Source organism: Triticum urartu, chromosome 7A (assembly GCF_056163025.1).
Source record: "Triticum urartu cultivar PI428250 chromosome 7A, HENAU_Tu73, whole genome shotgun sequence".
NCBI classification, from domain to species: domain Eukaryota; kingdom Viridiplantae; phylum Streptophyta; class Magnoliopsida; order Poales; family Poaceae; genus Triticum; species Triticum urartu.
Window position 1 is genome coordinate 437,704,854 of NC_141879.1, and position 72,089 is coordinate 437,776,942.

Below are 72,089 nucleotides of genomic sequence, written 5' to 3' on the forward strand. Positions count from 1 at the left end.
TCGCGGAAGCGTTATATCAACGTTGTTGATGTAGTCGTACATCTTCACGGTCCGACCGATCCAAGTACCGAAAGCACGGTACCTCCGAGTTCTGCACACGTTCAGCTCGGTGACATCCTCTCCTTCTCAATCCAGCAAGAGGGGCGAAGTAGTAGATGAGTTCTGGCACCACGACGGCGTGGTGACGGTGTTGGTGAAGAACAATCTCTGTAGGGCTTCGCCTAAGCACTACGAAAACTATGACAGAGGATAAACTAGAGGGGACGGGGTTGCCGGCACACGGCTTGGTGTTTCTTGATGTGTCTTGGGTGCTAGCCCTGCCCCTCTATTTATATGTTGAGCCTTGGGGTCAAAACTTGGAGTAAAAGCCTCCACAAAGTCGGTTTCACCCGAAAGGCAAGAGTCCTTCTTAGACTCCAGGGCCAGACGCCAGGGTTCCCGGCATTTGGACCCAGACGCTAGGGACCCTGGCGTCTGGCCCCTGGACTCCGCAAAACTTCCTTTAGTGCTTTCCAAAAACCTCATGGGCTTTCCCCTTTGGCCCAGAAAAAGTGTTCTCGTGCCCAAACATTTCGGGAAACATCCGGAACCCCTTCCGGTGAATTCCGGAACCCTTCCGGAGATCAAGCACTACTATCCACATATCAATCTTTACTTCCGAACCATTTCGGAGTTCCTCATCATATCCGTGATCTCATCCACAACTCCGAACAACATTCGGTCACCAACATACATAACTCATAGTAGTATATCGTCAACGAACGTTAAGCGTGCGGACCCTACGGGTTCGAGAACTATGTAGACATGACTGAGACACCTCTCTGGTCAATAACCAATAGCGGGACCTCGATGCCCATATTGGCTCCTACATATTCTACGAATATCTTTATCGGTCAGACCGCATAACAACATACGTTGTTCCCTTTGTCATCGGTATGTTACTTGCCTGAGATTCGATCATCGGTATCTCAATACCTAGTTCAATCTCTTTACCGGCAAGTCTCTTTACTCGTTCCATAATACATCATCCCGCAACTAACTAATTAGTTGCAAGGCTTATAGTGATGTGCATTACCGAGTGGGCCCAGAAATACCTCTCCGACAATCGGAGTGACAAGTCCTAATCTCGAAATACGCCAACCCAACAAGTACCTTCGGAGACACCTGTAGAGCACCTTTATAATCACCCAGTTATGTTGTGACGTTTGGTGGCACACAAAGTGTTCCTCTGGTAAATGGGAGTTGCATAATCTCATAGTCATAGGAATATGTATAAGTCATGAAGAAAGCAATAGCAACAAACTAAACGATCAAGCGCTAAGCTAACGGAATGGGTCAAGTTAATCACATCATTTTCCTAATGATGTGATCCCGTTAATCAAATGACAACTCATTTCTATGGTTATGAAACTTAACCATCTTTGATCAACGAGCTAGTCAAGTAGAGGCATACTAGTGACACTCTATTTGTCAATGTATTCACACATGTATTATGTTTCCGGTTAATACAATTCTAGCATGAATAATAAACATTTATCATGAAATAAGGAAATAAATAATAACTTTATTATTGCCTCTAGGGCATATTTCCTTCACCGAGTAAGATCACCATTTGGTTACGATGTAACCCGTTTGGAGACCAAAGTGTTGGTCCATTTGTGATCCAAGAAAGATCACCATTTGGTTACGAGGTAACCCTCTTGGTAAGCAAGTCCGAGGGACTTGAGGCACGTGATCTTGTTCACTGCATCCCTAGTCTGATTTTGCATTGCTGATAATTTGGTTAATATCATGATATTGTTTGTTTGTCATTATGTTTATGCTTGTTGTGATCTTGCAAGTACATTCAATGTACTGACATGGTGTGTCATGCCAGATTTCAGGAAAGTCTCATTGGATCGGAGTGTTGTTCGAGTCTAGATCGTGTCCACATTGGTGTCCATGTGCTATGGAGTTCCGCTTCGTCATCGTTCCACCGCCGCGTAGTTGTTGTGATCGAGGCCCCTTTATGTTCACTAAATAATGTACATATTGTTCAGTCGCACCGGGTGTGCTGCGTGGACTCGCAACTTGATGTAATGTGAACTATGTTCCGCTAGTATCAATAAAGTAGTTGTTTTCTGTACCAAGATGTTGTGCGTTGCCAGAAGGCATGGTCTCTGGGCTGGCAATGCAAGGTAAACTGGCTGCTCTGAGCCGGGGTGCCACAGGAAAACTCAATCCATTACAAGAAGGTAGTTGGGGAGAAACATCATAAGATCCAACTATAATAGCAAAGCTCGCTGTACATCAAGATCGTGCCAAATCAAGAACGCGCGAGAGAGAGAGAGATCAAACACATAGCTACAAGTACATACCCTCAGCCATGAGGGTGAACTAGTCCCTCCTCGTCATGGAGAGCGCCGGGATGATGATGATGATGGCCACCGATGATGATTTCCCCCTCCGGCAGGGTGCCGGAATAGGGTCACAATTGGTTTTTGGTGGCTACAGAGGCTTGCGGCGGTGGAACTCCCGACCTAGGTTTATTTCTGGGGGTTTCTATATTTATAGGAATTTTTGGCGTCAAGAACAAGTCAGGGGGTCCACGAGTCAACCACAAGGACGGAGGGCATGCCCGGGGGGTAGAGCGCACCCTCCACCCTTGTGGAGGCCTCGTGGCTCTTCTGGCCCAACTCTTTTGCTTCGGGGGCTTCTTCTGGTCCATAAAGAATCACCGTAAATTTTTAGCTCAATTGGACTCCGTTTGATATTCCTTTTCTATGAAACTCAAAAACAAGGAAAAACAGAAATTGGCACTGGGCTCTAGGTTAATAGGTTAGTCCCAAAAATCATATAAAATAGCATATAAATGCATATAAAACATCCAAGATAGATGATATAATAGCATGGAACAATCAAAAATTATAGATACGTTGGAGACGTATCAAGCATCCCCATGCTTAATTCCTGCTCGTCCTCGAGTTGGTAAATGATAAAAACAGAATTTTTTGATGTGGAATGCTACCAAACATATTTATCAATGTAATTTTCTTTACTGTGGCATGAGTATTCTGATCCGTATGATTTAAAAAAATTAATATTGACATAAAAACAATAATACTTCAAGCACGCTAACAAGTCAATTATGTCTTCTCAAAATAACATGGCCAAAGAAAGCTTCTCCCTACAAAATCATATAGTCTAGCTATGCTCCATCTTCATCACACAAAATATTCAAATCATGCACAACCCCGATGATAAGCCAAGCAATTGTTTCATACTTTTGATGTTCTCTAACTTTTTCAACTTTCACGCAATACATGAGCGTGAGCCATGGACATAGCACTATAGGTGGAATAGAATATCGTGGTTGTGGAGAAGACAAAAAGAGGGAGATAGTTTCACATCAACTAGGCATATCAACGGGCTATGGAGATGCCCATCAATAGATATCGATGTGAGTGAGTAGGGATTGCCATGCAACTGATGCACTAGAACTATAAGTTTATGAAAGCTCAAAAAGAAAACTAAGTGGGTGTGCATCCAACTTTCTTGCTCATGAAGACCTAAGGCAATTCGAGGAAGCCCATCGTTGGAATATACAAGCCAAGTTCTATAATGAAAAATTCCCACTAGTATATGAAAGTGACAACATAGGAGACTCTCTATCATGAAGATCGTGGTGCTACTTTGAAGCACAAGAGTGGTAAAAAGATAGTAGCATTGCCCCTTCTCTCTTTTTCTCTCATTTTGTTTTTGTTTTTTTGGGCCTTCTCTTTTTTGGCCTTGCCTCTTTTTTTATTTCCTCACATGGGACAATGCTCTAATAATGAAGGTCATTACACTTTTATTTACTTTACAACTCAAGAATTACAACTCGATACTTAGAACAAAATATGACTCTATATGAATGCCTACGACGGTGTACCGGGATGTGCAATGAATCAAGAGTGACATGTATGAAAGAATTATGAACGGTGGCATTGCCACAAATACGATGTCAACTACATGATCATGCAAAGCAATATGACTATGATGATGCGTGTCATAATAAATGGGATAGTGGAAGTTGCATGGCAATATATCTCAGAATGGCTATGGAAATGCCATAATAGGTTGGTATGGTGGCTGTTTTGAGGAAGGTATAAGGTGGGTGTATGGCACCAGCGAAAGTTGCGCGACACTAGAGAGGCTAGCAATGGTGGAAGGGTCAGAGTGTGTATAATCCATGGACTCAACATTAGTCATAAAGAACTCACATACTTATTATGAAAATCTATTAGTCATCGAAACAAAGTACTACATGCATGCTAATATGTCTCCGTCGTATCTATAATTTTTGATTGTTCCATGCCAATATTATACAACTTTCATGTACTTTTGGCAACTTTTTATAGTATTTTTTGGACTAACATATTGATCCAGTGCCAAGTGCCAGTTCCTGTTTGTTGCATGTATTTTGTTTCACAAAAAATCCATATCAAACGGAGTCCAAATGGGATAAAAACTTACGGATATTTTTTTGGAATATATATGATTTTTGGGAAGAAGAATCAACGCGAGACGATGCCCGAGGGGGCCACGAGGCAAGGGGCGCGCCCCTGACCCTTGTGGACACTCCGTAAGGCGGTTGGTGCCATTCTTCCGCCGCAAGAAAGCCAATATCCGGATACAAATCGTGTTAAAATTTTAGCCCAATCGGAGTTACGGATCTCTAGGAATATAAGAAACGGTGAAAGGCCAGAATCTGGAACGCAGAAACAGAGAGACAGATCCAATCTCGGAGGGGATCTCGCCCCTCCGCCGCCATGGAAGGCATGGACCAGGGGGTAAACCCTTCTACCATCTAGGAAGAAGGTCAAGGAAGACTAAGAAGGGGGCTCTCTCCCCCTCTCTCCACCTTCCCCCATCTATCTACAGCGGTCCACTCTCCCGCAACCCGCTGTACCCTCTACTTGAACATGGTGCTTTATGCTTCATATTATTATCCAATGATGTGTTGCCATCCTATGATGTCTGAGTAGATTTTCGTTGTCCTATCGGTAATTGGTGAATTGCTATAATTGGTTTAATTTGCTTGTGGTTATGTTGATGTACTTTGGTGCCCATTGTATGAGCGCGCGCGTGGACCACACCATAGGGTTAGTTGTATGTTGATAGGACTATGTATTGGAGGGCAAGAGTGACAGAAGCTTCAACCTAACATAGAAATTGACGCATACGGGATTGAAGGGGGACCAATATATCTTAATGCTATGGTTGGGTTTTACCTTAATGAACGTTAGTAATTGCGGATGCTTGCTAATAGTTCCAATCATAAGTGCATAGAATTCCAAGTCAGGGATGACATGCTAGCAGTGGCATCTCCCACATAAAACTTGCTATCAGTCAAGTAAAGTAGTGAATTGCTTAGGGACAATTTCGCAACTCCTACCATCACATTTCCACACTCGCTATACTAACTTTATTGCTTCTTTCCCTAAAACAGCCCCTAGTTTTTATTTACGTGCTCTTTATATTCTTGCAAACCTATCCTGTTACACCTACAAAGTACTTCTAATTTTATACTTGTTCTAGGTAAAGCGAATGTCAAGCATGCGTAGAGTTGTATCGGTGGTCGATAAAACTTGAGGGATTATTTGTTCTACCTTTAGCTCCTTGTTGGGTTTGACACTCTTACTTATCGAAATAGGCTACAATTGATCCCCTATACTTGTGGGTTATCACATGCTCCTAGGGGGTAGATTGGTAGGAAAAGACCATCGCTCGTCCCCGACCGCCACTCATGAACAATCAAAAAATATCTCATGGTCCAACTTCGTTACATAACAGTTCACCATACATGCATGCTATGGGACTCACAAACCTTAACACAAGTACTTTTCAAATTCACAACTACTCACTAGCATGACTCTAATATCATCATCCTCATATCTCAAAACAATCATAAGAAATCAAACTTCTCATAGTATTCAATGCACTTTATATGAAAGTTTTTATTATATCCCTCTTGGATTCCCATCATATTAGGACTAAATTCATAACCTAAGAAAATTACCATGCTGTTAAGAGACTCTCAAAATGATATAATTGAATCATGAGAGTTTAAAATTTTCTTCAAAATAAAACCACCGCCGATCTCTAAAAAGATATAAGTGAAGCACTAGACACTACAAAAAAGGACACATTCATGACATTTTGGGCCGAATGATTTTTTTTTGTCATGCTTATGACACTTCTGTGACGATAACTGTGACAAAACCCGGTATCATCATAGATGTGGTGGGCTCCTACTTCTATGACAAAAAATGGGCTTTTCATCCTGGGCGGGTCGGAGACGCAGCTGCATGACATTCTTTGGGCCGTCCATGACGGAAAAAACCGTGGTAGAAGCGAGAGCGGGGAAAATATTGGGGAGTTCCCGGTTACGGTGGGTGGTCGGGGGCCGAGCGATGCACGTTTCTCTTGTAGACATACGTGCGTGGGTGCGAGGCGTTGGACTCAAACTGAACTCGAGCGATTGCACTGCAGGCTACGTGTTACTGAACCCGAGCGATCGATTGATCCCTTGCTATTAACTAAAGTCGAGTGATTCATTCGCTACTGCTGCTAACTAAAGCCAATCGAACACTGCTGCCTCCTCCCCTTGATGATCAGTGAGCGTTGTTGGGGGGTTTGGATGAACGGTTCCCAATGGGGGGTTGGATGAACAGGACCCTGTGGTAGTAGAGGTTGTTGTCGTTGGATGAATAGGACCCTGATCGATCGAGCCGGTGGATGAACAGGACCCCGTGGAGGGCTGGATGAACAGGACCCCGTGGAGGGCCGGTTAAACAGTAGCCGGTGGAGGGCTAGTTGAACAGTAGCCGGTGGAGGGCTGGTTGAACAGTAGCCCGTGGAGAGGGCTGGTTGAACAGTAGCCGGTGGAGGAGCGCGCGGTGGACGCTAGATGAACAGGAGCTCATGGATGAACAGTCATAGGTGGAGGCTGGAGGAGGTCGACGGTGGATGAATAGTAGCCCGTGGAGGCTGGAGGAGGTCGACAGTGGAGATGAACAGTATCCCGTGGAGTCCCGTTTTGCGGTATGCCACATCCCTCCCAATGAACAGGACCCCCGTTTCGACCGTAGAGCTCCAACATAAGTCTGTTTCCTCCATTTTGCGGTACGCCACACCCCTCTCGATCAACAGGACTCCGTTTCCACCGTAGGAGGTCCGTTTCCTTCGTTTTACGGTACACCAGACCCCTCCCGATCAACAGGATCCCGTTTCGACCATGGCCGGTCGAACACATGGCTGTTTCCTCCGTTCTGCGGTATGCCAGGCCTCGTTTCCATCAGTTGTTCCGTCCAAGCCGGTTGGCTCCCAATGAACACGACGACGCATTCCATTCCGACCAGCCGGTTTCCTTCCCATGGTCACGACGATAGCGCAGCTTCTCCGTTTCGACCCAGCCATGTACACGAGCTCTGGCCGTACGTATGCGCGAGTAGGCGTTCAAGACCCCGCCCGTATGTACGTACGTGACCGTATTCTTTCTTGCACCCTAGCCGTTGTACGTACGTGTACATGCTACGTGCATGCCTCTACTACGACACGTGCGCGCCTCTACTAGGACACGTGCGTGCTTCTACATCGACCAGTATGTACGTACACGTTCGTGACCAGAATGACAATGCTACGTACACTTCGACCAGGTGGGTCCCAACTGTCAGGCACTTCCTTGCGTGCGAAGATGTAGCTGGTGGGTCCCAGCAGTTAGGGGGCGAATCATTATTTTTGCCCGTAATATGGACGCACTTCCTTGCATGCGAAGATGTAGCTGGTTGGTCCCAATAGTCAGGGGAAAACGTTTTTTTGCGAAATATGGTGGCTCGTCCAGTGGGTCCCTCCTGTCAGGTGGAGGAATCATTATTTTGCGCATAATAAGGAGGCATTTCCTTGTGTGCGGCCGTGGACCCAGCTGTCAGCCTCTCCACGTACAGTCCACGTCTGATGGATGTCATTCATTGACCACATTGACGACGGTGCGCCGAGAGCACCAGGAAGGGAACGACACGGAGCCAGGGAAGACTCGGCAGTGGTTTCCCATGCGATGAGGAGTACGAGGGTTTACTGGTCCGACTACCATTGCCGGAAAATAACAGGAGGTGTGGGTGAGTAGAGGAATGGTCTGGCCAGCAATGGAGTAGGGTGAGGCGGTGCGGCCTATGCGGCAGCACAGCCGGCCACGGGAAGCGGGAGCAGGCAGTCCCACCGGCGCTGGTTTGGGCGGCTGGAGCAAGAAGACCAAAGGTTGAAGAAGCACTAGGGCCATTGGATGGACATCGTACGGTCTCTGCAGCTAGAATCGTTTATATTGACTAAGTTGACAAAGCCCTTGGTATGCGTCAACTTAGTAGCCCCACAGGTCAGCCTCCGAAACGGTGTGCCCCAGATGTGAGGGGAGGAATCATTTTTTGGGTGGCTGAAGCTAGAATATGTGAGATTGAAGAAGAACCACGACATCCATTGGATGGACATCCAACAGCAACTGCTGCTAGAACCGTGTGTTGACTATAAGTTGACAAAGCCTTGCATACGCGTCAACTTACTTTTTTTAAGGGACGCGTCAACTTAGTTAGGCCCACAAGTGTGTGGTAGAGAACTTATAGCCCATTTGCGGTTTCCAAGAATGTACAACCGATTTTTGAATTCTAATGGAATTTACTATAGCCCATTTACAGTTTGTTAAAAGTACAGCCCATTTTCTAGCTAGGACAACGATTAATAATTTCAACCAACCGTTCAAAACAGAATTCAATAAAATTTCCCACATTTTGATGGGATCCGAAATATTTTTGTCTCGAAATTTCTAGTCAGATTAAATACAATTTCAATATAAATTTGTATTACGTAAAAATTCCAATGAAACATTGCGCACGCAACAATTAATGAAATTAAAATTTTCAAAATCCATTTTAAAAAAAAACTAATTACGTGTTTGGTGCATTTTTATAGTTACTTCCAGTTTTTATAATGACATCCCATTTATTATTTCTTAAAGCCCATTTCCTTGTTAAGCCTAATGCATCCCTCCTTGGAAAGATTTGCAGCCCAGCGGGGTGGAGAATAACAAGTTGACCTTGCCTGGGTATTCCTCAAAAAAAAGTATAGCTGGGCTAGCCATTTTCAGCTTGAAAAAAATTAATATCTGGGCTGGATATCTGTCCTGGGCTAGACGGGCCATAGCCCGCCCAGTTAATACCCTGCTCTCCTCTGAATAACAACAAAAACATCGCTCAAGAAAAACTCTGCAGTGCTCACACCTCAAAAACATAAATACTGCTCGAGCTGCTTGGTCCCAGCTGTCGGCCGCTCCTTGTGCAATTATCTCGTTTATTGACTACATAGGTTGACAATAGTGTGGGACTGTGATGTCAAGAAACCAGGAGGAAGCAAAAAATATTATAGTTGTATATAATAAGGAGGCACTTGCGTACGTGTAGCTATGGCCCTGGTGGGTCCCCACTGTCATCCTCTCCAAGTAAAGTCATCTCCTCATTCCTCATGTCTGTTGACCATGTTGACAACGTGAGACGGGGGCGCCACGGCGAGCGCAACAACTCGAAGGACGACGGAGAGGGCCTCGCGGGCCCTACGGATGGTCTAATACAACGCCCGCTGCTCATTCGGGAAGCCAGGATTGTCGGTGTCAAAACCGGCGGATCTCGGGTAGGGGGTCCCGAACTGTACGTCTAAGGTCGATGGTAACAGGAGACAGGGGACACGATGTTTACCCAGGTTCGAGCCCTCTCTATGGAGATAATACCCTACGTCCTGCTTGATTGATCTTGATGAATATGAGTATTACAAGAGTTGATCTACCACGAGATCGTAATGGCTAAACCCTTGAGGTCTAGTCTGGCTATGATTATGAGGATCCGACCTATCTACGGACCTAGCCCTCCGGTTTATATAGACACGGGAGGGATTGATACGTCTCCAACGTATCTACTTTTCCAAACACTTTTGCCCTTGTTTTGGACTCTAACTTGCATGATTTGAATGGAACTAACCCGGACTGACGCTGTTTTCAGCAGAATTACCATGGTGTTATTTATGTGCAGGAACAAATGTTCTCGGAATGACCTGAAACTTCACGGAGCGACTTTTCAGAAAATATGAAAAATACCTGCAAAACATGAAGGCCAGGGGGCCCACCACCTCTCCATGAGGGTGGGGGCATGCCTGCCCCCCTAGGGCATGCCCCCCTATCTCGTGGGCCCCATGTTGCCTCTCCGACTCCAACTCCATATATTGTGTTTTGGTGAGAGAAAAATCAAAGAGAAGAAATCATCGCATTTTACGATATGGAGCCGCTGCCAAGCCTAAAACCTCTCGGGAGGGTTGATCTGGAGTCCGTTCGAGGCTCCGGAGAGGGGAATCCATCGCCATCATCATCATCAACCATCCTCCATCACCAATTTCATGATGCTCACCGCCGTGCGTGACTAATTCCATCATAGGCTTGCTGGACGGTGATGGGTGGACGGGATCTATCATGTAATTGAGTTAGTTTTGTTAGGGTTTGATCCCTAGTGTCCACTATGTTCTGAGATTGATGTTGCTATGACTTTGCTATGCTTAATGCTTGTCACTAGGGCCCGAGTGCCATGATTTCAGATCTGAACCTATTATGTTTTCATCAATATATGAGTGTTCTTGATCCTATCTTGCAAGTCTATAGTCAGCTATTATGTGTTATGATCCATTAACCCCAAAGTGACAATAATCGGGATACTTACCGGTGATGACCGTAGTTTGAGGAGTTCATGTATTCACTATGTTTTAATGCTTTGTTCCGGTTCTCTATTAAAAGGAGGCCTTAATATCCCTTAGTTTCCGTAAGGACCCCGCTGCCATGGGAGGGTAGGACAAAAGATGTCATGCAAGTTCTTTTCCATAAGCACGTATGACTATATTCGGAATACATGCCTACATTACATTGATGAACTGGAGCTAGTTATGTGTCACCCTAGGTTATGACTATTACATGATGAACTGCATCCGGCATAATTCTCCATCACCGATCCATTGCCTATGAGCTTTCCATATATTGTTCTTCACTTATTTACTTTTCCGTTGCTATTGCTATCATCACTACAAAATACCAAAAACATTACTTTTACTATTGTTACCTTTTGCTACTATTACCACTACTATCATATTACTTTGCTACTAAATACTTTGATGCAGATACTAAGTTTCCAGGTGTGGTTGAATTGACAACTTAGCTGCTAATACTTGAGAGTATTCTTTGGCTCCCCTTGTGTCGAATCAATAAATTTGGGTTGAATACTTTACCCTCGAAAACTATTGCGATCCCCTATACTTGCGGGTTATCAAGACTATTTTCTGGCGCCATTGCCGGGGAGCATAGCTCTATTCTTTGAGTCACTTGGGATATATATCTGCTTATCATTATGAAGAACTTGAGAGATCCAAAAACCAAGATCTATCCCTCAACTACGAGGGGAGGTAAGGATCTGCCATCTAGCTCTACACTTGATTCAGCTTCTGTTTTGAGTAAGCTTGCGACACCTACACCTGCTTCTGCTATTCGTTCTGATATGTCGCATGTTATTGATGATGCCACTTCTGCTATGCATGATACTTATGATGAAACTTACCTCTATGCCTGATACTACTATGCCACTTAGTGATTTTCTTGATGAACAACTTGCTAGAGCTAGAAAAATTGAAAATATTGAATATGATGATACTGATGAAAGTGATGATGAAGAATCACTTGTTATTCCTAAGGGTTATGTTTTTGATAAAGAAGCTTCTTTAGCTATTTTAGCTTGCAAAAATAGAAATGAACTCAAAAGGTTATTAGCTAAATGGAGTAAGCAATCTCTAAATGCTAGAATGAAACCTGACCCTGCTTTTGCTACTTCACCTATCTTTGTTACTGATAAGGATTATGAATTCTCTGTTGATCCTGATATAATTACTTTGGTTGAATCTAATCCTTTTCATGGTTAGGAATCTGAAAATTGTTGTGGCACATCTTACTAAATTGAATGATATAGATACCCTGTTTACTAAAGATGAGAGAAATTGCTACTTTTATATCCTTAAAATATTTCCATTCTCACTAAAGGGTGATGCTAAGATATGGTTTAATTCTCTTGATCCTGGTTGTGTGCGTAGTCCCCGGGATATGATTTATTACTTCTCTACTAAATATTTCCCTGCTCATAAGAAACAAGCTGCCTTAAGGGATATATATATATATATATAATTTTGTGCATATTGAAGAAGAGAGTCTCCCACAATCTTGGGGGAGACTTCTCCAATTACTTAATGCTTTGCCTGATCATCCTCTTAAGAAAAATGAAATACTTGATATCTTTTATAATGGACTAACCGATGCCTCCAGAGATTACCTGGATAGTTGTGTTGGTTCTGTTTTGACGGAAAGAACACCGGATGAAGCTGAAATTCTATTGAATAATATGTTGACAAATGAAAATAATTGGACACCTCCGGAGCCAATTCCTGAGCCTATTCCTAAACCAACTCCGAAGAAGAGGGGTATTCTATTTCTCAGTCCTGAAGATATGCAAGAGGCAAAGAAATCTATGAAAGAAAAAGGTATTAAAGCTGAAGATGTTAAGAATTTACCTCCTATTGAAGAAATACATGGTCTTAATTTACCGCCTGTTGAAGAAACATATAATCTTAATCCATTACCTATTGAATAAACTCATGGTCTTGATAACCCGACACAAGTAGTAAAGGTAAATTCTCTCTATAGATATAATAAAGCTGAAATCCCAATTACTAAATTTGCTAGCCCATGCTTAGATGAGTTTGATAAATTTATGGCCAAGCAATAAGACTTTAATGCTTATTTTGGTAGACAATTGAAATACAATACAAATATGCTTGAACAATTGGGTGATTATATGGCTAATGTTAAAAGTGAACTTAAACTTATTAGTAAACATGCTTCTATGGTTACCACTCAAGTAGAACAAGTACTTAAAGCTCAAAATGATTTGCTCAATGAATTGAATAGTAAAAATAATGATAATGTTGTTAGAGTTATGACTAGAGGTGGTAAAATGACTCAGGAACCTTTGTATCCTGAAGGCCATCCTAAGAGAATTGAGCAAGATTCTCACAGAAATAATATAGATGTACCTAGTTTTTCTAAAAAGAAGAAAAAGAAAAATGATAGGACGTTGCATGCTTCTAGTGATCCTATTGTTGAAACACCCGAGAATCCAAATGATATTTCTATTTCTGATGCTGAAACTCAATCTGGTAATGAACCTGAAACTAGTAATAATGTTAATGATAATGTTCATAATGATGCTCATCCTAGTAATGATAATGACATAGAAATTGAACCTGCTGTTGATCTTGATAACCCACAATCAAAGAATCAACATTATGATAAAAAAAGACTTTGTTGCTAGGAAACATGGTAAAGAAAGAGAGCCTTGGGTTCACAAACTCATGCCTTTTCCTCCCAAACCATCCAACAAAAAGGATGATGAGGATTTTGAGCGCTTTGCTGAAATGATTAGACCTATCTTTTTGCGTATGCGATTAACTGATATGCTCAAAACCAATCCTTATGCTAAGTACATGAAAGATATTATTACAAATAAAAGAAAGATACCGGAAGCTGAATTTCCACCATGCTTGCTAATTATACTTTTAAAGGTGGAATACCATAGAAACTTGGAGATCCAGGAGTACCCACTATACCATGCTCCATTAAAAGAAACTATGTTAAAACTGCTCTATGTGATCTTGGAGCCGGTGTTAGTATTATGCCTCTCTCTTTATATCATAGACTTGATTTGAATAAGTTGACACCTACTAAAATATCTTTGCAAATGGCTAATAAATCAACTGCTATACCTGTCGGTATTTGTGAGGATGTGCCTGTTGTAGTTGCAAACGTTACTATTTTAACGGACTTTGTTATTCTTGAAATTCCCGAGGACGATAGTATGTCTATTATTCTTGGAAGACCCTTTTTGAATACTGCAAGGGCTGTTATTGATTGCACTAAAGGCAATGTCACTTTTCATGTTAATGGTAATGAGCATACGGTACACTTTCCGAGGAAACAACCTCAAGTTCACAGTATCAACTCTATTGGAATAATGCCATCAATTATATTTGGAGGTTTTGAATTTCCTCTTCCTACTGTCAAGAAGAAATATGATATTCTTATTATTGGGGATGTGCATATACCCGTTGAGGTAACATAGTGTTATTCGAAATTTCTTTGGTTCCATGTTATTCGGAATGAGTTCGTTAACAAGACGTGATCAACCTTGTTAGTGGATTCCTTTTGATGATCATGAGATGGATGAAACTAGAAGGCACAACCTTCTGTACCCCACTTTTACTTTTTGTTATTTATATTAAATAAAATAAAAATAAATATTTTTCTGTCTGCTATCTGATTATCCATGCAATATAAAAATACCTCGAAAATAAAAGTTCTCCAAATGCCCTGAAATTTAAATATGATTTTTTCCAGAATATTTGGCACTGAGAACACAGCAAGGGGGTCAACTACCTGCCCACGAGATTATCCGTGCAATATAAAAATACCTCGAAAATAAAAGTTCTCCAAATGCCCTGAAATTTAAATATGATTTTTTCCAGAATATTTGGCACTGAGAACACAGCAAGGGGGTCAACTACCTGCCCACGAGGGTGGAGGGCGCCCTACCCCCCTGGGCATGCCCTACCCCCCTGGGCGTGCCCCTACCTCGTGGGCCCACGGTGGCCCTCCTCCACTTATCCTTTCACCCATACACTCCTTCTTCCTCCCCCAAACACGAATATCCAGCTCAAGCACGAGTTCTAGCTCACTTTGCTGCCATTTTCGATCTCCTTGCTCAAAGCACCTCTCACAAAACTGCTTGGGGAGATTGTTCCTTCGTATGTGTCTCCTCCATTGGTCCAATTAGTTTTTGTTCTAGTGCTTTATTCATTGCAAAAAAATTCTGCTTAGGTGACCCTGTTCTTGAGCTTGCATGTCAAATTTATATGGTCAAAAGTAGTTTTGATGCATGATATAGGCTCTAGGCACTTGTAGGAGTAGTTTCTATCAATATTATTGAGTTTGGTTTACTTTTATTTTGAAGTTACTAAAAAATTTCAGAATTTTTCAGAGGAAGAAATATGCTTAGGAAAATATTCCAAGGTGGTTCTTCAAGGAAGCAAGGACCCAGTCTTGCAATGCGTGATGCTGATGACGAGCCACCAAGAGACGCTCCAGTGCGTCCTTGTGAATGGCCTTCTGAGAACTTTATGGATCGAGCAGGAATTAAGGAAGAATTCAACGCATATTTGCGTAACGCTGATCTTGTGAGCTTCGAGGAAGAGAAGTGCAGCCAGTATCACAACCTCACCAGTACCTTTGTGAGGAGGTTTGAATTTTCAACTTCACGTAATTCTCCAACTGTCCTGTTTGATCTTTATGATAATTCTTACACCATGGACTTAGAGGATTTTACCACTGCATGCAAACTTCCACAATGGGGTAGTATAAGGGATCCTCGCAAATCTAAATTTATAGATTTTCTTGCTAGCATAACTGTGGGAGAATCTGGAGATATTACACAAGCTACCATAGGGAGCATTCACTTTCCTGCTATACATTATTTTGCTCTCTTCATAGGTAGATGCATAAATGGTAAAGATGAAGCATGTCACATGTGTGTCCCTGACCTCAGTATTCTTAGGAGTGCTATGTTAGGAGACAAATCTTATAATTTGGGAGCCATTGTTGCACGTAGGTTGCATCTTAATAGATTTAATGGAGATTTCTTTGGTGTAATTTATGCAACCCGCATAGCTAACTTTCTTGGTGTAGCCATACGCGAAGATGATGTTGAATTACCTCCTGCTTATCTAGATTTTAATGCTATGGTTCACCACCAGTTGTCGAGAGGAACGAATCACCTCTCAGTATTGACTAATCTATGACAGATGCCGTGTTGTCCGTATTACTCTCCCTGCTCTTGCCTTCTTTGATTATCAGGCAAGAGGAAGATATACTATTACCAGAGAGGAGGCAGATGAGTACGAGAGGAGAGAGGAGATCGCTCGTCACCACGCTGCAGCTCAGAAGGCGATAGCCGCTGCATCACAATACGACCCCAACTATTATTATGGATATCCGCCAGGCCAGCCGTGGCCATAGACCAACTTAGGCCAAAAGCCTAAGCTTGGGGGAGTACGTATTTCCCACCGACATTACATTTATGTTCACACACTCATTGCTAGATGTCGGTGCTCATACTTTTTCATTGTATCATCCATGCTAGTTTATTTTCCTTTTTATGCTTTCTTCTTGTGTGTTTAATAAACCTTAAGAAAAACCAAAATAAAATAGGTGTAGCTTTTAGTTAGTTTACTTTCCATAATTGTAGTAGTAATTAAAAACAAAACACAAAAATATTTCCTGTTCTTCTTTTGCTTGTTGGGAGATTTCCCGTGTAAATAGTTTTATTTCTTTTCTTTTCTTTGGGGCTCGATACGAGAAGACCATAATTAAATTGTTGAAGTGGCTCTTATATGCATTATTGTTTATCTGACAAAAGAGCCCATATTGCCTTGTCTTCTCCTGTTTATTGAATGCCTGCAGATTCCAGCTTAGTCTAATGCACGTGCACTATTATTATTATTCACATCGTCCGGTCGTGCAAGTGAAAGGCAATTATGACGATATATGATGGACTGGCTGAGATGATAAAAGCTGGTATGAACTCGACCTCTTTTGTTTTTGTAAATATGATTAGTTCATCGTTCCTGATTCAGCTTATTATGAGTAAACATGTTTGCAATGACAACTAGAGATCATATTTTCTTGTGCCATGCTTGATTAGCTATGAGTTATAATGGTTTACCTTGCGTGCCAACATGCTATTGAGATAGTTATGATGTGGTATGATAGGGTGGTATCCTCCTCTGAATGATTTAAGTGACTTGACTTGGCGCATGTTCACTCATGTAGTTGAAACAAAATCAACATAGCCTTCACGATATTTATGTTCATGGTGGATTATATCCTACTCATGCTTGCATTCGATGTTGATTAATTTTAATGCATGTTCATGACTGTTTTCGCTCTCTAGCTGGTCGCTTCCCAGTCTTTTGCTAGCCTTCACATGTACTAAGCGGGAATACTGCTTGTGCATCCAATCCCTTAAACCCCAAAGTTATTCCACATGAGTCCACTATACCTACCTATATAAGGTATCTACCTGCCGTTCCAAGTAAATTTGCATGTGCCAAACTCTAAACCTTCAAATAAATATCATGTTTTGTATGCTCGAATAGCTCATGTATCAACTGGGGTTGTGCGTATCTTCCATGTTAGGCGGGTTATTCTCAAGAGGAGTGGACTCTGCTCCTCACTCACGACATAAATGGCTGGTCACCGGGATGCCCAGTCCCATGCTTTATGCAAACTAAATCAAAATAATTGCAAACAAAACTCCCCCTGGGACTCTTGTTAGTTCGAGGCACTCATTGTTTCGAGCAAGCCATGGATTGATGCTTGTTGGTGGAAGGGGGAGTATAAACTTTACCATTCTGTTTGGGAACCGCCTATAATGTGTGTAGCATGGAAGATATTGCCATCTCTTGGTTGTTATGTCGACAATGAAAATATACCACTCAAAATATTATTCACCACTATTTCAAAACCGAGCCCTGGCACCTCTACAAATCCCTGCTTCCCTCTATGAAGGGCCTATCTATTTACTTTTATGATGCGTCATCATCCTCTTATTAAAAAGAACCAGTTGGAGAGCGCCGCTGTCATTTGCATTCATTACTGTTAGTTTACATTGAGTATGACTAGACTGGATCTCTTTTACCATTAATTACAATGTCTAGTCAGTCCTTGGTCTTTAAAGGTGCTCTGCATTTATGTTTTACGGTCTCAGAAAGGGCTAGCGAGATACCACCTTGTTATATCATATTATGATTGTTTTGAGAAAGTGTTGTCATCCGAGATTTATTATTATGGATCGCTAGTTGATTATGCTATTGATATGAGTAAACTTGAGACCTATGTGTTATTGCAAATGTGGTTAGTTATAATCTTTGCTGAAAACTTGAATGCTGGCTTTACATATTTACAACAACAAGAGCAAACAGAGTTTGTAAAAGTTTTTCTTTATCACTTTTAGTTTATCAACTGAATTGCTTGAGGACAAGCAAAGGTTTAAGCTTGGGGGAGTTGATACATCTCCAACGTATCTACTTTTCCAAACACTTTTGCCCTTGTTTTGGACTCTAACTTGCATGATTTGAATGGAACTAACCCGGACTGACACTGTTTTCAGCAGAATTACCATGGTGTTATTTATGTGCAGGAACAAACGTTCTCGGAATGACCTGAAACTTCACGGAGTGACTTTTCAGAAAATATGAAAAATACCTGCAAAAGATGAAGGCCAGGGGACCACCACCTCTCCACGAGGGTGGGGGCGCGCCTGCCCCCCTAGGGCGCACCCCCTACCTCGTGGGCCCCCTGTTGCCTCTCTGACTCCAACTCCAACTCCATATATTGTGTTTCGGGGAGAAAAAAATCAGAGAGAAGAAATCATCGTGTTTTATGATATGGAGCCGCCGCCAGGCCCTAAAACCTCTCGGGAAGGCTGATCTGGAGTCCGTTCGGGGCTCCGGAGAGGGGAATCCGTCGCCATCGTCATCATCAACCATCCTCCATCACCAATTTCATGATGCTCACCGCCGTGCGTGAGTAATTCCATCGTATGCTTGCTGGACGGTGATGGGTTGGATGGGATCTATCATGTAATCGAGTTAGTTTTGTTAGGGTTTGATCCCTAGTGTCCACTATGTTCTGAGATTGATGTTGCTATGACTTTGCTATGCTTAATGCTTGTCACTAGGGCCCGAGTGCCATGATTTCAGATCTGAACCTATTATGTTGTAACATCCCAAATTTTCAATTTGGAATGTTATACATTAGGTCATCATGCATATCATATTTTATTTTGCTTTTGGTTTTGATCCTAGAAAATCCTAAGCAACTCAAGGACCCACGGAGAAAGTTGGGGATTTCGTTATTTACATATTTGAGTTTTCTCAAATTTTGTAAAGAAGATCATTTGATTTTATTTATTTTATCATCAATTATTTCTATTACAAAAATATGCGAGAGGGAATAAAATGACTTCCCAAAATATAGAAATATTGAGGATTTAATAAAAAAATCAAATAAGATTTATTTCGGAGTTTTTCGGTATTTTTAATTGAATTTAGGAAAAATGTGTGTTTTTCAAAGTTGTAGTTTGGGCCCAGATAAATGTTCACTTTATCGGGCTTGATTTTAGAAACCCGGGAAAATTTGTTTCGTGATTTTTGGAGTCCGTTTAGTATTTATTTTTATTTTTCTTCCGAGCGTAATTATTAAAAAAAAGAAACCGACTATGGGCCGCACCCGAGCGGGACTCCGCCCGGGGGCGCCTTTATATAGCGCCGCACCCGAGCCCCCAGCCCACACCAGCCCCGCGCCCGAGGTCCGCCGTCGCCGGAGCAGCGCGCCGCCCGAGGTTCGTCGCGGCCTCGACTTCCGTGCCGATTTTTTTTAAAAAAAATTCTTTTTTTTCTTTTCGTCGGTTTTATTTTCGAATTTTTTTTAATATTTTATTATTATTATTTTATTTATTTTCGGATTAGGTTAATTACCGATTAATCTGTTCGTCGTTTTTCTTTTTCGTCGGATTTTCCACGGTTAATTTCTGATCACGATTTCTGATCCGATTTTCGTTTTAGTATAACTTTTCGCTCGTTTATCGGAATCAGGCGATTCAAGCGCCTGGATTTTCGTCTCGAAACCCTCTTTCCGAATAATCAACTTAAACATGTTTTTGCTACTGTAAATTTGACTTAGGTTCAGATTACTAGAACGAAGTTGTTTTCTTTCGCCGTTTGACTTTCTTTGCTTCGTTCGAGTTGATTCTTTTTGCAAACCAGGGTTCTTAAGTTGAACTTTTTGGTTAGATCTTCTATTTGAGTTTTTCCTATGCATTAGATGAGTACTTATTGTATGCTTGTTTGTTTGTCTGCGATAGAATACCCGGAGTGCGCCGCCTGTTACTTTGAATCTCTAGGTTTCGCGGATCATCAGCAAGGCAAGTAACACTTTGATCATACCTTTTTCTGCAACCCAGTTTTATTGCATTAGATCAATCCTCACACATTGCATGATTAGGATCTAATTAAATTGTGGGATGGGAAGTAGATGAGGTAGTACCTATTACCTGTTTATTATCAAACCTTTGGGAGTTACTTCTGCGTTTGCTTTATGCCATGCTATGCTAGTAGACGTGGATTGGATGAGTGATATCCATGACAGATGTGAGATTGTTAATTAATGGTTTATCTAAGGTGGCAACCTAACACACATCTGGGTGGATTGAGGAACCTGGGTATTCCAGGACTTGCCTGTTTTCTTTTGGACCGCCACCCAGACTCAAAGGGATCATGAGATTATTCATACTAGAAACTTCCGTGTGCAGCCACAAGCCATTATGGGCTCTGGCATAGTTGATTAAGTCATGCGAACTCTTACAGGGTAGACTAGCAGATGTAGGGGAAGGTAGGTGTACCGGTCTATCCATCGTAAGGTGCTAGCGCTTCTGAAAGACTGTGGCTCGGTCATCCGTTTCTCAAACACCATGTAGTGCGAGAAATCCAACGAAGGCGATCGAGTCTTGTGTGGAAAAGTGCACAAACCTCTGCAGAGTGTAATAAACTAATCATGGTTAGCCGTGTCCCCGGTTATGGACATCTTGAGTATCTAGTACCTGGATTATCATGTGAATGTCAACATGTTACTCTAAAGTTAATTTTGTTAGGTTTTAATGATGTTACTTAATTGGGATTGAGAATGCTGTCAACCATTCTCAATGTTTAACAACCACCATGATAGTAATTAATTTTATTCCTTTGAAGTAGGGAAAAATTGGCTTTACGCAAAAACTGTAACCATAGAGCTTTCCACCAGTCAAATATGCATATAGTATAGCTGTTGCATTCCATTACTCTCTATGTGTTACCTTGCCAGCATATTCCATGTGCTGACCCGTTTTCGGGCTGCAACGTTAATGTTGCAGACTTTTCAGACGACGATTAAGGAGTTTTTAGGTCGTGGACCTATACTCAGTGATGCCGTTGGAGTTGATGGACTCACTTACCTTCCAAGACTTCCGCTGTTATCGTTATTAGATGGCCTTAAGCCATATTTATTGTAATAAGTTCTCTTTTGAGACACTCGATGTAATAAGTGTGTGATTGCTACTCTGCTATAAATCCCCCGAGTACTATGTGGTGTCAGCATTACTGATCCAGGGATGACACCGGAGCACAGAGATCAGACTGTTTGAGGTCTGGTCGCTACAGAGATGGTATCAGAGCACACGCTGACTGTAGGACACGACCACTAAGCTAAAGACCTAGATCACTACTCACTCTCTTCTCTTTTGACTTCTCATCTTTTCTACTCTTTAGGTTGGCGGATGCAAGGAACAAGTTCACACAACCAGATGAAGATACACCCTTTGGACGCCACTTGAAGGAAGTCACTAGATACCTGAACATAGGAGTACCAAGCTTCACGGGAACCTACAACGCCACTTTACCTGAAGAAGAGCGCTGGATGATTCAAGTTCAAGTTCCAGGAAGGACGTTCATGCCAGTCACTGAGCCCATAGAGTTTTCTTTTGATGCACCAACTTGGAGTCTAGGAAAGAGTATGGCAGCTCACATCGCCATGGGACGCATTGCAGAAGTCTACCGCAAGGACCTCAAGGATACTATCTACCAGATTTGTGGGCGCCGAGATGAACACTGGGAGATGATCAGCACCAGGAAAGATAGATCAATTGCAGCTTTTATTCAGGAGTTAAACCAGCACATTCGACGACAGGAGAATCAGATGTGCGCCGACATGATAGATCTGAAGAAAGCTAAGACTAGAATCAAGGAACTAGGGGAAGAACTCAAGGTTACACGTGAAGATTATGAAGAAGAAATTGAAGTATTGGTGGATAAGAATGACGATCTGATCAAGAAGATTGGAATATTTATGGGAGGCCCGACACCAGTAGATGAAGATGAAGAACCCAAGGAGATTAGTCCGGAAGACTACATCATCATCGACGGCACCGACTCGGAAGCAGATAGTAGCGATGATGACTATGTTGATGAAGCAGGAGCAGATATCATGGAGTCTACAGCCGTAGAGTATTTCTAGTAGACCACCTCATCAGTAGTAGTAGTCCACCATGTAAATATAGTAGTCCGAGCACTCTTGCGATAGCTAGATCGATTGTATGCCCTTGTTTGATTGATTGAAGTGAATTGTTTGCTTTTGCCTCATGTGCATATGGGTAGTGTTTTCTCTTTAGACCCCCTCTATTCTTATATCTCATCTTTTCTAAACCCTCAGATGCCTCCGAGACGTGACCCCGGATTTGCCTTTTCGCCGGAGCTCACCCAGTTGATCCAGCAGCAGAACACCCTGATGCAGTTGCTAGTTCAGAATCAGAATCAGGGGAACAACAACAACAACCCACCACCACCACCACCTATTGACCACTTAGCCCGTTTTCTTAGGCTGAATCCGCCGGTGTTTTCCAGTAGCACCGAGCCGATAGTAGCAGATGATTGGCTCCGCAAGATAGCTAGGGAGTTGACCACAGCAGGATGCACAGATGCGGAGAAGGTGAAGTTTGCCACACATCAGTTAGAAGGACCCGCAGCATCCTGGTGGGAGAATTTCACAGCCACCTTCCCAGTCGACACTGTCACATGGGATCAGTTTCAGCAGGCTTTTCGTACTGCCCATGTTTCAGCAGAAGCAATGGCCATGAAGAAGCGTGAGTTTCGTAACTTGCGCCAAGGAGGACGGACAGTTGGCCAGTATGTGGAGGAGTTTAGTAAACTAGCACGGTATGCCCCAGACGACGTTGCTATGGATGCAGCTAAGCAGGAGAAGTTCCTGGAAGGACTGAATGATGAGTTGAGTATGCAGTTGATGGTAGCCACCTTCAACAACTACCAGGAGTTGGTAGATCGTGCTCTTATGATTGAAGGGAAGCAGTAGCAAATTGAGAACCGCAAGAGGAAGTATGGACAAGGAAAGTATAATTCAGGAGCTCAGCAGAAGCCACATTTTACCCCTAGACCGGGAGGACATTTTCAGCATACCCATGGAGTAGGTAGCTTGCACAATCACAATGTCACCAAGAATGGTAATGGGAATGGAGGAAGCAGTGGACAGAACTGCAACACCCCATCAACCCCAGCCAAGAGAGATCTGAGTCAAGTCACCTGTTTCAAGTGTTCCAAGACCGGACATTATGCCAATGAATGTCCTAAAGGCCAAAACGGCAATGGAAGCTCTGGAAAGAAGCCGAACCCTTTCAACAGGGGACAGGTGAACCACGTTAATGTGGAGGAGGTTGAAGCTCAGCCCGATGCAATAATAGGTAAGTTTTTGGTTAAGTCATTTACTGCACTCGTTCTTTTTGATACTGGAGCATCGCATTCATACATATCAAGGGGATTTGTGGAAAATTATAGCCTGCCCACTAGGGTTCTCAAAACACCTATGCTAGTAAGCTCACCAGGAGCAGAGTACATGGCCGGACAAGGATGTTTTCAAGTGCCATTAGGTATAGGAAGGCATGTTTTCCCAACGGATTTAATTATTTTGGAATCCCAAGGTCTGGGTGTGATTCTTGGTATGGATTGGCTGTCGATGTATGGAGGAAACATCGATTGTGCCAGTAAGACAATTTTGCTCACAACGCCAGAAGGAAGAAGGATCAAGTATGTATCCTGACATGCGCCAAACAGGACACAAGTAAATTCCTTATCAGGAGTTGTGCAGGAGGAAGTACCAGTGGTAAAGGATTTTTCTGATGTATTTCCCGAAGAGTTGCCAGGCATGCCACCGGATAGAGATATTGAGTTTTTGATTGAGCTTTTGCCAGGCACTGGGCCAATATCGAAGCGACCATATAGGATGCCAGCAAAAGATTTGGTGGAAATTAAGAAGCAGATTAAGGAGTTACTGGATAAAGGTTACATTCGCCCAAGTTCTTCGCCTTGGGGATCACCAGTACTTCTAGTAGAGAAGAAGGATGGATCGTTAAGGATGGTTGTTGACTATCGAGGATTGAACGAAGTAACAATCAAGAACAAGTACCCGCTACCAATGATTAATGATCTGTTTGATTAATTGCAAGGAGCTAAAGTGTTTTCCAAGATCGATTTGCGATCAGGGTACCATCAGTTGAAGATTCGAGAGCAGGACATACCTAAGACAGCTTTTACCACCAGGTATGGACTGTATGAGTATACCGTTATGTCATTTGGACTGACTAACGCGCCTGCCTATTTTATGAACATGATGAACAAAGTGTTTATGGAGTTTTTGGATAAGTTCGTCGTAGTGTTCATTGATGATATCCTAGTTTATTCGAAGAATGAAGAGGAACATAAGGAGCATTTGCGTTTGGTACTTGGAAAGCTCAGAGAACATCAATTATATGCCAAGTTCAGCAAATGTGAGTTTTGGTTGAAGGAAGTAGGATTCCTCGGACACGTTATATCCGGAGAAGGTATAGTAGTTGATCCCGCTAAAGTGGAAACCGTGACCAAGTGGGAAGCACCAACAACAGTTGGAGAGATCCAGAGTTTTCTTGGACTCGCAGGATACTACCGGAGGTTTATTAAAAAAAATTCAAAGATTGCGAAGCCTATGACGGAGTTGCTGAAGAAGGATACCAAGTTCAAATGGACTGAGGGGTGTGAGGCTAGTTTCCAGGAATTGAAGAACCGTTTGGTTACCTCACCAGTGTTGATTTTGCCAGATCAAACCAAGGATTATGAGGTGTATTGCGACGCTTCACATCGAGGACTTGGGGCAGTGCTTATGCAGGAAGGGAGAGTTGTTTCGTATGCTTCACGACAACTGAAGACGCACGAATTGAATTATGCCATGCATGATTTGGAGTTAGCAGCCGTAGTGCATGCATTGAAGACATGGAGACATTTCCTCATTGGAAACCATTGTGAGGTGTACACGGATCATAAGAGTTTGAAGTACATTTTCACACAGAAGGAGTTGAACCTCAGACAAAGGAGATGATTGGAGCTCATCAAGGATTATGATATGAGATTGCATTATCATCCCGGGAAGGCTAATGTAGTAGCTGATGCATTAAGCCGCAAGAGCCATGTCAATACGTTAATGACGGGAGAAATACCCAAGGAGTTAGCAGAAAATTTTCGTGAACTATGTTTGGAAATAGTTCCGAGAGGCTAGAAGGCTAATGTAGTAGCTGATGCATTAAGCCGCAAGAGCCATGTCAATATGTTAATGACGGGAGAAATACCCAAGGAGTTAGCAGAAAATTTTCGTGAACTATGTTTGGAAATAGTTCCGAGAGGCTATGTAGCAGCGTTGGAAATCCAGTCAACTTTGATGGACAAAATCAGAAAGGCTCAGAAAACTGACAAGGAGATTGCTTCTATAAAAGAGAAAATGAGCCAAGGAAAAGCTAAAGGATTTCGTGAGGATGAGCACGACACCCTATGGTTTGAAGACCGTGTTTATGTACCCAATGACCCAGAGATCAGAAAGTTGATTCTGCAAGAGGCACATGATTCACCGTATTTGATTCACCCAGGAAATACCAAGATGTATTTGGATTTGAAGGATAATTTCTGGTGGACCGGAATGAAGAAGGATATTGCGGAGTATGTAGCAGTTTGTGACGTATGTCAGAGAGTAAAGGCAGAGCATCAGAAGCCAGCAGGATTGTTGCAACCATTGCCGATACCCGAATGGAAGTGGGATAAGTTAGGCATGGATTTTATCACGGGATTACCAAGGACTCGTTCAGGCTATGACTCGATTTGGGTCGTAGTTGATCGATTGACGAAGGTAGCTCATTTCATCCCAGTAAAGACCACTTACACCAGTGCTAAGTTGGCAAAGATATACATGACCAGGATCGTATGTTTGCATGGAGTTTTGAGGAGCATCGTATCAGATAGAGGAACCCAGTTTACCTCAAAGTTCTGGAAGCAGTTGCATGAGACTTTGGGTACTAGGCTAGAATTTAGTACAGCTTTTCATCCGCAGACAGATGGACAGACCGAGAGAGTCAATCAGATTTTGGAGGATATGCTGAGAGCTTGTGCGCTAGATTATGGATCTAGTTGGGATGATAATTTGCCATATGCAGAGTTCTCTTACAATAACAGCTATCAGACCAGTTTGAAGATGGCCCCTTTCGAAGCTTTGTACGGAAGGAGGTGCAGGACACTATTGTCATGGGACGAAGTTGGAGACCGCCAGTTGTTTGGACCTGACTTGATTAAGGAGTCTGAAAAGAAGGTGAAGTTGATTCGCGATAGGCTCAAGGTAGCCCAGTCCAGGCAGAAGAGCTACGCAGATTCTAAACACAAGGAGACAGTTTACGAAGTTGGAGACAGAGTTTATCTTCGAGTATCCCCACTTCGAGGGATTAAGCGCTTTGGAGTTAAGGGGAAGTTAGCGCCACGATTTGTAGGGCCATATCAAGTTTTGGAGCGTATGGGAGAAGTGGCCTACAAGTTGGAATTGCCAAAAGGATTGACAAGAGTTCATGATGTGTTCCACGTTTCTCAGTTGAAGAAGTGTCACGCGGAGATGGCTGACATACCTTTGAGAGACACAGTGCCCTTAGAAGCAATTCAGTTGGATAACAATTTGACCTATGAGGAGAAACCAGTCAAGATTCTTGAGTTTGCCAGCCGAGTTACTCGCAGCAAGGTTATCAAGTTTTGCAAAGTTCAGTGGAGCCACCACACGGAGGATGAAGCCACCTGGGAGCGAGAGGAATATTTGCTCAAGGACCACCCTCACCTATTTTCTAGCCAACCCGAATCTCGAGGGCGAGATTCATCTTAAGGGGGTAGGTTTGTAACATCCCAAATTTTCAATTTGGAATGTTATACATTAGGTCATCATGCATATCATATTTTATTTTTCTTTTGGTTTTGATCCTAGAAAATCCTAAGCAACTCAAGGACCCACGGAGAGAGTTGGGGATTTCGTTATTTACATATTTGAGTTTTCTCAAATTTTGTAAACAGGATCATTTGATTTTATTTATTTTATCATTAATTATTTCTATTACAAAAATATGCGAGAGGGAATAAAATGACTTTCCCAAAATATAGAAATATTGAGGATTTAATAAAAAAATCAAATAAGATTTATTTCGGAGTTTTTCGGTATTTTTAATTGAATTTAGGAAAATGCGCGTTTTTCAAAGTTGTAGTTTGGGCCCAGATAAATGTTCCCTTTATCGGGCTTGATTTTAGAAACCCAGGAAAATTTATTTCGTGATTTTTGGAGTCCGTTTAGTATTTCTTTTTATTTTTCTTCCGAGCGTAATTATTAAAAAAAAAGAAACCGACTATGGGCCGTACCCGAGCGGGACTCCGCCCGGGGGCGTCTTTATATAGCGCCGCACCCGAGCCCCCAGCCCACACCAGCCCCGCGCCCGAGGTCCGCCGCCGCTGGAGCAGCGCGCCGCCCGAGGTTCGCCGCCGCCTCGACTTCCGTGCCGAATTTTTTTAAAAAAATATTTTTTTTTCTTTTCGTCGGTTTTATTTTCGAATTTTTTTTTAATATTTTTTTTATTATTTTATTTATTTTCGGATTGGGTTAATTACCGATTAATCTGTTCGTCGTTTTTCTTTTTCGTCGGATTTTCCGCGGTTAATTTCTGATCGCGATTTCTGATCCGATTTTCGTTTTAGTATAACTTTTCGCTCGTTTATCGGAATCAGGCGATTCAAGCGCCTGGAGTTTAGTCTCGAAACCCTCTTTCCGAATAATCAACTTAAACATGTTTTTGCTACTGTAAATTTGACTTAGGTTCAGATTACTAGAACAAAGTTGTTTTCTTTCGCCGTTTGACTTTCTTTGCTTCGTTCGATTTGATTCTTTTTGCAAACCAGGGTTCTTAAGTTGAACTTTCTGGTTAGATCTTCTATTTGAGTTTTTCCTGTGCATTAGATGAGTACTTATTGTATGCTTGTTTGTTTGTCTGCGATAGAATACCCGGAGTGCGCCGCCTGTTAATTTGAATCTCTAGGTTTCGCGGATCATCAGCAAGGCAAGTAACACTTTGATCATACCTTTTTCTACAACCCAGTTTTATTGCATTAGATCAATCCTCACACATTGCATGATTAGGATCTAATTAAATTGTGGGATGGGAAGTAGATGAGGTAGTACCTATTACCTGTTTATTATCAAACCTTTGGGAGTTACTTCTGCGTTTGCTTTATGCCATGCTATGCTAGTAGACGTGGATTGGATGAGTGATATCCATGACAGATGTGAGATTGTTAATTAATGGTTTATCTAAGGTGGCAACCTAACACACATCTGGGTGGATTGAGGAACCTGGGTATTCCAGGACTTGCCTGTTTTCTTTTGGACCGCCACCCAGACTCAAAGGGATCATGAGATTATTCATACTAGAAACTTCCGTGTGCAGCCACAAGCCATTATGGGCTCTGGCATAGTTGATTAAGTCATGCGAACTCTTACAGGGTAGACTAGCAGATGTAGGGGAAGGTAGGTGTACCGGTCTATCCATCGTAAGGTGCTAGCGCTTCTGAAAGACTGTGGCTCGGTCATCCGTTTCTCAAACACCATGTAGTGCGAGAAATCCAACGAAGGCGATCGAGTCTTGTGTGGAAAAGTGCACAAACCTCTGCAGAGTGTAATAAACTAATCATGGTTAGCCGTGTCCCCGGTTATGGACATCTTGAGTATCTAGTACCTGGATTATCATGTGAATGTCAACATGTTACTCTAAAGTTAATTTTGTTAGGTTTTAATGATGTTACTTAATTGGGATTGAGAATGCTGTCAACCATTCTCAATGTTTAACAACCACCATGATAGTAATTAATTTTATTCCTTTGAAGTAGGGAAAAATTGGCTTTACGCAAAAACTGTAACCATAGAGCTTTCCACCAGCCAAATATGCATATATTATAGCTGTTGCATTCCATTACTCTCTATGTGTTACCTTGCCAGCATATTCCATGTGCTGACCCGTTTTTGGGCTGCAACGTTAATGTTGCAGACTTTTCAGACGACGATTAAGGAGTTTTTAGGTCGTGGATCTATACTCAGTGATGCCGTTGGAGTTGATGGACTCACTTACCTTCCAAGACTTCCGTTGTTATCGTTATTAGATGGCCTTAAGCCATATTTATTGTAATAAGTTCTCTTTTGAGACACTCGATGTAATAAGTGTGTGATTGCTACTCTGCTATAAATCCCCCGAGTACTGTGTGGTGTCAGCATTACTGATCCAGGGATGACACCGGAGCACAGAGATTAGACTGTTTGAGGTCTGGTCGCTACATATGTTTTCATCAATATATGAGTGTTCTTGATCCTATCTTGCAAGTCTGTAGTCACCTATTATGTGTTATGATCCGTTAACCCCGAAGTGACAATAATCGGGATACTTACCTGTGATGACCGTAGTCTGAGGAGTTCATGTATTCACTATGTGTTAATGCTTTGTTCCGGTTCTCTATTAAAAGGAGGCCTTAATATCCCTTAGTTTCCGTAAGGACCACGCTGCCACGGGAGGGTAGGACAAAAGATGTCATGCAAGTTCTTTTCCATAAGCACATATGACTATATTCGGAATGCATGCCTACATTACATTGATGAACTGGAGCTAGTTCCGTGTCACCCTAGGTTATGACTATTACATGATGAACCGCATCCGGCATAATTCTCCATCACCGATCCATTTCCTACGAGCTTTCCATATATTGTTCTTCGCTTATTTACTTTTCCGTTGCTATTGCTATCATCACTACAAAATACCAAAAACATTACTTTGACTACTGTTACCTTTTGCTACCGTTACCACTACTATCATATTACTTTGCTACTAAATACTTTGCTGCAGATACTAAGTTTCCAGGTGGGGTTGAATTGACAACTCAGGTGCTAATACTTGAGATTATTCTTTGGCTCCCCTTGTGTTGAATCAATAAATTTGGTTTGAATACTTTACCCTCGAAAACTGTTGCGATCCCCTATACTTGCGGGTTATCAGGGATCTAGGGTTACACAAGGTCGGTTACAAAAAAAGGAATCTACATAGTTGGCCGCCAAGCTTGCCTTCCACGCCAAGGAAAGTCCCATCTGGACATGTGTGCAGTCTTCGGTATTCGTATCTTCACAGCCCATCAGTCCGGCCCATGGCTAACAGGCCGGACGCCCAAGGGCCCCTTAATCCAGGACTCCCTCAGTAGCCCCCGAACCAGGCTTCAATGACGAGGTGTTCGGCGCGCAGATTGTCTTCGGCATTTCAAGGCGGGTTCCTCCTCCGATGACTTCCTAGTAATGTATTCGGCCTTTAATTCAGTGTCGCACCCCTCGGCTTATGTGCATTGATGACTTCAGCCTCCACGTGTCGAATGAATGTGGAAGGTCAGGGTATTTTTTACAAAGAAAACCTCGGCCATGCAAGAAAGAACGTCTATTTAAAGAGATTGGATCTCAGATCCATTTGGCACCATGCGGAGAGAATCCTCAGATATTGCTAGGAGCCTAGGAAAGACCATTCCAACATGGCCAGCATTCCTAGCTCATCCCATTCCAACCCAGAGAAAGGCGAGTGGGAGAGGTGCTTTGTGTCCCATAGTCAATTGGCGAAATTGCAAACACAGGGGTTTCTTCCCCCCGCAGATCTGGTCCCTGTTCGAGCAGGGTTGGCCTCCTTTAACGGTGAGACCCAGGCAGAGGACTTCCCCAATCCGTCTAGGGGAGCGAGTGTGTTTCGTCCCTTATCTGCTAAGAGGCGTCGGATTTCCAATTCATCCGTTCCTCTGAAGGCTTCTGGAATATTATGGCCTCCAACTACACAATTTTACTCCCGCCTCTATACTGCATATTGCGGGTTATGTTGCTTTATGCTAACTATTTCTGGGTATTGAGGCCCATTTTGAACTGTGGAGAAAGTTGTTCTGTCTTGTCCCGCGCAACCACGAGGGGTCAATATTGGAAGTGGGCGGAGCCGAAATATGGCGTATCGCCGATATCGAATACCTGTCCGGCACACCAAGGAAGGCATATGAAGAATTGCCTTCCGAATGGTTCTTTATTGAGGACGTCACACTTCCCGACCCAGTTCGAAAGGGTCTCCCTAATTTTGCAAGTGTTCCGTTAAAGAAACGCCACAGTTGGCGTCCCCAAAGTCTTGAAGAGGATGATAGTGTGGAAGTTGGTCAGCTCATGAGCAAGATAAAGATGCTCGCCCAGTCTGGACTAACAATGGTTGAGGCAATGGCGACCTCAATAGTGCGAGGAGTTCAGCTGCTTCAATGCATAGGGCTTCCAATGTGGCACTATAATGGGGAGGATGACACCTCCCACTGTGGTCGGAAAGGTCCGGACACCCCCGCGGCTCTGGCCAAGATATTGGACGAGCTGTTTAAAGGAGAGGAGGAGGAATTCTTTCGCATCAAGCGCAGAGATGGATACTCTATGTATGACCCTCCCAGCTGAGTAAGTCCTGGCCCCTTTGCTTTTACTCACTCCGCTTTCCAAGTCATTTTTAATGAATTCTTAATCCGTCTATTTATAACAGCACTGGTGAAAAAACACCGAGGGGCTTCACAGCCCCGCCCCACAGCTAGAGAACCACAACCGGGAGCTTGATCCTGGGTTTGAAGAGGACCCGGATACATTTGTGATACTTGCGGCAGGGGTGTTTTACCAGGCGAGCTACGATGGCACGGAAGTGGCCATTATCACCGATTACCCTGGTCTTCTTCCTACTTCCCACGTAAGTCATCAGGAGAAATCCCCCCTAAAAGAGTTTCCTCACACTACCTCACCCACTGCACTGTCTCATGCTCCAAAGGGGGGCGTTCAGGAGAAATCCCCCCTACTTCCCACGTAATTCATCAGGAGAAATCCCCCCTAAAAGAGTTTCCTCACACTACCTCACCCACTGCACTGTCTCTTCTTCCTACTTCCCACGTAAGTCATCAGGAGAAATCCCCCCTAAAAGAGTTTCCTCACACTACCTCACCCACTGCACTGTCTCATGCTCCAAAGGGGGGCGTTCGGCATGTCATGCTACCCCGGGGGCGACTCAAAGGAGAGTGGCTCCTATGCCGAGCAAGGCCTCTAAAAGGAAGACCGGTGAATACATGGTCAGGCCATCGTAGGAGAGGTATGAATTCGAAAGTATGCTTCAGTAGTCACATCCGTCTGTGATTGTTATGTTTGTCCTATATCAGGAAAAAGGTTCGCCGAACTATGTCTGGGAATTCGGCCGGTCGTACTCCCAACAGCCGGGGTGCAGACCCTGCCGGAGAGACGGGGGCTGATACGGGAATGACACCGGATTGTCCTTCGGCCAAAGGCTCGGAAGATATGTCCGTCACCAACTCGGAAGTGGAGAGCACCATGAAACATTGTTGCCAAGGGCCGTTTTACGGGACCTTGTCTTCTCTAAAGATGTGTTTGATGCCTTCACCTTGACTGACGCACACATCCGAGCTGCTCGAGATGGGCTGGGAAGAGCCACAAAGCAGCACTTAACAGATGTGTAGGTAAGGTTTCTTTTGTCCGAATAGGATAACCACATGCCAGTAACCCCCGAGACTGAAAGCAGTTGGCACAAGTGATTTAAGGATCGTTGTATGACCAGGCTCTTACGGAGAAGAACAATTTGCTAGCTCAAGAGCCGGAGCGGTGTCAGACACAGCTAAATGCTGCTACCGCCGAACTGAAATAGTCCAAGGAGGCATCCTCTGGTAATGTTCCCCTCCATCAAGGAATAACAATTATATACCAGCTGCGCTAATACTGTTGCTTATCTCATAATAGGATCATCAGATCAACTGGAAGATAAGTTGAAAACCGCTCAAGCGGGAGAGGAAGAGGCAAAAAAGACTAAATGCCGCAGGCGAGCATGTTCTGACCCGAGTTAGAGAGGAGAAAAACTAACTCCAGGATTCAAACATCAAACTGGGAGAAGAACTGAAAGATGTGCGAGCCCAGGTAGCCGACTCTGTGAAGGAGAATAAAAAGCTGTGAGGCAGCATATTCAGTACGTGGCCGAATTTACCTTATAACAGTTTGGAGGTTAAAGTAGCTGATATAGCTATGATTGCGGTATGTTGACGGGCCGTCCCAAAGAGGAGGTGTCCGGATCATCAAGTGATCTTCTGCAAGGGCTGTCACAATTGCATGAGCAAGCTTGGCAGGCAATGCGGAGTGTAGCCAAGGCCTTATGGCCATCCGCCTCCCCTCCAGGGAGTATGGAGGAGCTTGTAGAGCTATTCAAGGGAGCGCGGCGGCGTATCCGACTGTGAAAGATATCGGCCTGCCGAGAGGGTGCGCGAGAGGCCTGGGCCATGGTGAAAAAGCGGTATACCAAACTGGATCCAAATCACATGGCCCAGGTCGGACCGCTAGGGTCGGATGGGGAAGAAATTCCCGTTAGCTCAGTATATGACCAAGTAGAGGTGGCCGCTAGATATTCCCAGCAGGATTGTAAGTTAGATAGCCTGCTGGAGGGTATAGAGGAGGAAAATTTTGAGTCAAAATGACTGTGTATTTTTCCGTCTAGCTGAATTGTAAAACGATTGTCATGGCAAACCTTTCCGCTTTGCCCTCTGGACCCGAAGGCGCGAAGTGTTTTCGAATACCTGTGCGGCCGAATAGACCGGGGTATGCGTGGAAACCAGGTGTAGGGGTCATAGTTGCTTGAACAGACAAGTTGTATCCCGCTAGTTATGTTATACTATTACATTATGTAAGAAACATCTTCCAGAGAGAATAGTTCCATTAAGGGTTCTTTTCCCTGGGTGTGCATGTGTTAGAGCGCATGCATTAGAGCGCATGTGTTACTATTTATCACCCAGGGTGCAGAATAAGTTATTCTTCACCCGAGGTAATCTTACGGTCATTTCATAATTAAATTACGTTCGGAATTCAAATAGTTACATTTCTATTGATTCACTACGTAAAATTTGGCATAAGAAAATAAAAATATAGGTCATAAGACGATGAAATTTACAGTTTATGTGTATTTTACACTATGTTTTTATGGTTGTAATTTTAGATAACATAAAATATTTTTTACGGTGATTATATATTTTATTACGGTCTTTTTTTGTGTCGAAAATAAGACAAAACTTACGCAACATAAAATCATGGTGCATTGATGATAAAATAAAGGGGAGTGAAGCATAACTATTCCTCACTCAAGATGGGTCTATTATGATAACACCCCTAAAATCTTGTTCTGCTAACAGGTAGGCCTTATTCTGATAACACCGAGAACCGAACAGAAGCGACCACTCCCCACCTTACGCATCCCCACCCCACCTCCCTCCTCCCACCACCACCGGGGCCCTCGCCCCACCTAGCTCACTACCTTCCACGGCCGGGGCGCCCCATCCCCTTCCAACCGCCGGCGCGCCCCCATCTACCCCCCATGGCAGGCACCCCCTCCCTCCCCACCCCCCAGCCGGCGCCGCCTCCTCTCACCCACCAAGCCACGCGTGGAGCCCCGCCCCGCCACGCATCACCGGTTACCATCCCCCGACGCTGGATCCACAGAGCATGCGGGCCACCGTGGCTTCCTTGACCCCCCGCATGTCTCCACGCCGCCGCCATGGTCCCCCCAGCCGCCCCTCCCAACTGCCGCCTCCTTCCTCCAGCTATAGCCCACCATCTGCAGCATGCGTCTCCCCCTACTGGATCAGGTCCCTGGGCTTCTCCTCGCCGGAGATCCTCAATCCGCTCAGCAAAAAACAATGACCGCGCGTGCACGGCAGCGGCGAGCAGAAGGTCCTCTTCCCCGCCAGCACGCAGCCCGTCGCCACATGCTTCCCCCCATGCCTCCCTCGCGGCAGCCCTCCTCCCATCAGCATCGGTAACCATGTCTGCTCCTCGCCACCATTCTCTGAACCTCTCTGCTCTCTCCCAACCACGAGCAGTTACAGGCATGAGGTCCATTCAAACAATCAGCGCAGTGCACCTCACCCTGCGGGGCAGTCCCTGGCACTGGGAGAACGTCAGCCTACTCCGGGCGTTTCTATGTGGATGCATTTTTTTACTCTTTGATATACTCTGCAATTTCTTTGGCCCTATTTGGATCATGGGGTTAGAGCTAGTTTGAGTTAGTTGGGGGCTCAGATAACCCAAAAGTATCCGAACAGGGAGGGTTAGAGTGGGTTAGTTTCATCTAACCCAACTATCTCGATAGGGAGGTGCTTATTTGGATTAGAGTAGGTTAGAAAATAACTCTAACTCTAACTATGTTAGAGTATCCAAATAGGGCCATTGTTTGTCAATGCGTGGTTCAATTCTTCAACGACCTCTCTCTTGCGGTACACTTGTGGGCACAAAGAAGGATGGTGACGTCAACAACTTTGGTGGGAGCAGCAGGGAAGTCATGCAGTTCAGTAGCGCCCCATTGCAGAGTTGATAGGCGCTTTCCGTGCATCTGGAGTATGTGCGGCGTGTGCGGCGTGCAGCTCGGAGTGAGTGGGCATGTAGCTCAGAGCGCCCGAGGAGGATTGCCCATGGTGTTGGCCGTAGCGTGCTCCCCTTCCTAGCCTGCTGACTATCAGGGCGCGTGTGCTTGCGGCGATGGCTCCGGGCCATGGCCACAGCCGGATGCAACAAGGCGTGCAGTACGTAGGCGTGTGAGAGTGCAGCTTGGTGATGCTCCTCGTTTGTTCCCCACTAACAAACAAACAGGAAAACACGCAAGGAAAAATCCAGTGGAGTTCGGCCAAACAGTGGCGTGAAGTACAGCCAACGACGGCGTGCAGTTTTTGCTTTTTGGTCGAGGACGCAGTGCCTTTTCTTTTTGCAGACGTTCACTTGTATGCCATGTGGTTCACTTGTAACTAATCTTTGAAAACTCAAAATTCTCTTTATTTTGTTTCCAAAAAGGAAGTCCAGTTTGTACTAGCAAAGGAAGTACATTTGAAAAAACAAACCACCATGGTAGTTCGTTCACTTCCTCCTTGTGGTCCACATTTACATTTTCATTTACATGTTGCGGGAGAACAACAAAAAAACAAGTAGAAAAAACAAAGAAAACGCACAAAAATGTTGCCCACTCGGTCTCATCCATGTGGTTCGCTAGTCTCGACTCCGTAGTCCACTCCCACTAACAAGGATATGCACGCATAAAAAACCTAGTGCATATAGCGAACGAAAGATGCAGTGCGGTTTTCTAACTGAAGCAGTGCGGTCAGCCGTGTGAAGCACGCTTCACTTTCTTGTTTGGAAAACATTACGTCTGAGAAAAGAAACCATGATGTTCGTTTGTCCGTCTGCTGCAGTGCGATTTTCTGTCTGGAGCAGTGCGGTCGGCTGTATGATGTTGTTCATCCCGTAAGTTCAAAAAAAATGTTACAGAAGCGAAGAAAAGTAATGTGGTTCACTTCTTGATAGTGCAGCGGTTCACTTACGCCCGATGTGAAGTGCACTCTACTTTCTCGTCCTTAAAAAAACTACGTTTGAATAAAATAAATCATGCAGTTCTCTAACATGTCTGATGCAGTACGGCTTTTCATCCGATGCAGTGCGGTTTTCAGTCGGATGAAGTACCCACGTCGATTTGGGTGTCGTGAAAAACAGAGTGTCCGCATTTCGGTAAATTTAAAACTGCTCTTAAACCGTAAGGAAATTAGAGAGAGTGTTCTACATGAAAAAGTTGCGTCTCGTCGACATCTTTCCAATGACATATCATTTGAATCATTTCGACAACCAGTTTGTAAAAATTTCGTGAAAAACGGCCGCTGCCACTTGTCGTCTGTCACACGATTTTCAAAATTAACTTAAAACTGTAAGGAATCTCAAAACCATTTCTACATATGAAAGTTGCGCCTTGTCCATAGCTTTCCAACGACATAATACACGCCTCGTTTTGACAAACGGTTAAAAAACTAGAGCGAAAACAGTACCGAAAATTTGAAAACAATTGAAAAACAGAATTCCGCGATTTAGTAAATTTGAAACTGCTCTTAAACCGTAATAAATTAGAGAAAGAAATAGATATGAAAATGATGTGCCTCGACGATATGTATCCAAGGGTGTATCATTTGCTTCATTCCGACGAGCGGTTTAGAAAAAAATGCGAAAACGCTCGCTGCCACTCATTGTGGGGCGCACCATTTTCAAAACTGCTCTTAAACCGTGAGGAATCTCGAAAAGTATTCAACATGGAGAATTTGCGCCTAATCCATAACTTTTCAATGATATATTACACGCCTCGTTCTGACAAACGGTTAAAAAACTAGAGCAAAAACAGTACCAGAAAACACCGCGTGAAGTTTTTTGCCACGGGAAGTTCAGTCGCCTCAGTACTGCAGCACACTTGGTTCAAACAATGACGTGCACTTGCGTTGAACGTGCAGTGCGGAAGTGTTATCAGAATAACTATTCTGATAATATTATCATAATATACCGGCTGGGAACATCTTTAATTCTGGGGGTTCGCAAATGGAGCGAATGCAAAAAACATCTTTAATTCACCGACCGAATATTCCCTTAAGAATGCTAGCTTTCGGCTTCACCTAGTTTGTGGTACACATCCGGATGACCCGGCAGTAACAATCACAGAGGTGCTCCCTTTATGCCCTAGCCGGACTAATGGGAATGTAGGGCATAAGCACAAGAGCCAGGCAACTCAGCTTGGCCAAAACTTAAGTCATATCGATGCATATAATGGCGAAGAAAAGGTACATATGGGGAAAAATGCATATGTGATGAGCTTGATGTCCGGAGAATAATAGCAAGCTTTTGTACCAGAAGCCCCCAGGTATAATAGACGTACATACTTGAAGATGTATGCGTCGGGGGTGCGCGGTCTAACCGCACGAAAGCTTTTAAGGCTAAAGAGAAAAAACGAAAAGAGAGAAAAAATGATTAAAACAATAGGGGGAAGGACACGAACAAAGAGTTCGGCGCTAGGCATAGAATCTTCAGAGTCTGGTCGCGTTCCAGGGGTTCGGCTCTAGTCGATTGTCTGACGCATTACGCAAGCGGTACGCCCCTCCGGTGAGAACTTCGTCGATGATGAAGGGACCCTCCCACTTGGGCTTGAGTTTGTCCTTTTTCTTCTCCAACAGGCGTAGAACGAGTTCGCCGATGTTATAAGTTTTGGCCCGCACTTCTCTGCTTTGGTACCTGTGAGCCTGCTGTTGATAAAATGCGGAATGGGATTTTGCGATGTTGCGCTCCTCCTCCAGGGCATCTAAGTTGTCCTGCCAATCAAGCTCGGCCTCTCTCTCTTCGAACATGCGCACTCGAGGTGAGTCATGAATAATGTCACATGGTAGCACTGCCTCTGCGCCGTACACCATGAAGAAAGGTGTGTATCCGGTAGTGCGATTGGGCGTGATCCGTAGCCCCCAGAGTACGGAGTCGAGCTCCTCAACCTAGTGCTTGTCTGATTCTTTCAAAGACTGCACTAGTCTAGGCTTAATGCCGCTCATAATAAGGCCATTGGCTCTTTCGACTTGACCGTTTGTCTGTGGATGATAGACAGAAGCGTAATCGAGCTTCATGCCCAGATTAGCGCACCAGGTTTTCACTTCGTCGGCTGTGAAGTTGGAGCCGTTATCAGTGATGATGCTGTGTGGGACACCATAATGATGTACGATGCCAGATATAAAGTCTATTACTAGCCCGGACTCGGTCGTTTTAACTGGTTTGGCCTCTATCCACTTAGTGAATTTATCCACCATGACCAGCAGATATTTTTTCTTATGGCTTCCTCCTTTAAGGGGTCCAACCATATCCAGTCCCCAGACCGCAAAAGGCCAAGTGATGGGGATTGTTTGTAGGGCAGTGGGGGCATATGGCTTTGGTTGGCGAAGAGTTGGCATCCGACGCAACGTTGGACAAGGTCATGTGCATCTGCTCGGGCCGTCAGCCAATAGAAACCTGTATGGAAGGCCTTGCTAACAAGGGCCCGAGCTGCGGCGTGGTGCCCGCCAAGACCGGCATGAATCTCAGCTAGGAGCTGCCGCCCCTCCTCCTCGGAGATACATCTTTGGAGGACTCCGGTAGCGCTTTTCTTATAGAGCTCTCCGTCATGAACCTTGTAGGACTTCGAACGCCGGACAATGTGGCGGGCCTCATTATGATCCTCAGGAAGTTCCTTCCTGTTAAGGTAGGCCAAGAAGGGTTCGGTCCATGGTGTAATGACTGCCATAATGAGATACACCGACTGTGTTATTTCGGTGGTTGAGCCTCCGATGATATCGGTGTGTTCGGAATCTGGGGTTGTGTTCGGATCTGGACTAGTGTTGCCGTTTCCCCCCTGCCATACCACAGATGGCTTAAAAAGCCTTTCTAGAAAGATATTAGGTGGGACGGGGTCGTGCTTGGCGCCAATACAAGCAAGAACGTCCCCCGCTTGATTACTTTCTCGAGCCACGTGATGGAACTCGAGTCCCTCGAACCGAGCCAACATTTTTAGGACGGCATTACGATAAGCTGCCATCTTCGGATCTTTGGCATCAAAGTCTCCATTTATTTGGGATATTGCAAGGTTTCAGTCCCCGCGCACTTCCAGGCGTTGTATGCCCATGGAGACAGCCATCTGCAGACCATGCAATAAGGCCTCGTATTCGGCTGAATTATTGGAGTATGTGTATAGTATTTGGAGTACGTACTGAATGACGTCTCTAGTGGGGGATGTTAAAACGACGCCCGCTCCTAGCCCTGTCAGCATTTTGGAGCCATCAAAATACATAACCCAATTGGAATATGTGTCGTACTCTTTAGGGAGTTCGGCTTCTGTCCATTCGGCGACGTAGTCGGCCAGTACTTGGGATTTAATAGCTCGATGTGGTTTGTATGTAATATCGAATGGAAGGAGCTCAATGGCCCATTTGGCAATCCGGCACATGGCATCACAGTTATTTATTATGTCATTGAGTGGTACTTCGGAAGCCACCGTGATCGAACACTCCTGGAAGTAGTGTCGTAGCTTTCGGGATGCCATGAAGACCGCGTATGCTATCTTTTGATAATGGGGGTACCGGGATTTGCATGGTGTAAGGACAGTGGATATGTAGTATACTGGCTTTTGAAGTAGGAATTTATGTCCGTCCTACTCTTGTTCAACGACGAGCACGGCGCTCACCACTTGATGTGTTGCCGATATGTAAAGCAGCATGGGTTCGCCGACGTTTGGCGCGGCCAAGATTGGGTTGCTCGCTAGGAGTGTTTTTATTTCTTCCAGTCCGGTTGTTGCCATGTCCGTCCACTCGAAGTGATCGATTCGCCGTAGAAGGCGATAGAGTGGCAGTGCCTTTTCTCCCAATCTGGAGATAAAGCGGCTTAGAGCTACCACACAACCCGCGAGTTTTTGGACTTGTTTAAGGTCTATTTGCGTAGCCAACTCTGAGAGAGCTCGGATTTTGGCTGGATTTGCTCAATTTCTCTATTGGAGACGATGAAGCCCATCAGCTTTCCTACGGGGACGCCAAAAACACATTTTTCTGGATTGAGCTTAATGTCATATGCGCGGAGGTTGTCAAATGTGAGGCGTAGGTCATCTAGTAGTGTTTCGACGTGCCTTGTCTTGATTACGACATCGTCCACATAGGCTTCAACTGTCTTTCCAATTTCTCCAGACATGTTTGGATCATGCGTTGGTAGGTGGCGCCGGCGTTCTTGAGCCCGAAGGGCATGGTGTTGAAGCATAATGGCCCATATGGGGTGATGAATGTTGTTGCAGCTTGGTCAGACTCCTTCATTTTGATTTGATGGTATCCAGAATATGCGTCGAGGAAACACAATGAGTCATGTCTTACGGTAGCATCAATGATTTGATCAATGCGGGGGAGGGGGAAGGGATCCTTAGGGCAAGCCTTATTGAGGTCTTTAAAATCGAAGCACATGCGCCATGATTTATCCTTCTTTGGTACCATCACCAGGTTTGCAGCCAGTCTGGATGTTTTATTTCTCTAATGAATCCAGCCTCAATTAGCTTGGCTAGCTCCTCTCCCATCGCTTGACGTTTGGGTTCGAAAAAGCACTACAGTGTTTGTTTGACCGGTTTGTATCCCTTTAATATGTTGAGGCTGTGCTCGGCCAATTTGCGCGGGATACCTAGCATGTCAGAAGGGTGCCAGGCGAATATATCCCAGTTTTCGCGAAGAAAATCCCTTAGCGGGGCATCGACCGTTGGGTCTAGTTGTGACCCAATAGATGATGTCTTTTTGGGGTCCGTTGGATGGGCCTGGAATTTGACTATTTCTTCCGCTGGCTTGAAGGAGGTGGACTTGGGGCGTTTGTCTTAGATCACATCATCCCTGCCCACCGTGGAGCGCAGTGCGGTTAATTCTTCGGCCGCGAGGGCTTCAGATAATGCCTCAAGGGTCGGGGATGCGGTTTTATTTTTGGCGTGGAGTACTATGTTCGGATCACTCGCGAGAGTGATTATGCCTTTGGGCTCGGGCATCTTAAGCTTCATGTACCCGTAATGAGGTACAGCTTGGAAGCGTGTAAATGCCTCCCACCCCAAAAGGGCGTGATATTCATTGTTGAAAGGGGCCACTTGGAAGGTTATTTCTTCGGACAGATAATTATTCGGCATGCCGAATACCACGTCGACTGTTATTTTTCCCGCACACCGCGCCTCCTGACTAAGAATACTTCCTCGGAAGGTCGTGCTGCTTTGCTCAATGCAGCTCCTGTATATTTCCATTTTGTGGAGTGTATCTTCGTAGATGAGGTTTAGTCCACTGCCGCCATCCATGAGGACCTTGGTGAGCCGAAAGCCGTCCACGATTGGACTGAGGACCAAGGCGGCTAGTGCTCGGGCTGTCCTGTATTTTGGTTCCTCACCGACATTAAAAGTTATTATCGTGTCGTTCCAAGGGTTTATTGCTGCTATTTGACAGACTTCCGCGAGTCCGCGTAGTGCTCTTTTGCGCCTATTGTTTGAGGCAAATGTCTCGAATGTTGGGGAATGTAGTAATTTCAAAAAAAAATCCTACGCACACGCAAGATCATGGTGATGCATAGCAAGGAGAGGGGAGAGTCTTGTCCACGTACCCTCGTAGACTGAAAGCGGAAGCGTTAGCACAGCGCGGTTGATGTAGTCGTACGTCTTCACGATCCGACCGATCAAGTACCGAACATACGGCACCTCCGAGTTCAGCACGCGTTCAGCCCGATGACGTCCCTCGAACTCCGATCCAGCCGAGTGTTGAGGGAGAGTTTCGTCAGCACGACGTCATGGTGACGATGTTGATGTTCTACCGACGCAGGGCTTCGTCTAAGCACCGCTACAGTAATATCGAGGTGGATTATGGTGGAGGGGGGCACCGCACACGGCTAAAAGATCAAACGATCAATTGTTGTGTCTATGGGGTGCCCCTGCCCCTGTATATAAAGGAGCAAGGGGGGGGGGGTGCGGCCGGCCATGGAGGAGGCGCGCCAGGAGTTGTCCTACTCCCACCGGGAGTAGGACTCCCCCCTTTCCTAGTTGGATTAGCACTTGGGAGGGGGAAAGAGTGGAGGAGAAGAAGGAAGGGGGGCGCCACCCCCCCTCTCCTTGTCCTATTCGGACTGGGGGGAGCTCTCTTCCACCTAGGCCCACTAAGGCCCATTAAGTCCCTGAGGGATTCCGGTAACCTCCCGGTACTCCGGTAAAATCCCGATTTCATCCGGAACACTTCTGATATCCAAACATATGCATCCAATATATCGATCTTCATGTCTCGACCATTTCGAGACTCCTCTTCATGTCCGTGATCACATCCGGGACTCCGAACAACCTTCGGTATATCAAAGCATATAAACTCATAATATGACTGTCATCGAAACGTTAAGCATGCGGACCCTACGGGTTCGAGAACTATGTAGACATGACTGAGACATATCTCCGGTCAATAACCAATAGCGGAACCTGGATGCTCATATTGGCTCCCACATATTCTACGAAGATCTTTATCGGTCAGACCGCATAACAACATACATTGTTCCCTTTGTCATCGGTATGTTACTTACCTGAGATTCGATCGTTGGTATCTCAATAACTAGTTCAATCTCGTTACCGGCAAGTCTCTTTACTCATTCCGTAATACATCATCCCGCAACTAACTCATTAGTTGCAATGCTTGCAAGGCTTAAGTGATGTGCATTACCGAGAGGGCCCAGAGATACCTCTCCAACAATCAGAGTGACAAATCCTAATCTCGAAATACGCCAACCCAACAAGTACCTTCGGAGACACCTGTAGAGCACCTTTATAATCACCCAGTTACGTTGTGACATTTTGTAGCACACAAAGTGTTCCTCCGGTAAACGGGAGTTGCATAATCTCATAGTCATAGGAACATGTATAAGTCATGAAGAAAGCAATAGCAACATACTAAACGATCAGGTGCTAAGCTAACGGAATGGGTCATGTCAATCACATCATTCTCCTAATGATGTGACCCCGTTAATCAAATGACAACTCATGTCTATGGTTAGGAAACATAACCATCTTTGATCAACGAGCTAGTCAAGTAGAGGCATACTAGTGACACTCTGTTTGTCTATGTATTCACACATGTAGTATGTTTCCGGTTAATACAATTCTAGCATGAATAATAAACATTTATCATGATATAAGGAAATAAATAATAACTTTATTATAGCCTCTAGGGCATATTTCCTTCAGTCTCCCACTTGCACTAGAGTCAATAATCTAGATTACACAGTAATGATTCTAACACCCATGGAGCCTTGGTGCTGATCATGTTTTGCTCGTGGAAGATGCTTAGTCAACAGGTCTGCAACATTCAGATCCGTATGTATCTTGCAAATTTCTATGTCTCCCACCTGGACTAGATCCCGGATGGAATTGAAGCGTCTCTTGATGTGCTTGGTTCTTTTGTGAAATCTGGATTCCTTCGCCAAGGTAATTGCTCTAGTATTGTCACAAAAGATTTTCATTGGACCCGATGCACTAGGTATGACACCTAGATCGGATATGAACTCCTTCATCCAGACTCCTTCATTTGTTGCTTCTGAAGCAGCTATGTATTCCGCTTCACATGTAGATCCCGCCACAACGCTTTGTTTAGAACTGCACCAACTGGCAGCTCCGCCATTCAATGTAAACACGTATCCGGTTTTTGATTTAGAATCGTCCGGATCAGTGTCAAAGCTTGCATCAACGTAACCGTTCACGATGAGCTTTTTTTCACCTCCATAAATGAGAAACATATCCTTAGTCCTTTTTAGGTATTTCAGGATGTTCTTGACCGTTGTCCAGTGATCCACTCCTGGATTACTTTGGTACCTCCCTGCTAGACTTATAGCAAGGCACACATCAGGTCTGGTACACAGCATAGCATACATGATAGAGCCTATGGCTGAAGCATAGGGAACATCTTTCATTTTCTCTCTATCTTCTGCAGTGGTCGGGCATTGGGTCTTACTCAACTTCACACCTTGTAACACAGGCAAGAACCATTTCTTTGCTTGATCCATTTTAAACTTCTTCAAAACTTTGTCAAGGTATGTGCTTTGTGAAAGTCCAATTAAGCGTCTTGATCTATCTCTATAGATCTTGATGCCCAATAAGTAAGCAGCTTCACCGAGGTCTTTCATTGAAAAACTTTTATTCAAGTATCCCTTTATGCTATCCAGAAATTCTATATCATTTCCAATCAACAATATGTCATCCACATATAATATTAGAAATGCTACAGAGCTCCCACTCACTTTCTTGTAAATACAGGCTTCTCCAAAAGTTTGTATAAAACCAAATGCTTTGATCACACTATCAAAGCATTTATTCCATCTCCGAGAGGCTTGCACCAGTCCATAAATGGATCGCTGGAGCTTGCACACTTTGTTCACTCCCTTTGGATCGACAAAACCTTCCGGTTGCATCATATACAACTCTTCTTCCAGAAATCCATTCAGGAATGCAGTTTTGACATCCATTTGCCAAATTTCATAATCATAAAATGCGGCAATTGCTAACATGATTCGAACAAACTTAAGCATTGCTACGGGTGAGAAGGTCTCATCATAGTCAATCCCTTGAACTTGTCGAAAACCTTTCGCAACAAGTCGAGTGTCGGTGTCAAAACCGGCGGATCTCGGGTAGGGGGTCCCGAACTATGCTTCTAGGCCGGATGGTAACAGGAGGCAGGGGACATGATGTTTTACCCAGGTTTGGGCCCTCTTGATGGAGGTAAAACCCTACGTCCTGCTTGATTAATATTGATGATATGGGTAGTACAAGAGTAGATCTACCACGAGATCAGAGAGGCTAAACCCTAGAAGCTAGCCTATGGTATGATTGTATGTTGTGATTGTCGTCCTACGGACTAAAACCCTTCGGTTTATATAGACACCAGAGAGGGTTAGGGTTACACAAGGTCGGTTACAAAGGAGGAGATATCCATATCCGTATTGCCTAGCTTGCCTTCCACGCCAAGTAGAGTCCCATCCGGACACGAGACGAAGTCTTCAATCTTGTATCTTCATAGTCTAACAGTCCGGCCAATGGAGATAGTCCAGCTGTCCGGAGACCCCCTAATCCAGGACTCCCTCAGTAGCCCCTAAACCAGGCTTCAATGACGATGAGTCCGGCGCGCAGTATTGTCTTCGGCATTGCAAGGCGGGTTCCTTCTCCGAATACATCACAGAAGAATTTGAATATGAGGATAGTGTCCGACCCTGCAAAATAAGTTCCACATTCCACCGTAGAGAGAATAATATTTTTGCAGATCTAATTTGCTGGCTTGTTTTGGCAGCATGACGTTATGTCATGGCCCGGTGATTATTTGAACCGTTTCTTTTAACCAGCCCCGCACATAATGCGAGGCCGTTTTTCTACACGTCTTGTCAAAGCAGAGATCGTGTCCCCTTATTACAGGATTCTCATCAATACGGGCGTGGGTAACCCAACAGTGCCATCAATTGCGGCGCTTGGGGGATAAGCGAGTTTTACCAGGCAAGTGGGGACGCTTAGTTTCTGTCGGCGTTCTGGGAACGGGGGTCCCCAGACTTGCCTGCCTGCAGCCTGCGGCGTGGCTCAAAGGGGAGCCCAGCACGGCCCGCCTTCACCAACACAGACCCAAGACCCTCGCGAGGGGCCAAGCCTCGCGGGGCGGATGACACGGAGCTTCTTCAGGCACGGCCTCATCAGGCTGGCTCGCGAGGAGGCGGAGAGATCAAGGCGGGGTACCTCACGAGGTGCCCGTGACGCAAGCCATGACGACCAAAGGCGCCAGGCGGGCGCCAGCCGCGCAGTGTCCTCCTTTCCTCTTTGGTGCAAAGGGAGCAAGCGCAGGCGAGAGCATCAACCAAAGGCACCCGTTTCGGTGCAACGAGACCAAGACCAGTACAACGGCAGGGAGGAAGTCATTGTGGAGCCCAAGCCAGCGTCACCACCACAGCCTTTGGCAGGCGAGGACCAACTTTAGTCAGGATAAGTGTACCAGATGTTCCCCTTCAAAATGGCCAATTGTTGGCGCCCTTCCCGCTCAATATTTGGGAAGAGGCCCAGGGCCTTTGCCTATAAATAGGACTAGCCACCCCCAGGGTAGGGGGGATCGAGAATCGGCCAACCCAGAAACAAGCTGGGATCGAGATCGGATCGGAGAGAGAACCGAGAAGAGAGAGAGAGAGAGAGAGAGAGAGAGAGAGAAGGGTGACTGAACTCCTCCTAGCAGTTCGTCGCCCCAGCCAAGAACAGACCCTCGCGAGGTTGTTCTTCCTTGTATTGCTCATCATCATCAGCCCAAGAGGCAATCCACCACACCACACACTGGAGTAGGGTATTACACCACAACGGTGGCCCAAACCAGTATAAACCCTGTGTCTCTTGTGCTGTTCTTTCCATAGCTTAGATCTTAGCGAGGCGGAGGGGTGCAGGTAGGTAGAAGGCGAAATCTCTGTGCGCACCCCAGTGTTTGAACCTCAAGGGTCTGCCGGAACCCAAAATCCGACATTTGGCGCGCCAGGTAGGGGTGCGCCGGAATTCGTCTTCCACCACCCTGTTCTCCTCCGACCATCGCGTCCATGTCTGACGCTCGTCGGGCCCGCGCCGAGCGCCGGGCCGCTCTCGCCTCCCGCGTCGCCCAGACGGCTCCTGTCGGTGGGCGTCCTCACCGTTCCCCGTCACCTGCCGTCAACGCCACCACCGGCCCGGCGGGGGACGAGCAGCAAGCGTCGTCTCAGCATCCGTACGTGCGGCAAGACGGCCGCACCGCTACTCCCTCGCTCACCCCAGCTGGTTCTTCGTCCCGCGTGCTCCGCGCACCCATGGAGGCTCGAGCTGCGCTCATCGCGGCAAACGAGCTCCTGCGCTACCGTCCCGTCGACGACGTCTATGAAGAATGGCTCGACCGCGTTGCCGAGCTCGTCCGTGCCGCAGGGGGCTCTCCTGCGCCGTCTGTTCCGCTGCACCGCACCCGGCCCCGCGCGGGTGACGAAGCTCCGGGGGCGCCCCAGCCGCCTCCTCCTCAAGAAGGCGCCATGGCTCCAAGGCGCGTGGCCCCTGGGCGGAACCCGCTCCATCAGGTGCTATCGCGGCAAGAGCAGAGCTGCCAAGAAGTCCCTCGCCCGCAAGAAGCTGCCCGGGCGCTCCCTGCTCCAGCACGCCACGACCATGCTCCTGCTCCCACACGTCAAGACCCCGCGTTGCTCCCAGCTGCAGCGCGTGGGGACATGCAATACCAAGCTCTCCGTCACCCAAGGCCTCCCGTGGCCACAGCAGGCTGCCGTGCCTTCACCACCGAGCTACGCAACGTCGCGTGGCCCGGCAAGTTCAAGCCAGACCTGCCTCCTCATTACGACGGCACGGCCAACCCTGCGGAGTTCCTCCAGCTCTATGAGCTGGGCATCGAAGCTGCCAACGGAGACGAGAAGGTCATGGCGAACTGGTTTCCCGTGGCGCTCAAGGACGGGGCCCGCACCTGGCTCCTGAACCTGGCTCCAGGCACGATCTCCTCCTGGGACGAGATGCGCACCCGCTTCATCGCCAACTTCCAAGGTACTCGCGACCGGCCACCCGCCGTGAGCGACATGCGCCGCATCAAGCAACAACCCGGAGAGACCCTACAGAAGTACATCCAGCGCTTCAACAACGCACGCCTCAAGATTCCCAAGGTGGCCGAGGAGGCCATCATCTCAGCCTTCTCCGACGGCGTGCGCGATGTCAAGATGAAGGAGGAGCTGGCGATGCATGAAGACCTGTGCACTTCATTGGAGTTGTTCAACTTGGCAACCAAGTGCGCCAGGGCTGAAGAAGGGCGTCTCTCCCTCCTCGAGCTGCCTGCCGCAAACGCAGAAGAGAAGAAACACAAGGCCAAGGATGTGAAGCGCAAGGGGGCTGCCGTGCTCACGGCAGAACCAGACACCAAGCGGGGCAGAGATCAACCCGAATCTTCCCAGGGCAGTCGGTACTGTGTGTACCACGACCTCCACACCCACAACACCAACGAATGTCAAGAGCTCCGAGCCGTGCGAGAAGGAAGGATCGGCCGTCGCCCCGACCGTGGTGACCGGGGCTACGGTCGAGGAGGAGGAAGGAACGCAGGACGCTGGGAAGACCGCTGCCCGCGCCAAGGGTGGCGCGATCGACCTCACGAGGATCGCTGGCAAGACCCGCCTCGCGAGGGAGACTGGAGGGATCAGCCTCGCGAGGATCGCCCGCAAGGCAACGCAGGCCTCCCTTCGTTGCCGCCGCAGCCAAGGAGAAACGAGGACCGCCATCAGGACGAGGGGGCTGGGGGCTTCCAGGAGCCGCGCGCGATCGCCTGCATCCTGGGCGGGGCTCAAGCCCCAGCCTCTCAACGCATCTTCAAGCAGTTCGCCCGCGAAGTGAATGCAGTCCTCCCCAAGCTCAAAGCCACGCGCCCTCTCAGGTGGTCGGCGTGCGCCATCATGTTTAGCTCAGCAGATCAGCTCAAGTGCGCGGCCACAGCTGGAGTCCTCCTGATGCTTTGTTCCCCAATCATCAGCAACGTGGTGGTCACCAGGACCCTCATCGATGGCGGGGCAGGGCTCAACGTCCTGTCCGTGGAAACATTCAACAATCTCCAAGTGCCCTACAACCAGCTCCAGCCGACAAGACTTTCTCCAGAGTCACCAATGGCTCCACGCTCCCGATTGGGCAGGTCCGCCTCCCTGTCACCTTCGGGGCACGCGACAACTACCGCACCGAGCTCATCGACTTCGACGTCGCCCACATTCGCCTGCCGTACAACGCCATCCTTGGGTACCTAGTGCTGGCCAAGTTCATGGTCGTAACTCACCACGGCTACAACGTCCTCAAGATGCCAGGAAGTGGCGGAGTCATCATGGTGCCCTGTGAAGAGAAGGACGCGGTGTGTTCCCTGGAACGAGCCTTTTAGGCCGCATCACTGGAAGACCCGGATCGCGGAAGCAGGAGGCTTCCCGAGACCGCCCCCAAGAAGAAGAAGACATCATCCGGCCCGACCCCTCAGGAGGCTGGCCCCTCAGGGCCCGCGCCTGCCCAGGGGGAACCTCCTTCCATCGCATAGGAAAGCACGCCCGGCGCCCTCCTCAGGTAGGGCTCGGGGGCTCTCCCCTGGAGGGCCACCGACCTGGCTAAGGTCACGAGGGAGGCGCTTGGGCACCACATGGAGGCGTGTTTCGAAGCACGTTTCCCTCAAGAAGGAGTAAGGCAAGGAGAGCCAGACCCTCAGGAGTTCGTCAGCAAGGCCATTCAGGAGATACAGGAGTCAAGAGTCATGAAAGGCGGCCGCTGCCTACCAGCTGTGGCTCCCCATCCAGGCGAGGATGGTGGGCTGCGCATCTGCATCGACATACCAGGGCTCAATCGAGTCGCCTCTCTGGAGCGCCTCTGGCCCTCGCGAGTGGGGAGCTGCGAAGGTCCACCCCACAGCTACGTTCGCATGCCTTACGGCTTGCCGAACGCGGCTGCCACGTACCAGCGCCTCATGAGGGGTATCATAGAGGCTCAAGAGGCCAGGCGTTCCGCAGCCCTGGCGGAGATGGAGATGGTCCGCGAGGAGGCACCAGCGCCTCCGGAGCCTCCCGAGGCCCCTGGGCCTGGGGGCTCGTGAGGATCGGCTTCCACAGCCCACCGAGTCTGCTACACCAACACTCCTTCGTCCTCGACATCATCAGGTGACATCTTTCAAGTTTCATTCCAGCTGGGAGTGCCCCCCAGGGCTGCATTATTCCCAGGGCACGTGGGTCCGTCCCTGCGGCATGTATCCCTTTTATTTCATGTTGTTAGCTTACTTTGTTGGGGGCGCCCCACGGGCTGCATCATCCCCAAGTCGCTCGGGCCTGACCCAGTGATGTCCGCCTTCCCAGCATCTATTTGAATGAATCCACTCCTTCGCGGCTAATGTGTTTGACCTAGTTGCCCGCTCAACTGACGCCAACTGACGGAGCTGCTCCCAAACGGCACGACGCTTGCGCATGGGTCCGTCCCTGCAACGCCGACAAACCTGAATGGCTGAGCTCTGGCCGTGGCAGCCCCGCATGGCGCCACCTCATCAAGCCTTCGGTGCCTCATCGCCCCTCGGAAGCAACCAACGGCTGACTGTCAATTGTCATGGCAACCCCTCGTTCTTTCTATGATGGGTCTACAGGATCTCCTAAAGGAGCTGCGTCAGGTGAGGCCCTTGCGGTGTCTCCTTCACTCTCATCCGCGCGAACCGCTTGCACGTTAAAGGGGGGTGCCTGAGCATCGCAACTCAGGGCTCCCACTGGCTCTCCAGCCCTCACCATCTGGCCTTGTCCACGGCATCGCGACCTGGCATACCAGCGACGGCTGAGACTCGCTCGAGGGCCGGGACCCGAGGACGTAGAGCAGAAAGGGGAGCAAAGGCGAGAGGGGAGGGACACGCGAGGACCTCGCCGAGCAACCTCACGCCTGCCGATGCCCGGACCCGGCGACACACCAGAGAGCGGCCCCTGATTCTCGAGATAAGTCACCACCTGGAAGCACCAGCTACCGTGGTACCATCCCCGCACCTAATGCAATCCCGTGTTAGCGACGCTGCTCTCCTTTCTCACCGAACGACGGCTGCTTGAGCACCAAAGGGGACCTCCTGAGCATCGCGACTCAGGGGCTCTTACCGGACCCTGGGTCGCTCACCTCCTGGCCTTGACCACGGCATCGCGACCTGGCATACCAGCGACGGCTGAAGCCGCCTTCGGACTGGGACCTGTCGGCGCAGAGCACCAATCCCTCGTGAGGTTCGAAAGGGAGAACTGAGCTAAGACGGAATGAGCAACTCGCACAATTCTACGACAAGGGTTATATTAACAAAACAGGATCACAGGCACCTTACAAGCCCCCACGGGACGCGTCTTTGATTCCTCGCAGGGAACAGATCCTAAAAGGACGCTGTCGGTGTCAAAACCGGCGGATCTCGGGTAGTGTGTCCCGAACTATGCGTCTAGGCCGGATGGTAACAGGAGGCAGGGAACACGATGTTTTACCCAGGTTCGGGCCCTCTTGATGGAGGTAAAACCCTACGTCCTGCTTGATTAATATTGATGATATGGGTAGTACAAGAGTAGATCTACCACGAGATTAAGGAGGCTAAACCCTAGAAGCTAGCCTATGGTATGATTGTTGTATATGGAGTTGATTGCCTACGGACTACAACCCTCCGGTTTATATAGACACCGGATAGGGTTAGGGTTACATAGAGTCGGTTACAATGGTAGGAGATCTTGAATATCCGCATCGCCAAGCTTGCCTTCCACGCCAAGGAAAGTCCCATCCGGACACGGGACGAAGTCTTCAACCTTGTATATTCATAGTCCTGGAGTCCGGCTGAAGGTATAGTCCGGCTACCCGAACACCCCCTAATCCAGGACTCCCTCAGTAGCCCCTGAACCAGGCTTCAATGACGACGAGTCTGGCGCGCAAATTGTCTTCGGCATTGCAAGGCGGGTTCCTCCTCCAAGTCCTTCATAGAAGATTGTAAACACCAAGAGTAGTGTCCGGCTCTGCAAAATAAGCCTCCACATATTGCCATAGAGAGAATGATATTAACACAAATCAAATCTGCTGACGTATTCCGCAGTGCGTCATCACACTACAACCAAATCCTTTACTCGAATCATTTTCACTTTTTCACCTCAGCGCGTTTTGCGAGGCAGTTTCCTTGGTACGTCTTGTCAAAGCAGAGATCGTGTGCCCCCCTTTGACGGGATTCTCATCAATACAGACGTGGGTAATCCAATCGTGCCCGTTAGCATGTTTTCTCAATTAAAGGCGAGTCCCAAACGGTTACGGGGAGGGCTCCTGGTATTCAACCTCTTATAAAGAGACCAGGGCCTTACTCCTTTTCTCCAATCCCAAAACAAGTTCGCCCGTCGCCTCGAGTTCCAACACCCTAGGCTCCAGCTTCCAGGCGCCTCAGACCTTCGACAATGTCCGGTTCCGACCTTCAAGGCCGATGGATGCCCTACGTGCTAAAGTTGAGAGAGGCTAAGTTCTTGACCGCTGAAATTTCACACAGGTTGCCTGCTCAAAGGCAGGCTATCCCCAGTCCCCAGCCCGGTGAGAGCATAGTGTTCGTGTCTCACTTCCTTCGGGGGTTAGGCTTCCCGATGGACCCCTTTGTGAGGGGACTGCTGTTTTATTACGGGCCGGAATTCCACGACTTAGCTCCGGAGTCCATCCTCCATATCTCCTCGTTTATCGTTGTATGCGAAGCGTTCCTCTGTGTTACCCCTCACTTTGGATTATGGCTCAAGACTTTCAAAGTGGAGCCGAAGATGATCAAGGGACAGCACGCAGAGTGCGGAGGCGCTGTTATAAGCAAAAATGCTGATGCTCCATGGCCCGAGGGCTCTTTTCAAGAGGAACTAGGCTTGTGGCAACGAGAGTGGTTTTATATCACCGCTTCCCGGAGCACCAAGTGGGTGGCGCTTCCTGCCTTTCGCTCGGGTCCCCCACCATGGCTAGCGTCATGGGTTAACAGAGGGTTAGATTGGGGTTTGCCCAAAGACGCGCCCTTGTTGCAGGGCCGAATTAAGGATCTCTTGGAAGGAGACCTCAGCTTGGTCAAGGTGACGCAGGTCATGCTGATTCGCCAAATATTACCCGGCAAACGTCGCCCCCTTCGCTTGTGGGAGTTTAATCCAGAGGGACCGCGAGCTCTCCAGAACTTTATGGGCGCAACGCCCGTGGAGATGTATAGACTGTTCTTCGGATCACAAGTGATGTGTCCGGATTTAACCAAGGACGCAGGCCTAAGCTGCAATCGCCCGGATACTCAAGTAAGAAACCTTGTGCCCGGACCTTCTATCCGTATAATTGTCATAAACTTGCCCCTAAAAGAGCCGTCCTTTTAAACAGGAGTGGATAGCGAAGGCAAAGCTGATCAGGTGTCCGGCTCCCCTTCCTGAAACCAGGCCGGATCCCGTGCTGGTCAGGATGCTAGAGATAATGCCTTTGGAGGGGGAGGACAAGGAAGCTATGTCCTCCTCGAAGGAGGCTGCTCCGAAGGGAGGAACCGACAATTCCTCTCCTAAGGGGAAGAAGAGAGCCGCCTCTGACGACCCGGAAACCATGGCCTCGAAGCGGGGGAGAAAATCCTCGTCAGAGGGTCCGACGCCGGGGAGTTCCTCGGCCGGACTACGCCCTTAAGGGGATCAGCCCTCCAGCGAGCCGTAAGTGGAGAAAAGATTTTCCTTTTGAGGGATGAGGGAAATCCTTGATTTATATCTAAGAAGATTAACCAAACCTTTACCTTGTAGCTCGGACATCAGCCCTTCTCAGCAGAGCTCGTCTTCGGGGGATCTCCTTCCGGGGATGCTGGAGAGCGGGACGCCTCCCCCTGCCGTGCCGCCTAGCGAGGCGGGCGACCCTGAGGTGTCATCGCGGAGGGTTTCTCCAAATCCGGCAGGGGCGGAAGGTGGCTATGCGGCCCCCCGAGGTTCTTCGCATCCGGCCTTTGAAAGAGGTCATGGGACGAGCCCGGCACCGTCTGGTGCTCGGCCGGAGGAGCTAAAGATTCTGCTAGGGCGAGCTTCTATCTCAGAGGAGCACCGCGCATTGATGGGCACGGTGATTGAAAGGATTTCATCCGTAGAGAGCGGATTATATGAGGCTGTCAAAAGTTTACTGACGGGTTTCGAGGTACATTAGATAATGTATACTTTTGTCAGTTGCGCATGAATAAGATGCGCCCTGTGTAGATAGTAGCCCCTGAGACTCTGCCCGTCGTCAAGAAATGACGGCACGCGGAGGATCATAATCCCAGGTCTAAGATGTCGCCTTTGAATGTAGGCGGCAGGGTGTCCGGAATCGAGCCGAACTGACGATTTTGCCGAACTAAAGCGGCAACTGGACGTGGCAGATGCCGACATCACGCTTGTCAATAAGCGGCTTGATGAGGCTCAAGGTATGTAATTCCTCGGGCAGCATCAGGTAAGAACAGTTTTATGCCTGTGTCTTACGATGTGTGTGCTTGAAGCAGATGGTGCGGCCGCTGTGGAGAGTCTTAGGGCAGAACTTGCCCGAGCTAAAGAACAAGCCAGCAAAAGTGATGCGGCCACCAGGAAAGCCCTTGAAGAGCTGAGAGCCGAACAGGCTGCTCATTGTCGAAGCAAGGAAGAGATGACCGAGATGGCCGAAAAGTTAAAAAGCGCTACAGACCGTTGCAGACTTCTTGAAAAAGAAGACCAGGCGAAACAGGCGGGCTTAGAGAAGGCCGTTGCCAATGCCAAGGACGCGCGCTCTGCGATGAGAGCTGCGAAGGAGGAGCTGCGCCAGGCCGAACAGATTGCGGCTGGAAAGCCCTTTATGCTACGAAGGAAATTTTGCGATCTGAAGTTTGCTCCGTTGGACCGGATGTGGAGTGTGGAGGATACCTATCTGGACTTGGCAGCGAGTGCTGCTGATGCGACCGAACACTTTCGAGATTAGAAAGATCGCAAAGTGGAAAAGCTTTTCTGGTCGCAGTTTCACAATCCAGAGCGTCCACTGGCAGTGGATGATCGTTTGGCTCAATGGGCCAAACTGAATAGGTTGTCTGGACTCGCCATGAAGTACGTCATGGCTCACCTGTGGCCGGGGAGATCGGAGCCGAAGAGTTATTTCAGCTTAGTGCAGCAATTCCTTGACGCGGTGCTGCGTATAAATGCAATGAAGAGGTCAGCATGCATAGAGGGTGCTAGGATGGCTCTTGCCCGTGTTAAGACATACTGGGCAGAGATGGAGACCACCATTGTTGCGTCCCGAGATTCGGACAAAAGCCGAGTACCCTCCGAGCACTATTTTCAGGAAGTTCTTGAAGGCGCTCGTGTAATAGAGACGCAGTGCCCGAAAGATGCTATGTTATGATAGCGTATGTAATTATAAAGTAATATTTTGATACACTGTAGTGGCCTTTTTTATACTTGTGCCTCCAAGTATTGGGAACACCTCCTGTGCAGCCGTTTTAAGATATATATATATATATATATATATACAAAATCTGAAAGATGGCAGTCGTTGGCTTCAGCCCCCACGCACATAGTGCGGGGGTGCTCGGAGAAGACGCATTTTCACACTTAACCCAACGTCTTGGTCCCACAAAGGAGGTGATAGCGCAGCGGGCCAGGCAACCGGACTATAATGCTTTAACACTTTCACTTAGCCATAGAAGTTTGACAGTGAGACTATTTAGATAGTCCCTTGGTGGCAACTGTGCTCGTCCGAGTTCGGGGCGCGTATGTGCCTGACCGGGAAGTGGCCCTTTGTTAAAGCGGAGGAATCCGATAGATTCCGATAGGTCATCGAGTGGCTGACCAGTCTCACGCTACATCATGGCAGTCAGTTTTCGGCTTTCTCTACTGAGGTGCTCGCCCGGCCGAACCGAGGCACAATCACAGTAGTTCTCCTAGTGCTACCTTAGCCGATAGAGCGGAACGTAAGGTTGCCGAACTCAGGAGCCGGGCAACCCAACATTTGACCAAAGACATGATTCGGAGCTGATGCACATAATGCCAAAACTCGTGACGCCGAACACTCCCTAAGGTGTTCGGTCTTTATGAGTGCGGGCGAAACAACACTCTTTATTATTAAAAAAGCCCCTAGTGTCCAGGTACGTGCAAAAATTCTGACGTGGCCACATGCCAAGACGCCAGCCTCCTCCTTGGTTATATCAGAAAGAAAAAACCAGGGGATGTGTAGCAACAAGAGACAGTAAAAAAGGTTTACGCAGGGTCTTAATCTAAAAAGAATCCTTTAGGATGGGTCCCTACTGCACGTCTGCGCCTGTGTCTCCGTTGTGCCGTATCCTGGACGGGCGCCGCGCGACGTTCATCTGTAAAAGAGAGGAACTGAGTTGAAAACGGGTCGTGCCGAAAAAGTTTAAAATAAACAAAGTATAAAGTAAAATATATAAGATTGAGCTTTATTGTCTCTTATTGTATATGCGTGGAGCCCCTAGTGCGGGGGTATATGGCCTCTAGGCCTACATCAATGACGATTTTGCACCGAACTCGTCTATCCGCGTTCGTGGTCTTGAATGACCTATATCGAAGTTTTTTGGCCGGTGAGGCCATTTTGCTGTGGGGCTGTCAAAGCGGCCGCACAGTCCTCCGCTTGGGGAGGTGCACTTTAGTGCTTCCCCTTCAAAGAGATGATGCCTCGTGGACCGGGCATCTTAAGCGTAAGAGATGCATAATGTGGTATTGCGTTAAAGCGAGCGAAAGCTTCGCGTCCCAGTAGTGCTTGATAGCGACTTGAGAACGGGACAATATGGAAGGTCAGCTTTTCACGGCGGAGGTTATCGGCAGAGCCGAATATGACTTTGAGCCGAAGAAAACCCATACAATGGGTGTCCGGACCAGGTATTACCCCTTGAAAGGAGGTTTGGCTGTGGCGGATTCTTGCTGGGTTTATCCCCATGTGCTGGATTGTATCCTGATATATCAAGTTTAGTCCACTGCCGCCGTCCATAAGTACATTTGAAAACTGGAGTCCGCCAATTATTGGATCGAGTATCAAGGCAGTCCAGCCTACATTCTTGATATTTCTAGAATAATCTAGCTGATTGAAGATGATCGGTTTTGACAACCAGTGGCAGGACCCTTTGGGGATGGGCCATGTGGTGCGTACCTTTACGAGCGCCACACGTTTTGTTATGTGAAGTGAGTTCACTGTTTTTACTTCTTGTGGGAAGTTCTTTTGTTTCCTGGTGCTCTGCTTTTGGGGTTCGTCCTCGTCTTCGCTTGGTGTGTCGAGCCCCTTGTGTTCGGCATTGAGTCTGCCGGGTTGTTTGAAAACCCGACAGTCTCTGTGGGTATGGTTAGCATGCTTCCTGGGAGTACTGTGTATCTAACATATCCTATCCAGGATTTTATTTAGGTTGGATGGATCGTCCCTGTTATCCTGGGGGCGATTTTTCCTGATTTTGTCGTGAGCCTTTGAATCCGGCATTGACTGCCGTGCTCTTCGGACTTTTGTCCTTAGTCCAGCGACGGTCCTTGTTGCGTCGCGGTTTTCTGTTTCCATCCCTAGTTTCGGATGTACTTGGGTCGCTGGGGCTGCACCTTGCCAACCAGCTGTCCTCCCGTGCACAAAAGCGGGTCATGAGGCTTGTTAGTGCGGCCATTGTTCTTGGCTTTTCTTGGCCGAGGTGTCTAGCGAGCCATTCGTCTCGGACGTTATGCCTGAAAGCTGCTAAGGCTTCGGCTCCGGACAGTCGACTATCTGATTCTTTTTAGTGAGGAATCTATTCCAGAACTGCCGAGCTGATTCTCCGGGTTGTTGAGTTATGTGACTGAGATCGTCTGCATCTGGAGGGCGGACATAGCTCCCTTGAAAGTTTGCTCGGAAAGCATCCTCGAGATCTTCCCAGCTTCCAATTGTGTTTTCGGGAAGGCTTTTAAGCCAATGCCGGGCTGGCCCTTTAAGCTTAAGGGGTAAATATTTTATGGCGTGGAGATCATCTCCTCTAGCCATGTGTATGTGGAGGATATAATCCTCGATCCAAACTCCAGGGTCTGTTGTTCCATCATATGCCTCTATGTTTACGGGTTTGAATCCCTCTGGGAATTCATAGTCCAGGACCTCATCGGTGAAACATAGGGGGTGTGCGGCGCCCCTGTATTTGGGTGTGCCAGATTCTGATGATGGATTCATAGCGTTGCTTACGAGAGCTTGCTTTCTTGGCCCACAAATGGACCTGACTAGGCCATGATGCGAATCCTTAAGTGGGTCGCATGCCGATTTAGGTGCGGCGCCGCTTGCCGCTTTATGGGATCGTCTATCCGATCATGTGGCTTTCTCATTTTTTTGAATGCGAGGGCTCTAGGGCCTCTTCGTCGAATTCAGGCAGTAGCTTTCTTTTCGGATAGCTTTTAGTGCGGCGACTGTCGCCGTATTTATCTGCGGTATTGATTACTTTGCTCCATCTAATCCGGAGTGCATCTTCCGCTGTTTTTAGCTTCCGCTTTTGCTTTTTTAGGCTGCTGCAGTTGCAACGAGCCTCTCGTGGAGATTCTTCTGCTCCATAGGTTTATTCGGCGTGAGGTCATCCGGAATGCCGTTTTCGCCGGAGGAGGGATGTTCGGTTTCTCTATCCGTGTTGCCCTGTTCGGACGGTTGCTCTAAGGCCTGCTCGTCGTCTACCGGCTCGTCCTGCTCTATGGCTGGGTTTTTGTCGAGGCGGGGCTTGGGTCGGCGTTTACGCCGATGCTTTGATTGCTTTTCGGGGGGTCGATCTCCCGTCCCATCCCCTTTTTCCTCATTGTCGCTTCCTTTAGGAGTATCCACCATGTACACATCGTGAGATGAGGTGGCTGTCCAATGCCCTATGGGCGTTGGTTCATCGGTATCTCCTGCATCGTCATCCATGTTGTCGATGTCTCCGGAGTCGAAGTTGAGCACGTCGTTTAAATTGTCGACAGTGGCTACCAAGTGGGTGGTGGGTGGGCTTTGAATTTCTTCATCGTCCGTATCCCATCCTCGCTGACCGTAGTTTGGCCAGGGCTCTCCTGATAAGGAGAGAGACTTGAGAGAGTTCAGGATATCGCCACAAGGCGAGTGCTGAAAGATGTCTGCGGCGGTGAACTCCATTATCGGCGCCCAATCGGATTCGATCGGCAAGGGCGCGGGTGGTTTGGAGTTCGGAAAGGAGTCCGGATCCTCGGAGTCACGGATCATGCAGAGTGCGGGGCTAGCGTTCGGCTCGATCGCCTTTGAGATCGAAGCCCCCGAGGTGACGTCCAACCGCTCATCCTCGATTGGCGCAATAGGTTCCGAGTTAGGGGTCGGAACCAATGCGTGTGCGGCCTCCACGACACTGTCCGGAGGCAGAGCTAGATCATTCCCCTCGAGATAGTGCGGCGCGCTTGGCCGTGGCTCGAACCCGTCGAAGATCAAGTCTCTGCGGATGTCAGCCGTGTAGTTTAAGCTTCCAAACCTGACTTGATGGCCAGGGGCGTAGCTTTCGATCTGCTCTAGGTGGCCGAGCAAATTGGCCCGCAGAGCGAAGCCGCCGGAGACGAAGATCTGTCCGGGGAGAAAAGTCTCACCCTGGACCGTATCGTTGTTGATGATCAAAGGAGCCATCGGGCCTAAAGGTGACGACACAGAGGAACTCTCAATGAAAGCACCAATGTCGGTGTCAAAACTGGCGGATCTCGGGTAGTGGGTCCCGAACTATGCGTCTAGGCCGGATGGTAACAGGAGGCAGGGAACACGATGTTTTACCCAAGTTCGGGCCCTCTTGATGGAGGTAAAACCCTACGTCCTGCTTGATTAATATTGATGATATGGGTAGTACAAGAGTAGATCTACCACGAGATCAAGGAGGCTAAACCCTAGAAGCTAGCCTATGGTATGCCTGTTGTATATGGAGTTGATTGCCTACGGACTACAACCCTCCAGTTTATATAGACACCGGATAGGGTTAGGGTTACATAGAGTCGGTTACAATGGTAGGAGATCTTGAATATCCACATCGCCAAGCTTGCCTTCCACGCCAAGGAAAGTCCCATCCGGACACGGGACGAAGTCTTCAATCTTGTATCTTCATAGTCCAGGAGTCCGGCTGAAGGTATAGTCCGGCTACCCGAACACCCCCTAATCCAGGACTCCCTCAGACGCTAACTACACGCGCCCCTGCAAAAGACGCCATCATCAACAGTGGGCCGTCGAGCACCGGCGCCAACCCAATCCAGATCAGAGTCGGCGACGGCGTGACGAGCCCGCCCTGCTCTAGGAGCGGCGCCGGCTCGGGGGCTCGTAGCTGTCGTCGCTCGTCTCCGGAGTCGCGAAGAGCTCGCCGGAGTCGCTGGAACCTCCGACGCCTCCGCCGCCTGAGGAGCCGCCAAGGGAGCGGTCGGCGGGCCCAGTCCTCGCCGTAGCAGGGTCCCGACCACCTCTCCCGGGGCAGCACTCCAGCCGGCGCCCGTTCGCATCGAAGACCTTGAAGAACATCACCGAAGCACCGTCGTACTCCAAGTGGATCGCGAAGGCGCCTCTTGTCCTGCAGACCCGGGCGATTTCGCTCCAGCCTCGAGTCATGAAGACCTCGCCCGGGGCAACGACCACGACCTCTGCCTCGGTCGCGAGGGTGCTGCAGTCGGCGTGCTGCAGCCAAAGCTCCAGGAGTTCTCCATGTGGGATGATGGAGGCGAAGAAGGGAGGAAGGCGAATCCAAGACTGAGGAGGCATGGTGGCGTGGAGCATGAACTCTCGGGAGGATCCCTCGGTGTGGACCCCAGGGGGGACGACCCACACCTTCGGGACCCGTCGGCGCCGACGGCGGCGCCACCCGTGGCAATCGGCATTGACTCCTTCAGAGACCTCGATGTGGGCGTACAAGGGAAGCGGGAACCCCGGCGGTGGCCGCTCGCACCAGGGCCTCGACACCACCTGATGGGCCCCATCGTCCCGGCCACGGAGGGCGAGCCGTTTCATCGGCGGGAGCGGGTCTGGTTCCTCTCGGGGAGCCTTTCCCTTCTCTGCTGTCGAGAAACGGTGGATCGGAGCCATCGCAGCAAGACGGAGCAAGGACTGGGAAGAAGGAGAAGCAAGAAGGGATGGACTGGAAGGGCGTGCGCCGTTCCGTACTTATGGCCGGCGAAGGCCAACCGCCGACCTCCACGATCGCAGGTAATCATGATCCGCTTTGCATGCAGGGACTTGTCCAATCCGTGCAGTTGCCGAGGCGCCGTGGGGAAGTGGAGACGCTCACGTCCAATCAACCGCCACGCGGCGCCCAAGGCCGCAGGCTGTTAGGGCCCATGGCGCTTCGCTCTTGCCCTTTCGCCTCCCTGCACGGCCAAGTCTGGGCGCGCCTTGGGCCCGGGGGCTACTATCGGCATTCTGGGAACGGGGGTCCCCAGACTTGCCTGCCTGCGGCGTGGCTCAAAGGGGGGCCCAGCACGGCCCACCTTCATCAACACAGACCCAAGACCCTCGCGAGGGGCCAAGCCTCGCGGGGCGGACGACACGGAGCTTCCTCAGGCACGGCCTCATTAGGCTGGCTCATGAGGAGGCGGAGAGATCAAGGCGGGGTACCTCACAAGGTGCCCGTGACGCAAGCCATGACGACCAAAGGCGCCAGGCGGGCGCCAGCCGCGCAGTGTCCTCCTTTCCTCTTTGGTGCAAAGGGAGCAAGCGCAGGCGAGAGCATCAAGCAAAGGCACCCGTTTCGGTGCAACGAGACCAAGACCAGTCCAACGGCAAGGAGGAAGTCATTGTGGAGCCCAAGCCAGCGTCACCACCAGAGCCTTTGGCAGGCGAGGACCAACTTTAGTCAGGATAAGTGTACCAGATGTTCCCCTTCAAAATGGCCAATTGTTGGCGCCCTTCCCGCTCAATATTTGGGAAGAGGCCCAGGGCCTTTGCCTATAAATAGGACTAGCCACCCCCAGGGTAGGGGGGGATCGAGAATCGGCCAACCCAGAAACAAGTTGGGATCGAGATCGGATTGGAGAGAGAATCGAGAAGAGAGAGAGAGAAGGGTGACTAAACTCCTCCTAGCAGTTCGTCGCCCCAGCCAAGAACAGACCCTCGCGAGGCTATTCTTCCATGTATTGCTCATCATCATCAGCCCAAGAGGCAATCCACCACACCACACACTGGAGTCTGGTATTACACCACAACGGTGGCCCGAACCAGTATAAACCCTGTGTCTCTTGTGCTGTTCTTTCCATAGCTTAGATCTTAGCGAGGCGGAAGGGTGCAGGTAGGTAGAAGGCAAAATCTCCATGCGCACCCCAGTGTTCGAACCTCAAGGGTCTGCCGGAACCCGAAATCCGACAGTTTCGTCCGCCCATATAAAGGGATAAGGATTCACCTTTCTATCCACGCCTTCTTCCTCCCTTACTCATCTGTTTTCGCACACTCGAGCTCTAGCGCCCAAGTCCGCACTTCCCACCTCAACCTTCTCCAATCATGTCCGGAGCGGGAGGCAGGTGGATGGTCTCCTCCGTCACGGAGGGAGACATCAGGAAGCTGCACGGAGCCGGATACCTAGCCGCGAACATCACGCATCGGCTGCCCGCCGCGGGGCAGATCATCCCTACCCCGGAACCTCACGAGAGGGTAGTTTTCCTTCACCACTTCCTCCGCGAACTAGGGTTTCCCCTCCATCCATTCATCCGTGGTCTCATGTTCTACTATGGGCTGGACTTTCATGATCTGGCCCCGAACTTCATCCTCAACATTTCGACGTTCATCGTCGTGTGTGAGGCTTTCCTCCGCATCCGGCCCCACTTCGGCCTGTGGTTAAAGACCTTCAATATCAAGCCAAAGGTGGTACGAGGCCAACAAGCAGAATGCGGCGGAGCCATGGTGGGCAAGATGCCCAACGTCATATGGCTCGAAGGCTCCTTTGTGGAGGCAATAAAGGGGTGGCAGTCGGCGTGGTTCTACATCACCGAGCCGCGCGACGCCAAATGGGCAGCAGCCCCCGAGTCTCGATCCGGATTCCCTACACGGCTCACTTCCTGGAAGGAGAAGGGCCTGTCGTGGGGTTCATCAGTGGAGCTGGATGGACTCCAGAAATGTATCCGGAGTATGGCAAGCAAGAAGCTCAAGCTCGTCAACATAGTCCAAGTTATGCTCATCCGCCGGATCCTCCCGTGTCAACAACGGGATTTTACCTTATGGAAGTTCAACCCGGCCTAGCACCAGACTCTGAGCGAGCTCTTTGATACGACGCACAAGGACGTCTGGAAGGTGCTGTTCAAGGGCACCCAGGTCCCTCCTTTTCTCGCCGACGATCGTGGACTAAGCGCAAAGCGCTTAGCGCGTTCGGTGAGTTCAATACGTCCCGTAAGACATTTATTTTCCCTAGCTTAATTATGTGCGGGGTCTAATCTCCAGGCCTTTGATAGGACTGGGTGGAGATGTCGGGGCAGATCGACTGTCCGGCCCCTTTGCCCGAAGACATTGCGAGCGCTCTCCTGATGGAGATGCTGGCTCCGACTCCTTACAAGGTGCCGGAGAAGACCAAGAAGGCCAAGGGAACCTGAAAGAGTTCCTGATGCCAGGTGTTATCGGACTCATCATCCGATAACTCTGCGGCACACTCTTCCCCCGAAGACGAGGAGGAAGAAGAAGATGCTCCCCCTCCAGGCGAGGAAGACAAGAAAAGGAAGGCCGCCCCAACTAGGGAGGCCGAAGGGTCCAAGAAGGGGAGGACTCTCCTTTCGGACTGTTCCACCGCCGCCGACGAGGGCGAAGACGAGTGGTTGCCCCGGGCCAAGCCCCCGGGGAGATCGTAAGTATTCGGATACCAGAGTAACTCATAGCATTCCTTTGTCGCACCACTTTCCCTAACGCCGAACATGATTATGCAGGCCGCCGCGAACCAGCATCGATGTATCATCGGACGGCTCCCTGGGCTTATCGGACATGGATAGCGATCCAGTCCCGACGACCACCTCACCTCATCCTGCTGACGACGCCGAGTTGCTGTCTCAAGAGGCACCGGGTCGAGGGGAGACAGTCCTGGAGGCGCCTCAAGGCGACCTTCCGGACTCCGGGAGCCACGGGGACAGGGCCCCCGAGAGCTCCGAGTTTGGCCCTCAGCCAGACACCGCGCCGGATCCTCCAGCGGTTCCGGGCTTGGGCAGGCAGCCTCCTTCTAAGAGGGGCAAGATGCCTGTGCCGGTGACCTCTGTCCATCCAGAGGCATCAGACAATCTGCTGGAAGCGCTTCACAGCGCTTCCATCGACAAGGAGCACCGGACAATCATGAGTGAGGTGATCCAGAAGGCTCAGTCCGCCAAGAGCGGATTGACTGAAGCCTGTGCCAGCCTTCTAACAGGCTTTGAGGTAAGTGTTTTAAAATATAGTAGAAATATTACCGCATAGACAGTAGCCCCTGATGCTTTGTTCGGTGTTCACAAAGAAAAGCCAAACAGAGGATCAAATAATATCGCAGGAGTCTAATATAAGTATGTCAATATGCGTATGCAGGCTTCGCTGCTGGCGTCCGCCGCACTGACTGCGGAGGTCGCCGTACTGAAGCAGGACCTCGAGGGGTCCAGGAAAGAGCTCGGCCTTGCCAAGAGGCAGCTCGAGGAGAACAATGGTAAGTAATAACCTGTCTTATGTATATATATAAAAGAGGACGCGATTGCAAAATGACAGGATCATCGTATCTTTGCCAGGGGCCACGACCGAGGTGGTGACCCTGAAGCAAGTGCTAACCAAGGCCGAAGATACAGCGGCCAAGGAGCGCACCGAGCGAGAGAAGCACGAGGCTCGGGTGGGCGAGGTGCAGCAAGAGCTCCAGGCTCTTGTGGCGAAGCATGAGGCGTTGGAGCTTGACTCCAAGACGTGGGAGTCTGAGCTTGCCGCGTTCCTCGAGAGTGTAAAAAGTGCCAAGGCCGAAGCCCAAAAGGCCCTCCAAGAGATCGACGCGATGAAGAAGATTGCGGCGGGTAAGTCTTTCTATATGCAAAGCAGGCATGTAAAAGTAAATTACCAATTACTTACCCGGATCCGGAGCTCTTCAGGAGCATTCGCAGATTTGCCCCGCAGTGTGTCCGATGCCGCACAATTTTACCAAGCCGAGGACGGAAGCTCGACGGAGAAGTTGTTCTGGTCTCAGTATGCTAAGGCCAAACTGTTGGGGAACGTTGCAGAAAACAAAAATTTTCCTACGGCTTCACCAAGATCCATCTATGAGTTCATCTAGCAACGAGTGATCGGATGCATCTACATACCTTTGTAGATCGCGAGCGGAAGCGTTCAAAGAACGGGGATGAGGTAGTCGAACACGACGTGATCCAAATCACCGGAGATCCTAGCACCGAACGGACGGTACCTCCGCGTTCAACACACGTACGGTCAGCGTAATGTCTCCTTCTTCTTGATCCAGCAAGGGGGAAGGAGAAGTTGATGAAGATCCAATAGCACGATGGCGTGGTGGTGGAATGCAGGGCGTCACAGTAGCAGGGCTTCGCCTATACTACGAGAGAGAGATGTAACAGGGGAGAGGGAGGCGCCAAAAGGCTGAGGTCTGATGTCCTCCATCTCCCCCACTATATATAGGGGTGTCTAGGGGGGGAGCCGGCCCTAGGAGATCCAATCTCCTAGGGGGCGGCGGCCAAGGGGTGGGGGGCTTGCCCCCCAAGCAAGGGGGCGCCCCCCTTTAGGGTTTCCCCAAACCATAGGCGCATGGGCCCTTTTGGGGCTGGTGCCCTTGGCCCATATAGGCCAAGGCGCACCCCCTACAGCCCATGTGCCCCCCGGGGCAGGTGGCCCCACCCGGTGGACCCCCGGGACCCTTCCGGTGGTCCCGGTACAATACCGGTGACCCTGAAACTTGTCCCGATGGCCGAAATAGCACTTCCTATATATAATTCTTTACCTCCGGACCATTCTAGAACTCCTCGTGACGTCCGGGATCCCATCCAGGACTCCGAACAACATTCGGGTTACTGCATATACATATCTTCACAACCCTAGCGTCACCGAACCTTAAGTGTGTAGACCCTACGGGTTCGGGAGACAGGCAGACATGACCGAGACGACTCTCCGGTCAATAACCAACAGCGGGATCTGGATACCAATGTTGGCTCCCACATGCTCCACGATGATCTCATCGGATGAACCACGATGTCGAGGATTCAAGCAACCCCGTATGCAATTCCCTTTGTCAATCGATATGTTACTTGCCCGAGATTCGATCGTCGGTATCCCAATACCTCGTTCAATCTCGTTACCGGCAAGTCACTTTACTCGTACCGTAATGCATGATCCCGTGACCAGACACTTGGTTACTTTGAGCTCATTATGATGATGCATTACTGAGTGGGCCCAGTGATACCTCTCCGTCATACGGAGTGACAAATCCCAGTCTTGATCCGTGTCAACCCAACAGATACTTTCGGAGATACCCGTAGTCTACCTTTATAGTCACCCAGTTACGTTGTGACGTTTGGTATACCCAAAGCACTCCTACGGTATCCGGGAGTTACACGATCTCATGGTCTAAGGAAAAGATACTTGACATTGGAAAAACTCTAGCAAACGAACTATACGATCTTTATGCTATGTTTAGGATTGGGTCTTGTCCATCACATCATTCTCCTAATGATGTGATCTCGTTATCAATGACATCCAATATCCATAGTCAGGAAACCATGACTATCTGTTGATCAACGAGCTAGTCAACTAGAGGCTTACTAGGGACATGTTGGTGTCTGTTATTCACACATGTATTACGATTTCCGGATAACACAATTATAGCATGAATAAAGACAATTATCATGAACAAGGAAATATAATAATAATGCTTTTATTATTGCCTCTAGGGCATATTTCCAACAGTCTCCCACTTCCACTAGAGTCAATAATCTAGTTACATTGTGATGAATCGAACACCCATGGAATTCTGGTGTTGATCATGTTTTGCCCTAGGGAGAGGTTTAGTCAACGGATCTACTACATTCAGGTCCGTATATACTTTACAAATCTCTATGTCTCCATCTTGAACATTTTCACGAATGGAGTTGAAGCGACGCTTGATGTGCCTTGTCTTCTTGTGAAACCTGGGCTCCTTGGCAAGTGCAATAGCTCCAGTGTTGTCACAAAAGAGTTTGATTGGCCCCGACGCATTGGGTATGACTCCTAGGTCGGTGATGAACTCCTTCACCCATATTGCTTCATGTGCTGCCTCCGAGGCTGCCATGTACTCCGCTTCACATGTAGATCCCGCCACGACGCTCTGCTTGCAACTGCACCAGCTTACTGCCCCACCATTCAAAATATACACGTATCCGGTTTGTGACTTAGAGTCATCCAGATCTGTGTCGAAGCTAGCATCGACGTAACCCTTTACGACGAGCTCTTCGTCACCTCCATAAATGAGAAACATTTCCTTAGTCCTTTTCAGGTACTTCAGGATATTCTTGACCGCTGTCCAGTGTTCCTTGCCGGGATTACTTTGGTACCTTCCTACCAAACTTACGGCAAGGTTTACATCAGGTCTGGTACACAGCATGGCATACATAATAGAACCTATGGCTGAGGCATAGGGGATGACACTCATCTCTTCTATATCTTCCGCCGTGGTCGGACATTGAGCTGAGCTCAATTTCATACCTTGTAACACAGGCAAGAACCCCTTCTTAGACTGATCCATATTGAACTTCTTCAATATCCTATCAAGGTATGTGCTTTGTGAAAGACCTATGAGGCGTCTTGATCTATCTCTATAGATCTTGATGCCTAATACATAAGCAGCTTCTCCAAGGTCCTTCATTGAAAAACTCTTATTCAAGTAGGCCTTGATGCTGTCCAAGAGTTCTATATCATTTCCCATCAAAAGTATGTCATCTACATATAATATGAGAAATGCTACAGAGCTCCCACTCACTTTCTTGTAAACGCAGGCTTCTCCATAAGTCTGCGTAAACCCAAACGCTTTGATCATCTCATCAAAGCGAATGTTCCAACTCCGAGATGCTTGCACCAACCCATAAATCGAGCGTTGGAGCTTGCACACTTTGTCAGCATTCTTAGGATCGACAAAACCTTCCGGCTGCATCATATACAATTCTTCCTTAAGGAAACCATTAAGGAATGCCGTTTTGACGTCCATTTGCCATATCTCATAATCGTAAAATGCGGCAATTGCTAACATGATTTGGACGGACTTTAGCTTTGCTACCAGTGAGAAAGTCTCATCGTAGTCAACCCCTTGAACTTGTCGATAACCCTTAGAGACAAGCCGAGCTTTATAGATGGTCACATTACCATCCGCGTCTGTCTTCTTCTTAAAGATCCATTTATTTTCTATGGCTCGCCGTTCAACGGGCAAGTTAGTCAAAGTCCATACTTCGTTTTCATACATGGATCCTATCTCTGATTTCATGGCTTCTAGCCATTTGTCGGAATCCGGGCCCGCCATCGCTTCTTCATAGTTCGAAGGTTCACCGTTGTCTAACAACATGATTTCCAAGACAGGGTTGCCGTACCACTTTGGTGCGGAACGTGTCCTTGTGGACCTTCGAATTTCAGTAGGAGCTTGATCAGAAGTATCTTGATCATTATCATTAACTTCCTCTCTAGTCGGTGCAGGCACCTCAGGAACATTTTCTTGAGTTGCGCCATTTTCCGGTTCAAGAGGTAATACTTCATCAAGTTCTACTTTCCTCCCACTTACTTCTTTCGAGAGAAACTCTTTCTCTAGAAAGAATCCATTCTTGGCAACAAAGATCTTGCCTTCGGATCTGAGGTAGAAGGTATACCCAACAGTTTCTTTAGGGTATCCTATGAAGACGCATTTTTCTGACTTGGGTTCGAGCTTTTTAGGTTGAAGTTTCTTGACATAAGCATCGCATCCCCAAACTTTTAGAAACGACAGCTTAGGTTTCTTCCCAAACCATAATTCATACGGTGTCGTCTCAACGGATTTCGACGGAGCCCTATTTAAAGTGAATGCGGCAGTCTCTGAAGCATAGCCCCAAAAAGATAGCGGTAAATCGGTAAGAGACATCATAGATCGCACCATATCTTAATAAAGTGCGATTACGACGTTCAGACACACCATTACGCTGAGGTGTTCCAGGCGGCGTGAGTTGTGAAACTATTCCACATTTTCTTAAGTGTGTGCCAAATTCGTGACTCAAGTATTCTCCTCCACGATCTGATCGTAGAAACTTGATCTTCCTGTCACGTTGATTCTCAACCTCACTCTGAAATTCCTTGAACTTTTCAAAGGTTTCAGACTTGTGTTTCATTAAGTAGATATACCCATATCTACTCAAGTCATCAGTGAGGGTGAGAACATAATGATAGCCACCGCGAGCCTCAACGCTCATTGGACCGCACACATCAGTATGTATGATTTCCAATAAGTTGGTTGCTCGCTCCACTGTTCCTGAGAACGGAGTCTTGGTCATTTTACCCATGAGGCATGGTTCGCACGTGTCAAATGATTCATAATCAAGAGACTCTAAAAGTCCATCAGCATGGAGCTTCTTCATGCGTTTGATACCTATGTGACCAAGGCGGCAGTGCCACAAGTATGTGGGACTATCATTATCAACCTTACATCTTTTGGTACTCACACTATGAATATGTGTAGCATTACGCTCGAGATTCATTAAGAATAAACCATTCACCATAGGAGCATGACCATAAAACATATCTCTCATATAAATAGAACAACCATTATTCTCGGATTTAAATGAGTAGCAATCTCGAATTAAACGAGATCCCGATACAATGTTCATGCTCAAAGCTGGCACTAAATAACAATTATTAAGGTTTAAAACTAATCCCGAAGGCAAATATAGAGGTAGCGTGCCGACGCGCATCATCACCTCGTCCTTTGCCAGTCTCCGCTTATTCCGCAGCCCCTGCTTTGAGTTGCAAATGTGAGCAACTGCACCGGTATCAAATACCCAGGAGCTACTACGGGTACTAGTAAGGTACACATCAATTACATGTATATCATATATACCTTTTGTTTTGCCGGCCTTCTTGTCTGCTAAGTATTTGGGGCAGTTCCGCTTCCAGTGACCACTTCCCTTGCAATAAAAGCACTCAGTCTCGGGCTTGGGTCCATTCTTTGGCTTCTTCCCAGCAGCTTGCTTGCCGGGCGCGGCAACTCCCTTGCCGTCCTTCTTGAAGTTCTTTTTACCCTTGCCCTTCTTGAACTTAGTGGTTTTATTGACCATCAACACTTGATGTTCCTTCTTGACTTCTACCTCTGCTGATTTCAGCATTGCAAATACCTCAGGAATGGTCTTTTCCATCCCCTGCATATTGAAGTTCATCACAAAGCTCTTGTAGCTTGGTGGAAGCGACTGGAGGATTCTGTCAATGACCGCATCATCCGGGAGATTAACTCCCAGCTGAGTCAAGCGGTTATGTAACCCAGACATAGTGAGTATGTGCTCACTGACAGAACTATTTTCCTCCATCTTACAGCTAAAGAATTTGTCGGAGACTTCATATCTCTCGACCCGGGCATGAGCTTGAAAAACCATTTTCAGCTCTTCGAACATCTCATATGCTCCATGTCTCTCAAAACGCTTTTGGAGCCCCGGCTCTAAACTGTAAAGCATGCCGCACTGAATGAGGGAGTAGTCATCAGCACGTGTCTGCCAAGCGTTCATAACGTCTTGGTTCTGTGGGACAGGCGGGTCACCTAGCGGTGCTTGTAGGACATAATCTTTCTTGGAAGCTATGAGGATGATCCTTAGGTTCCGGACCCAGTCCGTATAGTTGCTGCCATCGTCTTTCAGCTTGGTTTTCTCTAGGAATGCGTTGAAGTTGAGGACTACGTTGGCCATTTGATCTACAAGACATATTGTAAATATTTTAGACTAAGTTCATGATAATTAAGTTCATCTAATCAAATTATTCAATGAACTCCCACTTAGATAGACATCCCTCTTCTAGTCATCTAAGTATAACATGATCCGAGTCAACTAGGCCGTGTCCGATCATCACGTGAGACGGACTAGTCAACGTCGGTGAACATCTTCATGTTGATCGTATCTTCTATACGACTCATGCTCGACCTTTCGGTCTTCTGTGTTCCGAGGCCATGTATGTACATGCTAGGCTCGTCAAGTCAACCTAAGTGTTTGCATGTGTAAATCTGTCTTACACCCGTTGTATGTGAACGTTTGGATCAAACACCCGATCATCACGTGGTGCATTGAAACAACGAACTGTCGCAACGGTGCACAGTTAGGGGGAACACTTCTTGAAATTATTATGAGGGATCATCTTATTTACTACCGTCATTATAAGTAAACAAGATGCAAAACATGATAAACATCACATGCAATCAAATAATAAACGTGACATGATATGGCCAATATCACATAGCTCCTTTGATCTCCATCTTGGGGCTCCATGATCATCTTGTCACCGGCTTGACACCATGATCTCCATCCTCATGATCTCCATCATCGTGTCTCCATGAAGTTGCTCGCCAACTATTACTTCTACTACTATGGCTAACGCGTTTAGCAATAAAGTAAAGTAATTTACATGGCGTTTCTCAATGACACGCAGGTCATACAAAAATAAAGACAACTCCTATGGCTCCTGCCGGTTGTCATACTCATCGACATGCAAGTCGTGATTCCTATTACAATAGCATGAACAACTCATACATCATATATAGATCATTCATCATTCATCACAACTTTGGCCATATCATATCACAAAGCACTTGCTGCAAAAACAAGTTAGACGTCCTCTAATTGTTGTTGCAAGTTTTACGTGGCTGAATTAGGGTTCTAGCAAGAACGTTTTCTTACCTACGTGAAAGCCACAACGTGATTTTTCAACTTCTATTTACCCTTCATAAGGACCCTTTTCATCGAATCCGCTCCAACTAAAGTAGGAGAGACAGACACCCACCAGCCACCTTATGCAACTAGTGCATGTTAGTCGGTGGAACCGGTCTCACGTAAGCATACGTGTAAGGTTGGTCCGGGTCGCTTCATCCCACAATACCGTTGAAGCAAGATAAGA